Consider the following 65723-nt stretch of genomic DNA (forward strand, 5'->3'; position numbering starts at 1 on the left):
AAAGCTTGGACTCCCCAAGTATGTGGAATTGCCACAGATTCCCACCCCCTGCAGAGGGTGCACCTCACCCCACCCAAGTCACATCTCTGCCACCTGTGCCCTTCACTTTAGAATGCTGCCCCTGGGCCACAGCTCCCCCATCTTTGCCCTCACACCTTTTGTAACCCCTGTGGGTCTCAGTTCTTCCGGCGCCTCCACGAGGACCCCTCCAGGATGCCTGCCTTGGTCAAGCTGCTGTTCGCTCGCACCAGAACCCCCATTCTTGTGCAGCGCAATTCCTGGTTGGAAAGGATTCTATAATTATCTGTGATTATTTGATTCAAGTCCATCACCCCTACCTCACCGTGAGCTCAGGGAGAACAGGGCTAGTGTGCGCTTTGTCCCCTGTGCCAGGAACATCAGGTACTCAGTGAATATCTGTGGGATGGTTGGCCAGACATGATTGCCACCTGCCCATGCAGGCTTCACAGAAAGGCCTGGCCTCCAAACCCGGGCCCAAGGAGGGAGGGAGGGAGGAGTGACTGTGGTCCCAAGACAACAAAGGCTGGGCTAGGCCCTGGGGGGCATAACTGGTCTGAGAGACCCGAAAGACCTGGGACCAAGGACAGTAGCTCACAATCCAGGGAGGCTGGCCATCAGATTTTCCAGTCTAGCCTCCGACTGCTCTCTGGCTGGCCAACCACTCCACCCAACCCAACACCGGCCTGGGGTCCAAAAGGACTCAGGACTCTGGTGGCAGGGACGGAGCCGAGCAAGAGGGCGGGGCTGGGGGAGGGGCCAGCAGGTAGATGCCTTTTCACTCTGGGAGCCGCCACTCCAGGAAGGTCTGTACCGGGCCAGGACGTGCCAGACCGGAGGCACGTTCACACTGCCAGCTTCAGAGACTTCAGGCGTCTCCCCGTGGCCGCTCCCTGCCTTAGAAGCCAGGCTTAGACAGCTGCTTCCCCTTCCCAGCCAGATTTTGGGATCCCTTTCCTCGGAGCCGGCATACCTGGATCCTTCCTTCGAAACCAGCCCTAGGGTCCTTTGCCTTGTGTGCCTTGTGTGCCTTGTGTGTCTCCCCCGGGGGCCCTCGTCCTGGGCCATGGCCCAGAGCACGGGCCTGGGGCCTGGGCAGCTGGAAGCTGTGGTCATTCTGCTCTGTCTTGGATTATTCCGGTCGGGGACGGGTAAGTCTGTGCAGGGCAGGGGGATTGGGGGGTAACACACTGGAGGGAGCAGGCATAATCCTTTCCTAGGACACATCCTCATCCCGGGCTCAAGAATCCCTTCCACCTTGGCCCTCCTAGGGAAGGGGCCAGCCCTCTGGAGAAGTGGCAGGCACTAAAGGGTCAGGGAACTCGGTCTTGGGTGCTTACCCCTCCCTCTTTCTCTCTCTCCAGGAGCTGATGGGGCCGAAGGTGAGGCTTGCTCGGGAAATGGGGGAGGGGAAAGGGGAGGGGACATGGATTCAGATTCCCCCTGCTGGGCTGTCCCACCCACCCACATTCTTTTGAGTTTCCAGTCGCTCTGTGAGGAGGACTGTAGCCCTCACTTTGTGAGTAAGGAAACTGGGTGCAGAGAAGCAGTGACTTGCCCAAGGGCACTCAGCCTGTGAGTGGTGCAGCTGGGATTTAAACCCGCCTCCGACGTGCTGAGTGGGGCACTGGAGATGCTTTGGAGGTAAACAAACCAAGACCCTCCTTTCTTCGAAGGCACACAACCCGGCTCTGAGTCAGACAGGTTTTCAGTCCTGCCTTCACCACCTGCCGGCGGTGTGACATTGGCCAAGTCCCATCACCTGCCTAAGCCTGGGTCTCCTCACCTCTGAAGGGCAGTGGACTGTGTCTGTCTCCTGGGGCTGTAGTGAGGGTTCCAGGAGATAAAGGAAGTGAAAGCCCCTTCAGGGCCTGGCACCGCAGGACACTCACTAAATAGTAGCTATTGTCGTGATTATGAGGGAGAGGAGAAGTCTGGCTGGCAGTTCCTCTGCTCCTAGGAAGGCGACTTCGTGAAGGGCTGTTGGGCTCCACTGCAAAGCGGCCTTCGTAGGGGCGGGGCTGGGCAGTCATGGGAGCCTAGCTCTTCTGTTTGTCTGTACAGCACGCAGCCAGGACTCCATGGGCACTGGGGACCTGGGAATCTGCCCCTAGGGGACGCCCAGGTTGGTGTGGTTGAAACACACAGTTGTAGACACCAGAACCATTGTGAGACTGGGCAGTGCTGGGGACACGCGGGGACCCTGGGAGCTCAGAGGCAATGCCCAGCTCAGCCAGCAGGCTCCAACAGGCTGCGGAGGGCCTGGCATCTGAACAGAGTCCCCACGGGCAAAGAGAAGTTTGCCAAGCAGAGGAAGGACAGGAAAAGGTGTTCTTAGCAATAAGCAAAGGCCCAGAGAAGAGCAAGTGTGTGGCCTGCTGCATGTCACAGGAAGCGCCCAGAGGGACAGCTGGAGTGGATGGTAGTGCCATGGAGGGTGGGGAAGAGCGTAAGGGCAACATGGAGCCACGGAAGGGTTTAAGCAGGGGTGTGCCTGGTCAGTTGTGGTTTATGAAAGTCTTCAGACTGCCCGCGCCTGGCCAGCTGTGGGGTGCAGACAGAGGGGAGGCGCGGCAGGGCCAAGGACCTGACTCCCCTCCCTCCCTCCCTGGGCAGCCCTTTGTGGTGTGGCCCCCCAGGCCCGCATCACAGGCGGCAGCAGCGCAAGCCCTGGTCAGTGGCCTTGGCAGGTCAGCATCACCTATGAAGGCAACCACGTCTGTGGCGGGTCCCTCGTGTCCGAGCAGTGGGTACTGTCAGCTGCTCACTGCTTCCCCAGGTACCAGCTGGGGGGGGGCAGGGGCTGGAAGTCAAAAGTGGGCTGAAGGTCAAAGATCCTGGGTCGATCCAGGTCAGAGGTTGGGGTTCCTGGGTCTAAGGGTATCAGCAAAATCTGAAAGGACCCGTTAGGAGTGAAGGTGAGGGGTCAGAGGTTACAGCATAAAACTAGGGTGCAATTCGAGGCCTACAGGCGGCTGATCAGAGTCAAGGGTTGGGTGCTACAAGGCAACAAAGAGAGGTCCCCTGGGTCCCAGCCTCGGCCCTTCTGCCCGCAGCGACCACCGTGTGGAAGACTATGAGGTAAAACTGGGGGCCCACTACCTGGACGTCTACGCCCAGGACACCGTGAGCACCCTGGCACAGGTCATCGTCCACCCCAGCTACCGTGAGGAGGGCTCCGAGGGCGACATCGCACTCCTCCAACTCCACAGCTCTGTCACCTTCTCCCGCCACATCCGGCCTATCTGCCTCCCCGCAGCCAATGCCTCCTTCCCTAATGGCCTTCATTGTACTGTCACTGGATGGGGCCACACGGCCCCCTCAGGTGAGGCGGGGCGCCAGATGCCAAGCGGCACAGAGGGGAGGCCCGCCTTGGGGTCGGAGGCGCCGGGTAAGCATCCCCTCCCCCACAGCCAGCCTCCCGAGGCCTAGGCCGCTGCAGCAGCTCGAGGTGCCACTGATCAGCCGTGAGACCTGTAACTGCCTGTACAACATCAACGCCAACCCCGAGGAGCCCCACTTCATCCAGCAGGACATGGTGTGTGCCGGCTATGTGGAAGGTGGCAAGGATGCCTGCCAGGTAAATGCAGGGCCCGGGGCGGGGGTGGGGCAGACAAGAGGGTGCCGCAAGGGCATGACTGGAGGCCTGGGGCCTGCTCCTGACAGCTGCCCTGTGGCTTTTCTCCTCAGGGTGACTCTGGGGGCCCACTCTCCTGCCCCGTGGAGGGCCTCTGGTACCTGGCAGGCATCGTGAGCTGGGGCGATGCCTGTGGGGCCCCCAACAGGCCTGGTGTGTACACTCTGACCTCCAGCTATGCCTCCTGGATCCAAGAGCGCACGACAGAACTCCAGCTTCATGTGGTGCCTCAAATCCAGGAGTCCCAGCCTGATGGCAACCTCTGCAGCGCGTCTCTGCCCTTCAGCTCTGCCCTGGCCAGGGGCTTGCCGGGGCCCATCCTGCTGCTGCCTCTGGGCTTGGCCCTGGGCCTCTTCTGCCCATAGTGCAGGCTGAGCTACTCACCCCGGAAGCTGCCCCTACTTCCAGGACTGATACGTCACACCCAAGGACATGTGCCTGTTCCCAGGAAGGGACCCGGCCCCTCCCTGACACCCTCTGTGCCTGCGCCCTGGTGAGCCACTCCTTCCTTCCAGGACTCTGTGGGAGGCCAGGGCACCATCCTGATCTTTGAGCCTATTCTTCTGGGTTTACTTTTGTGACTATGACCCATAGTCCAAGTTTTACTGCCTGTGGTGCTGGCCAGAACCTCTGGTCACCTCTACCTGCTGTTCACAAGCCCACTGGCTAAGCTCCTACATAGCTCCTAAGGACCTCTGGCTATAAAAATGAGCCCTGGCTCCCACCTATTTCCAGAAGACTGGGCACCTGCCCTGCCTAACTAGGCCTGCACTTTGCCCTCTTCCTTGTTTCTGGGCTCGGGCTGCCTTTGGGCAGCTTGTTTTCAAGGACAGGAAAGGCCCCAATCTTGCCCCATTGGCTGCTGAGCCCCCTTGAGCCCTGACTCCCGGAATCCGGAGGACTGAGCCCCCATCGGAACTGGGCTGGGGCTTGGATCTGAGGTGAGCAACAGAAGGAGCGAAGAGTAAAGTGAAGAGTAAAATGTCTTGAGCACAACAGGCGTGTGCGTGTGAAGTGAGACGAAGACCGTCAGCTCTCGGCCTCTCCCTCCCACTCCAAACTCCAGAGCCACCAGCAGAATTTACTTTATTAAAAAAATGATGGAACAGGTCTGTACATATTTACAGGCTGGGGGCAAGAGGCACGGGTCCAGCAGCAGGGGCACAGGTTGCTCACTTCTTGGAGAGTTTGACTTGCTTGTGTTTGGGGGGTGCCCACTTGAGGCAGACAGAGTCCACTGTGGGGAGAAGAGGCAGGAGAGGCGGGGCTGGGCCTCAGGCCAGGCCTGCTCACACCTGGCTGCTCTGCTCTGGGCCCAAGCCAGGTTTCACCTCCTTCAGGTGAGAACAAAAGGGCAGACTGAGTGGGAGGGGTGAGCAGGGAAGCCCAGGAAGGAGTGGCCTGCCCCAGGCTCTATCTTGGGAGCTGGTTGAACTGGTTTGGGATCATGTGACAGCAAAAAGGAGGCCTTGGCTCTCAGCAGGCCTTACATCTATCTACCCTCCCACACACACACTCACACACACACAGTGTGCAGCAGCCCCTGTACCCACCTGTGATGGGTGGTTTCTTATACTGGGCACTTTTAAGGTGTTCCTCTACCAGCTTGGGTGTGACACAGATCACATGCTGGCCTTTCCAGTACTTGACCATGTTGAGGGATTGTAGGGTACTGATGATGTCATTCTGGGTGATACTGGTCATCTGGCTGCAGAAAGAGATTAAGGCAGATGCTGGAGAGAATTCCCTTGTAGGGTCTGGTTGGGACAGCAAAAGGGGACAAGGAGACAAGATCATGGCCAATCTAAAGACAGCCTTTTCCTTGAGGGTTCCAGGATGACTCCCTCACAAGGTCTTTGATGGACAGCTTGCCCTGGACATGGATGGGGAGGAGGGCCCTCACCTAAGGTCCTTGATGGACAGCGTGCCCCGGAAGTCCCGCAGGATCTCCAGCAGGACCCACGACCAATAGCTGCGGTAGCTGAGTTTGCCCAGGTCAGACAGCGGCTTCTCTGGGGAGCCTACTGTGCTCTCTAGCTTGGAGAGCTCATAACCTGGCAGTGGTAGAAAGAGGATCTCAGGACCCAGCCCACCCTGGTACCCCTGCCACCACAGTTGTCCCCTTCCCAGACAGGCCAGGAGCCACTCACTGAAAGCAATGAGAAACTTTCCATAGCCACGGCGCTGGTAGGGGGGCAGGGTGAGGATGCAGGCCACGTTGTTTCCATCTGGAGACTCCTTCTCCTATGGGGGGTGGCTGCTCAGGACCTCTGGGGAGCCTCAGCCCCTATTCCAGTACCCTCCCTACCCTCCCCCAACCTGAGCTTCTGACCCAGCACCTTAGAAAAGTAGCCGACAATGTGGGCCCCTTGCCTGTCCACCTCAGTCAAAATGTAAAAGACGAAGGGCTCCACGTCAAAGTACAAGGTCTTGTGGTCCAGGAAGAGCTTGGCCAGCAGACACAGGTTCTGACAGTAAATCTGAGGGGCAAAGGAGGTGGGAACAGGCTCAGGGAGCAAGTACAGCCCCTGCAACTCCCGCACCCAGCCCGGGCATGAGCTGCCACCCTGCTCTGCAAGTGCCAGGCTCTGAAGAGCAGCCAGTGCCAGGCCAGTAGGAAGAGGGCTCCTCACCAGGCCAGTCGTATTTAGAACAGGAAGAAGTCCATTTCTTTCTTTTTTTTTTTTTTTTTTGAGACAGAGTCTCACTTTGTTGCCCGGGCTAGAGTGAGTGCCGTGGCGTCAGCCTAGCTCACAGCAACCTCAAACTCCTGGGCTTAAGCGATCCTACTGCCTCAGCCTCCCGAGTAGCTGGGACTACAGGCATGCGCCACCATGCCCGGCTAATTTTTTCTATATATATTTTTGGTTGTCCAGATAATTTATTTCTATTTTTAGTAGAGACGGGGTCTCGCTCAGGCTGGTCTCAAACTCCTGACCTCGAGCGATCCACCCGCCTTGGCCTCCCAGAGGGCTGGGATTACAGGCGTGAGCCACCGCGCCCGGCCAAGAAGTCCATTTCTGATAGGCAGGGAAACGGAAAATCAGAGAGCCTGTAGCACCCTAGGAGGTAACGGCAGAGCAGGACTGGCCGTGGCTACCACTGCTGAGTGCCAAATACAAGCCAGATGCTTTCCACAGATCATCTGTTCGATCTTCACAGACACTGACTCTTAAGTTTCAGCCCAGGAAATGGAGGCTCTGAGGAGATACGAGGCTTGCCCCAGGTCCCAAGGCTGGCGAGTGCCAGCCAGGAATTCTAACTGGTGTATGAGTTCTGTCTTCTTCGAAGCTGTGTCCCCCAGCACCTGGCACAAGGTGACACACGAAGCTGAGTGCTTGGTAAAGGTCTGCCTGCCGGCTTGGCCACACCCCTCCGCTGGGCCTCACCAGTCTCCCGGCCACAGACACAGAGACCCACCCAGACCGGCACCAGGAGACGATGAAACCCTGAGTTTGGCTTCATGACAGATTAAGGGGCTCTCTGGTTTCTGACACCCTTTGACATCCACTCTTTCATTTGACCTGGCAATCGTGTCAGCCCAGCACTGGCAGTTCTGTTTCACTTAGGAGGAAACTGAAGCTCTGGGAGAGGAAGCGCTTGTCTGAGGCCGCAAGCTGACAGAGGGGAGAGGCTAGGCAACAGCCCACCTCTCCAGCAGCAGCCCTTTCTGCCGCTCCCCCTGCTCACGCTCAGGAAGGCAGAGCAGCAGGCAAGGGCTGGGCTGAGTGAGTGTTCACCAAGGGCAAGGCTAGCTGAGCCCCAGCAGGTCACCAATAATAACAAAGGCCCATGTTTACTCAGCACCTACTAGATGCCAGCTAAGTACCTGACATTTGCCATCTCATTTGTTCCACTAACAACCCGATTAGGTAAATATTATGACTCCTGTCATATGGACAAGGAAACAGCAATGAACAACATTAAGTAATTTGTGCGTGGTCAGTGGGGAAGTGACAAGGCAACTGGAAGCCGGGAGCCACTGTAAGGCCTGCCCTTGTCTTACATGATATTGCCGTTCCACAGAGGGACACTTGGTGAGATCTTCCCAGACTGACCAAGCAAAGGTCAAGTTCTCAACAGTGGCAAAGCAGGCCCCAAAGGCCCCACCCTGCCTCACTGAAGTCATTCTGCCAGGAACAAGGAACTCAGCCCTCCTAAGCCACAGAGCTCTCCGGCAGGAAATCTCACACAAAGCAGTCCCCTCCCAGGCAAAAACACCTTTCCTTGAAAGGGAAGGAGAAAGCTCTTTTAAGAGCAGCCTCAGGCAAGACAATCTCCACTGTGGGTTCCAGAACTACCCAAGTTTGAACTGACCCCATCAGAAGAAAAGTTCTCAGGGACAGAATGGAAACTGGCCTGAGGCTGACACTACAGAGCAATGGGTTTACCATGTACTGACCACAGGCCAAGTGCCAGGCTACGCAAGACCTCACAGGCCTTTTTCTCATAGGGGCTCACCCTAAGGCTGGCCTTCCCCTTCCAGGAGGTACCCGGCACTCCCCCACCCCTGCCCACAGCCCCCTGGCCGCCAGCTCACCTTGTGGTCTTTGCCGTCCACTTCGTACACAGAGATGTTGCTCTTGCGATAAATTTCCTTCCCGGGGGGCTGCCGCCACTGACACTGGCCCTGGCGGGTATAGTGTCGGGGGACAGAGGCTTGAGACCCCGAGGTTCTCTGCCTGGTGCCTCCCCACCCCACCATGGTGTGGCTTAGAGCAAGTCTCTGCCTCTGTTTCCCCTACTCAACATTTCAACCTACACTGAGTAATCTCCCAGCAATCTTAAGAGAAAGATCTTATTTTACCAAGGTACAGAGAGGCTGAGCAACTTGCTCAATTATCACACAGCAAGATGGTTTCAGGTCTACGTCGGCCTGGCCCTAGAGGGCATTCCTCCACGACACTGGCTTTCCTAAACCGCGTATGTCTGCTTCAGATTACACGCTTTGGGAAACAGCCCACTGTGGTAGTGAGGACAGCGCTCCATTCCCGGCAGCCCCAGTGTGCCAATTCTTCCCATCTGTCCACACCTTCAGGTCCCATTGCTCAGGGACTCTGTTTGCTTCCTCTCTTGCACTGAGGAGCCTGGCCCTGGGGTGGCCTGGGTAAGCATGTGATAAGGGGCGCGGGACCTGAGGGGGTGGTAAGGGCAGAGGTTACTGCCCCTATTCCAGAGAAGAGTAAACTGAGGTCTGGAGGGGAGCGGCAAGTTGGCCAAGGTCACTCTGCCAGCCAATGACAAAGCCAGGCCTGGAATCCAGGTCTCTTGACCCTTGGCCAGCTCTTCCTTGCACTCAACTCCTCTGGACCCGTCTCTCTTCCCTGGTGCTGCTGGCTCCGCTGCCCTCAGCCTTGACGCCTGCCTCTCTCACCAGGCCCAGCCCACTCACCAAATGGAAGCGGTAGCTCTTCTCATATTTCATGTACTTGAGACAGTACTCGCAGAGCCAGAGCTTGGGCTGTTTCCCGTAGTCTTCAGGAAATGGTGAGAAGTACCAGGCATCAATTTCGTAGTTCCCGATGTGGATTTTGTCCACATACTTCACTTTGGTGATCTGCAGGTAGAGGGGTAGTGGGTACAGTGCATGGTTGAGTGAGGGGAAAGAAGGAAGGAAGGGGGAGGGAGCACCTCTAGTCAGGCCCCTGACCCTGCTTACCGCCTCATGTTCCTTCTCCAGGGCTGCTGTTGTGGGATCCATCTCCGCGTAAGTCTGGGAAAGATGTGGACAGGGGTGAATAGAAGTGATCAGGCCATCCGTCCCCTGTCCCAGAACCCACAATGCTTCCCTGCTGTCTCCCAGACCTCATCCCCTGAATGACAAAAACCACATAAACAGCTAACTTCTTTTACTTGCTTCTGAAGCTGGCTGATCCAAGCTCCTCTCCCAGCTGCCCACCCATCTGTATATCCCAGACATCCTGATGCCCAAATTTGGACGTTTTGCCAGATGAACAGGGCTAGGATCAGGTTCCAGTCCTTGGATTGATAAAAGCTTCAGCTGTACAATGGGGCAAGCCAGCTCTGCCAAAGTTGTGAGACTCAGATGAAATAATGGATCTTGTCTTCCAGGCCCATTAACTCCCCAATGTACCTGGGTATTTCCTGAACGCCAGATCCAGGTAGCTACCTGCCCATGGGACTGCTCCCAGAGGTCCTTCCCCCAGGAACATCAGACTCTAGATGTCCAGAAAATCTCAACCTTCCTCCCTACAAACCTCTGTTCCTCCTCCTGGGTAGCCCATCTCACTAGGAACATCACCGTTGGTCTAACTGCCCAAGATCAATAGCTGGGCCTGCCCTTAAGACTCCTCCCCCTCTCTCAGCCTGGCATTCCATCAGTGGCCAAGTCCTAATACAGTGGATGTCAACTCTACTTCCTTAACATCTCTGGAATTGGTCCTTCTCTGGAATTCTCCTCTCTCACTCCAAATAGTCACTGCCCCATCTCAGGTCTGGACAATTGACTTGGCCTCCTTAGATTCCCTGCCTCCAGTCTCTGCCTCCTCAAACTCACTCTGCTATCAACATCCCTTTTTTCCTGGCCTTTATGGCTTTGTCCAAATAGTTCCTTCCACCTTGAGAATGCCCTTCCTTCTCTTACTGCCACCAGAAAATGCTTACTCAGCCTGGCACAGAGCACGAGTCAGGTGAGTCCATGACAGAGCACGGCTTTGTGAGCTATCATGTGTCTTTATTTTTGTTGTGCTCTTTCCTGTTCTTCAAGGCCCAACATTCTTCCCAGCCCCTCCAGGAGGCCTATCTAGATTCTTCCTGTCCAGAAAACACTCCTTCCTTTCCAAGTCAGGAGACAAGTGGTCAACAATTACAACTATTCCCACCTGGTTTCCCCTATTTTCCAAGTCCACGGAAAGCTGAGTCTAAAAGCCACGTCACACTCACAGCACATCCTATTCCTAGGCCAGACTCTGTGGGAGGAACCACGTACGGCCTGACAAGAGGAGGGACCCAAGGCCTATGATCTACACCAGAGTAGCACTGTGGCCTTGCCCTGTAGCTGAGAAGGGAGAAGCAGCCAGGCTTTAACCTAGAACCCTGCTCCACAAAGCACTTTGCCTATGTGGCCTCATTTAACCCTTTCAGTAACCCTTAGATAGAGTGTTCTTATTTCAATTTTACAGAATAGTAAGCAACAAGGAGAGGTGAAGTCACTTGCCCTTGGGGAGCAGTGAGCTGCTGTTTATTTCAAGTGCCATGCACTCCACAGACATTATTTCATTTAGTCCTCACAATTAGTCTCTTAAACAAGAGTGCTCATCATCCCCATTGTACAAAAGAGGAAACTGAGGCACAAAGAGATGAAGTCACTTGCCCGAGGTCACATAACTGGTACTCAGCAGGGTTAGGCATGGGCCCCTGGTCTGTCCAGTTCCGAGCCTAACTACTGCAAAGACAAGGGAAGAAAAGATTTTCCTCCTAACACAACTCATCAAAACATACTTTCTGGCTCTCACAAAATACAATCCTCTTCTGCAAATGCATTAAAGAACTACAAAAACACTACTTTTCTTCAATGTTACAAGTTATTTAGAATTGAACATTAGACTCTGAAGAAATTTGCTGATTGTTAACTGGCTGATTGTTTTATTATCTATTCTTTGATTTTATCCCCAGTGGCCATTATCATCCACCCTGCTGACTGGCAGCTTAGAGGTCCATCTTTGTTCAGTGCAAACTAGTCAGGGAACTAATAGAATTTTAGACTTGTGTTGTTCAATAGAGTAGCTACTTGTCACAGCTATTTACATTTAAATTAATTACAACTTAAAAATTTTTAATTCTTAGTCACACTGAACACATTTCAAGTGCTCAACAGCCACATGTGCTTAGCAGCTACGGTACTTGATGGAATATCTATAGAACATTTCCATTATTACAGGAAGTTCAAATGGACAGTGCTGCCTTAGATCCTGAGTGGTTTTTCTAGTTTAGTGTATTTCAAATTTTTTTAATCATACCCACAGTACGAATTGCAGTTAGCACTGTAAACCAGTTGACATGTTTGTGTATATACATACACGTATTTGTATGTGAAACAAAAAGTTCTCAAAACAATACTTACCCTTAATAAAGTGCAATGCACTCCAATATTTTCTATCTTATTCTATTTCTTTCTTCCACTTTTAAAATTTAAAAGCTGGTCACACCCACTGAATGGATGAGCTCAGAAGAATGAACGCAATGGTTGAAATAAACAAATGCCTGAATGCCTTGAGACCTCGATAAACCCTATTCTGGTTTGCACTCCCTGTTTTATATAACCAAGAAGCTGAGACTCGGAGTGGGAGGAAAGTAACCCCTCATGGGCAGCCTAGTTTGGCTAAAAGCATGCAGGTTTTGGAGATAAATGGTCTGAGTTTCTAGGATGTGTAAAAATCATGGTTAAAATTATGTACAACTATCATACATCAATTTTTTTAAAAACTGGAAAAAAACAAAGCCAAAATCATAGTTAAAGGCTCAGGCCCTGAAGTAGGACAATCAGTTGGTAGATCTAACTCCTGACTCGGTTTCTAAACCTACCTGTACCTCCTCTGTACACTGAGCACAGTAACGCCTGCTGTGGAACGTCAGTGAGATCATGTATTGAAACACTTAACCTAATACTTTGGATCACAGGCCAATAAATGTTTGGCATCATTATTCTAATTCCAGCCCACCCTTTTACTAGCTGTGTGACCTTGGGTGTGTTACTTAACCTCCCTGAGCTTGCTTCCTCATCTACAAAAAGAAATAATTATTCCTGTGCTGCTCAATTGTTAGGGAGCATTTGATGAGCTTATATATATGTACAGTACTTAGCACAGTGCTTGGCAATAGCAAGTGCCCAGTATCTTTCAATCTCTTCCTTCCCCTTATACTTCAAGTCATTTTGTCAATTGATACAGCCAATAGGAGACAAAAGAGGCTACCAGTGCAGGAGGCCCGAGTTCCAGTCCCAGCTGTGCCATCTGCTCACTATGAGAATATCAAGCCCTCGCCCTCTCTGAGCCTTAGTTCTCTTACCTGTGAAAAGTAAATGAGAGGAGGTGGGTAAAGTCCCTGACACACTATGGGAACTTAAAAATTGGAGTTCCTGTGGTTTTGGCAGTGGGGCCCGAGAGGCCCAAGGGAGATGGCAGAGGCAGCTGGGCCTCCTGGGCCCTGGGGAAAGGAAGGGATGCGGACCTTCTGCACGTGGTTGATCTCATCATGCTTTCGTTTTTGGTTGCGAGTGATCTTGCGCTCAGGCTGCTCAGCCAGCTCGCTCAGGTACTTCTCTGAGTTCTTCTGCACAGCATCCTTCACTGTCTTGGTCAGCGCCAGTCGGTTCTTGTCTACCCACTCGTCCAGTCGCCGGTTAACTGTGAGGATGGGCCGTGAGGGTACTGCCCTGCCACCTCTCTCCCCCCAACCCAGGCCCAAAGGCACCAAGCCACTCACAGCCCACATAGTGTACATAGAACTCCTCTCGGCCCTCCTGGTCATTCACTCGAGACTGAATCACTTCAGCAGAATCTGTGAAGGCAAAAGGATAGGATCATCAGAAAGGAAGGTAAGGCTGGAATTATAGGAATCCTGCACACTGAGGAGCAGTTTCCAGATTCCAGGGCCACACCTAAGCTAACCTCACCTGTTCACATCCACCACTCTACTCAATCACTGCCACAACCCTGTGAGGTGGACCAGGTTGGGGCTGTTATTCCTATTTTATGGCTGAGAAAAAACTGAGCCTTACCCAGGGTCACAGATTTAAAAAGTGGTAAGACCAGATATTTAGCTGAGTTTAAGTTTGGCTCCAAATTCAATGCTCATTTACTACATACACTGAGTCATTCATATGTTCAGAGGTCAGGAGAGCTAGCTCTGAATTAAGACAGCTTGAGTTTTTATATAGTTCTAGCTCCCCATTTCCTAGCTATATGTAATTGACCAAGTTATTTTGACTTTCTGAGCCTCAGTCCCTTCGTGTGTAAAATAAGAATAGTGCCTATCTCAGAGAGTGAGTTAATGCCTCCAAAATTTTTAGCACAGTGCCTGACAATTAGTAGATCATTCAATAAATGAGTAACGCAACCACTGCGTGTCTGGCCCTATGCAATGTTGTTGCTAAGTACAGAGGACACAGCAATGAATCACAAGAAGTCCTGCCCTCCAGAAGTTCCCAGTATGATGGGGGAAGACACAGAAAATTACAACATAATGTTACAAAAACTATGGCTAAGGTATGAAAAAAATGTTGCAGAAACACACATAAGGGAACAAATCACTTTGCCTGAAGGGGCTCAAGAACGGCATCACAGACGATAAGAAGTTGAAAGTAAGAGCTAGCCAGGTGATCAAGGAGAAAGGGAAGAAAGCACATTTCCAGCAGAGGTCACAGGTAGTAAAAAAGGCACGTGGACTTTACGGTGTTCGGTGGTCTGGCAATAGCCTTTGCTAAGGGATGGCTAGGAACTAGAGTGGTCACAAAAGTGAATACCATTCTAAGGAGTCTGGGGTTTATTCTGAGGATGAGGGAAGGCAATGGAATGTAAAGGAAGGGGAAACTTGTGTTCTGGCAGGCTCTCTCTGCTGGTGGCCACAGGGGACCAATGGAAGAGGAAGGCGCAAAAGAGACCAGTTGGGAGGCAGGGTCTCCAAGAAAATGAAATGAAGCCTAAGACTGGACAAGGAAGTGGAATGGGAGCTCTGTAAACGTTTAGAAGAATTCGAAGATCACCTGACTGGTGGGATGGTAGACTGGGCCTGGCATAACCCGAGGGCAAAAGCCGCGCTTAACTCGGCAGGTCTACAGCGCCAGCAACTCCGCGTTCTTTCCTCAAGCCCCGCCCCCATGGCTCCCAGCCGCCAGCTCTCGACCTCGTGGAGAACCTGCCCACCCGGCCCCGCCCCCTGGCCTTGGGCCCCGCCCTCACGCCAGGTGCTGTCCGGCCGCCGGCACAGGTACGTTTCTCCGATCTCCACCGTGACTTCCGGCTCGCCGCGCGCCGGGGTTGGCGGAGAGACGCCGCCCGGGGACGGGGCGGTCCCCTCGACCGCCGCATTCTCCCCGGGCCCGGGCTCGCCCTCCCCCGCGACTCCTGTAGTCGCCGCCGCAACCGCCGCCGCAGACCCCTGTGCCGCCATCGCGGTGGTGGAAGTGACGCCGGAGCCTGGCGCCACGCAGCTCTTTCAGCTCCGGGTCAGCAGCGCGGGGGGCGGGAGCCTCGGGCTGGGGGTGGGGTCTGTGACGTGGCAGGAGCTTATTGGCTTGTGTGGCCGTCTCCCAGCGCCGCCTCGAGGGGGAGATTTACAGTGGCGAAGACCTGGAGTCTCTGGTTTTTATGTGTGGAAATGTGGTTGCACCCCGGGGTTGAAGACAGGAGACAGACTTTCCTGATGCGGTGACTCAGCTCAATGTTTGCAAAGGCCCTGGTGCCTGAGGAAGCCTAGATGTGCTGGTTTTCAGGGGCTCCGCCCCCACTTGAACGGAGCGCAGCCAGAGCGGCCTCCCCGTTACCTGACGTCAGGATTGCGAGCCTGGAACTCACAACCCCCTCCCGGCGCGCTGCTCACTCGCGCCAGTCTCACACCGGTCACCCCGATTTGGAAGGCTGAAGAAACTGCTTCCCTTGTTCAGGGTTGGAAAAAGATACAGTTGGGGTGGGGAAAGCAGAACGAGTGTGTCCAGGGGCAGCCAATAAATCATCTTCACAGAATAAAGACTTTCTAAGGGAAGCAGGAGGCCCCCAAAACCACACTTCTCCTGAACAGAAAACTAGCCAAAGGCAGTGGATACAGTGAAGAGCAACTTGACAGTGCGTGAGGAATCTTGGGTTCTGACCCTCCTCTGGGTAATGTGTACAAGTTTGTGGCTTCTCTGAGAGCAAAGTTTAATATATAAATATCTCTGTATATGGCTAAACCGTATACAGTTGGCCCTCCGTATCCACAGGTTCCACGTTTGCAGATTTATCCAACTGGAGAATGAAAATACAATATTCTCTAGATGTAGAACCCACGGATACAGAGGGCTGGCTTTTCATATCCGCTGTTCTGTAGGGCCGACTGCAGGACCTGAGTATCTATGGAAGGCCCTGGAACCAAGAGCCCCTCAGTTACCAAGGGACAACTGTATATCTATGTAAATGGCTAAGCCATGTATAACTATATCAACCATGTAACTATATAAAGGATAAACTATCTTATCTATATACAAGTGTATTGCAAAGTGTGAGACAGGGTAGGTACTCAATCTTGTTTGATTTATATTAATAATTTGGTTACTGGGCTTAGAAACAATTCTGAGAGGGTGGAATGCTCAGTGCCTGAGGATGGGGCTCAGAGGTTACAGGTCAAGAAATATCTGAGAGTTAGGAATCCATGGGAGATGGCAGTCAGAAATGCTGTAAATTTGGCTTTGAGGAATTGAAGGAGGTTGCGGGTGGGGGGAGAGGGGGCAGACAGTGAATGCCAGGTGTCTGGCAACATAAGAAACAAAAGAAATAAAAGTCAAACAAAAAAAATTAAAATTCTAATTCTAATGCCTTCTCCCACTCCAACCACCTTATCTTCAAGACTGTTATTGCAGCTACCCAGGGTGCTGGTGCCTCACTTTTTTTTTTTTTTTTTTTGAGACAGAATCTTGCTTTCTTGCCCAGGTTAGAGTGCCGTGGCATCAGCCTAGCTCACAGCAACCACAAACTCCTGGGCTCAAGTGATCCTCCTGCCTCAGCCACCAGAGTACCCGGGACTACAGGCATGCGCCACCATGCCCGGCCAAATTTTTCTATCCTTAGTAGAGATGGGGTCTCGCTCTTGCTACAGGCTGGTCTTGAACTTCTCAGCTCAAGCAATCCTCCTGCCTCCGCCTCCTAGACTGCTAGGATTACAGGTATGAGCCACCCCACCTGGCCTAGTGCCTCACTTTTGATTTCACTTGACATCAAATAATGATGAGGTCCTTTCTAGTTAAGGATTAGCCTAGGGCTTATATATCCCTGATCAGGGTCACCACATCAGCCTCCTCACCATTCTCCCTTTAATCCACTGGCCACCAAGGATGCTTCCAATGTGCAAAGCTGCCGGTTCCTCTTAGCACAATGTAGGTGCTCCACCCAGATCTCTAGGATTTCTTTTTGCTGTTTCTGTGTGCCAGATTACCTTTGATGTGCTTTCAAAGGCCAGCCCCAGAGGCTCTTCTTTGAAGAACTGCCTTCAGGCTAAGAGAGCTGTTTTGCCTTCCAACACTTTTACCAATGATTGTCACATGGAGGAATTAATCAGTGACTGTGGAGTTTACCTCTCTAGCCTCTAACTCTGAGACATAATTGACTGGTTCTGGATTTCTGCCGAGATCTTTGCTTGGGTTCCTCTTCTTCCTTTTCCTGCTTTTCCTACGCCCTTCTGGGAGCATGTTGTTAACAAATCACATGGACACAAATCCTCTCAGAGTCTGCTTCTAGAGAATCCATCCTGAAACATTCCCTTCTTAGCTTAAAACCCATCCACGGATCCTTACTGACTCAGGATAAAGCCCACCCTTCAAGGTCCTTTCCCTCTGACTGCTGCTCACCTCTCCAGCCTCACTTCCCTGCCCTGCAGCCAGCAGGATTTTCAGCCTGCCAAGCCATTGAGGTTTCCCCACCACCTGTCATTTGGCCTCTAGAAGGGGTGGGGAACCTGCAGCCTCAAGGCCACATGTGGCCCTCCAGATCCCCAAGTACGGCCCCTTGACCAAATCTAAACTTCACAGAACAAATGATTTGTTCTGTGAAATTTGGATTCAGTGAAGGGCCACATGCAAGGATCCAGAAGGCCACGTGTGGCCCAAATGCGGAAGGTTCCACACGGCTGACAGGCCTTTCTTCCCTGGCAAGGTGGGTAGGGTGTTCCCACCTAAGACTCTATCTGGAGTTCTGCTTCTCACAGGAAGTTCTGCTTCAAGTCTAACCTTGAGCCTACCTGCTATCTGGAGCCCTTTCACCCAAGTCCCTGGCCCTCCCTACCTGGGCCCCACCTTTCTCTGTGGTAGGGCACCCAGTCCCTGCTGGGGCCTGCCAGGACACAACCTTACATGTTCTTTTCCTCGGCAGCGGCAGCAGCAGCAGATATAGTATTTTTAACCTTACTGAGCTGGCTCAGGGGGTTGCCCAGTCTGGTGACTTTTCCCTCTAGAAACTGTGACTGCCAGGAAGCGAAGAGTCAGAAGTGAGGCCCGCAGCTGGGTCAACTTGACCTTTGAATATTGTCTGGGACCCAGAAACATTTGTCAGATGAATGAAAGGCCTTTGCATAAGCTGCCAAAGTCACTCCTACTCCCACCAAATCAAACATACAAAAGACTTAGGACTAATTCTACTCCTGGTCTGCCAGGCTGTTGGGACAGTTAAGAGACTGGGACATGAACCATTTAAACCCAGGGACCAGGGACCTGAATGGGGACAGAAACAAAAGCTTATCTGCCCTCTCCACACACAGGGCCCAAGAGGGCAGTCAAAATGTGAACTTTAATAACAAACAACAGGTCAAAGTGGGGGTTCTCCAGGAATGAGAATGGCGGAGCTGGTGCTGGAGGCCTCAGGGGTCCCCACTTCCTCCCCTCCAAGGCCTGGAGGCAAGGAAGCAGTGGACCCTATTGAGGGGGAGCAGTGCCCCAGCTCCATGTAAATCCATCTGGGGCCCTGAGACCCAAGCAGCGTGTGGAGCAGACTGTACCCTGCCTGACCTGGAAGGTCCTGGCAGGGAATGTGGCCCAGACTGGGCAGGCGAGCAGGCTAAGGGCCGCTGGGTCAGATTCGGAAGCTTTCCTCCCGACCATCAATGTGGCGGAGCCGTAGGTAGACGTCTGTGCCAATGCCCTGCAGGGACTGCAACTGCAGGGAGCCACCGAGGTACTCCGCGTAGGCCCGTGATGTGGGCAACCCGAAGCCAAAGCTGGGAGTGGGTAGGGGGACAGGACAGGGGGCTTCAGAGGCTTGAGTATCCTGGGGCTCCCCACCCCTCCATCCTGGCCAGGTGGGGCCTCACCCATGCATGGGTCCTGACTGGCCACCACTGTGCATGTCCAGGTGGCCGAAGAGGGGGCTGATCCGGGGGTCCTGGGTGCTGGCTTCGGCTGTAGTGAAGTGGTAGTCCATGACCCGATCCAGGTCTTTGTGAGCAATTCCTCCACCTCGATCTGAAATCCTGGCAGGATGTCAACAACATGGGCTTGCCAAGCTTTGATGGGGGGCTCACTACCTTCCAGGCAGACAGTTCTAAGTCTGCCTTCCTGTCCCTTCCATTCAAAGGTGGAATGTGGTCCACCTAGACCCTTGGGCTTTGTTTGTATAAGCCACATTTCTCCATCTCCACCTCTGCCTTGGGGGGCGGGGGGTTCTGACTATTTGTACCTTCTCACGGGATTTGACATTTATTCTTGGCCCAGATCTTAGACTGGTTACTTCTGTTTCCCAACTCCAGGCCCCTCAGGGGCTGGCAGAGGCCGGGCCCTGGGGCCTGCAGCTGGCCCCAGATGCATTAATACCCAGCTTCTCAGCAATCTCAGAAAATCCTGTTTGATCAGGGACCTAGCCCCAGAGTGGGGCAGGTACTGGCTTAGGGGTCCTACAGCAAGTCAGAAACAGCACCAAGAACCCCCATCCGCCCCAGTGCAACTTCCACTCCGGGCAAACCTGATGATGAGATCAATATCATTGTTGGCTATAGTGATGACCACATCTGGGACATTGTAGGGAGTGTCTAGGTGACTCTCCATTGTGGCTCTGTGTGGGGAGAAAGACCAGTAGGTGGTGGCACACCAGTTCCTGTCTTCCCCCCACCCAGCATGTCCAGCCGGCCCACCTCATGGCATTCTTGAGCAGCTCAGGCAGGATGTAGTCCAGCGGCATTGGGATGAAAGGGAAGCGGGCAGCCACGTGGCCGTTGATGCGGACACGGGGGGCATTGCCGTACTTGTGCTCACACAGGCGTCTGCGGATAGGAGCAAGAGTTCAGATAGGCGCCCCTAGACCAGTGGTTCTCAGTTGGAGGCGATTATGCCCCTATAAGGAACATTTAGCTATGTACAGATATTTTTGCTGGTTACAACTAGAGGTATGATAGGCAACAAATGAATAGAAGCCAGAGATCCTGCTAAACATCCTGACATGTGTGGGACAGCCCCCCACTACAAAGAATTATCTGGCTCAAAGTGTCAGTAATGTCAAGGTTGAGAAACCCTGCCCCAGGCAAGGGCTCAGATTCAAGCTGTCCCTGCCCCTAGACATCTGCCCCCTTAGCCATTCTAGCCTCACCTGGCAAAGTCCACCCACTTTTCAATAATCTTCTTTGGTGAGAGACGAGTGCAGATGATGCCAACAAAGTCGGGCTGGCAGAAGAAAGAAGCTCAGGACTAGTAACACCTTCACCCCCACCTCAGCCACCAAATGCTTGCAACTTCTGAACTGCCCGAAGGCAGCAGCCCCAAAGCCTCTGCCCCCGGCCCTTGGCCCAGATCCCCACCTCAGTCTCTCTGTCCTACTTACTATTCTCAAGTGGGTCTCAGGCCCCAAAGCCTACCTTGTCCTCATGCAACGCCAGATGATGGGTGGCCAACATGCGGATCCCAAGCCTGGAAGTCAGCGTCTTGTCCAAGAAGTATCGGACGAGCTTTTCATCCTGTAAAGAGTGGGGCTTCAGAACCCTGTCCCCCTTCCCAGCCCCCTCAACAAGCCTGGCCCCCTCCTCCGCTGACCCGACCTCTATGTGCTTCCGGCTCTCACGCAGGCCCTCAGCTAAGAGGGTCACCACATCCTTGTGGTCATCCAGCAGCTGTCGCACCAGCTGGCAGTATTGGGTCTCTTCTGCCTGGTCCTTGATCTGCAGGTCACAGAGTCATGAGCACAGGTGGCCCAACACTAACCTCCTCAGCTCCGCACCCTGCTCTGGCCCAGCCCTCACCGGAGGGAAGTCTGTCAGCTTCCGGAAGGCACGGATGTACAGCTCATGCTGCAAGGAAGAGGAGTGGGAATTCATGGGGCTGCCACCAGCACTGGGAGAAAAACAGCCACCCTTGACGACCCACCTAAACCAATTCATGTGGTTCAAAGCTCCACTGTGCCGTTTCCAGCCTCCGCGAATATGCAGCCTTAGCCTCTGAAGGCTTAGGGCTGAATCCTGTATGGCCCTGTTACCTTTAGGCAAGCCAGACTCCACCACTGTGGGCCCCCCAGACTTCCCATTTGTCCCTTGGGAAGTGAGCACACTGATCTAAGGTCCTTTCTACCTTACCACGTGCAGTATGGTAGGGTTGCAGCCAATGATGAAAGGAAGGCAGCGGAAGCCCTTGATTCGGTGAGCGATCCTTACCGGTAGCTCTTGCTGCAGGTACCGGGCACTTTTCTAGAAGAAAAAGGAGGGAATGCAGGGCTGGGACCTGAGTGGCTGGCCCAAAGCTCCAGGAGCCAAGAGGAAAACAGAGGGCTGGAACCTTACCAGGAGGTGGCTCCCATCCTGAGAGCGGCCGGAATAGAGCATCATGGTCGGAGTGAGGCGAACTGAGGGCTAGAGAGGCAGGTGGGCCTTGAGCACTGGACCTCCAACACCCCACATCAGCTCCACCCTTTCCCTGGATACCCACGCCAGCTCCTGATCCTGGGCTCGCTGCCCTAGCTGTATACCTTCTCCGCTGCCACATCGATGGCCGACTGGTTGTAAAAGGAGGTGACAGTCTTGGAGCGCTCCCGTGCCATCTCCACGTGGTGTGTATCAGTGGCTGATGTTGAGCGGGCCCGGAGCAAGAGTGCAGGCCCCAAGAAGGGCCAGAGCAGAGGCCCGCCCCGGAGGCCACTCCCCAGCACCGATGCCAGTATCATTGTCCTGCTCCTTTGTCAGACGGGGCGGCCGCTAGGGCTGAGAACTCAAGGGACGGAGGTGACCCCAGAACGGGGAAAGGGAGTGTGGGTGGGCAGGGGCTCTTCTCTGACTTCAGGGGCGAGGGCCCGTCAAGGATGCTGACAAGCGCAGCCCCCGGAGAGCAGCTCCCATCTACCGGGGCGGGAAGGGAGAGTTGTAAGGATCCAAATCCAGATGACCCGCACCACCACCCGACGTGGGCACCGGTATCCACAGACCTGGGCAATCTCTGCCCTCTCCTTCAACCACCCCAAACACACACGGGCCAAGCCTGGACAACCTTGCTTTCTGGAGCCTCCATCCTTCAATCTGAGGCACTCTCTGGTGGCGTTGGGGAGGAGGAGGCCCTCGGACCCATACAGCCCGAAAACCTCGCCCCAGCTCCCTCCGGTCCTGCACGCCCTCGTTCAGGGGGCGGGGCTGACCCCTACCCAGCGCCTGCAGACCCGGGGCCCCGGGAGCCTGGCTCGCATTCGTACGACACACAGCACTGTGCCCCCCAGGGCTGGCTACATGGAAGATGTGGCCCGAGTCTCCGAGCTCCCTCTGGGGAGGGCGGGGTTACCTGGCTCGGCCCGGACCCCCCATATGGCATGCCAGCCCCCGCCCGCGCGCTCCACGCAATGGTGTGGGTGCGGACGTGCGCTGCGGAGCCTCCGCGGGCAGGGTTCGCGCGGGTTGCTCCACTTACCTCGGGGCCGGAGTCAGGTCCCGGGTCCGAGCAGAACGGCCCAAAGCGCCGAGCGCCCGCGCTAGCCGAGCCGCCTGCGCCCTCTGCCGTCGTGACGTCGCGCGGGCTGTGGGCGCCCGATGCCTCCTGGGAGTTGTAGTTTGGCACTGAGTACGCGCAACCCCGGCGCCCGCCCCTCCCAGCTATGACCCCAGGTAAATAGCGCTGCTCCCTCCACAGGGCTCCCGAAGTCATCTGTGGTGTCTCCGGGCCTCTGTCTCCTGCACTAGGTAACATGGGCTCCCTGGGAGCAAAACGTAGAGGGTGGGAAGACCCTTAGATGTAAAGCGCGCAGTTCATAGCCCTACCTGATTGTTTGAGATTCTGACCTCCTTCCAGCTCTTGGTTCATTTATGGGAAACCAAACTGCTTGGTTTAAACCCCAGCTCAGCCCCTTAATACCTGGGGCAAGTTACTTAACGGCTCAGTGCTTTAATTTCTGTATTGGTAAAACGAGGATGTATCAATCGTGGAGTTGTGTGGATTACATGAATTTATATATGAAAAGTGCCTAGAACACTGCTAGGCATAGAATTAGCACTATATAATTGTTAGGCATTATCATTATAATTATTCATTCATACGTATGATGAATGCAAGTCACATTGACTGGGAGACTTTTCTGCCCCAGAAGAGTTTGGGTGGTCAGTCAAATAGACCTTTCCCTGCCCTGGACAGGAAGACAGTTTCAGTATGATCAGCTATGATGAGGGCCTCACAGGGAGCATCGGATAGGGACTGGGACATTGGTATAGGTGCATGAGTAGGACATGGCCAGGTGAGGGAGCCAGGGTGGGAAGGGTGTGACAGGATAGAGGACAGCCTGGATGATGGAATCTAGGAAGGAGAGGTGCTAAAAGGGATGGCCAGGCCGGGCATGGTGGCTCACGCCTGTAATCCTAGCACTCTGGGAGGCCGAGGCAGGTGGATTGTTTGAGCTCAGGAGTTTGAGACCAGCCTAAGCAACAGCCAGATTCCACCTCTACTAAAAATAGAAAGAAATTAGCTGAACAACTAAAAATATATAGAAAAAATTAGCCGGGCATGGTGACGCATGCCTGTAATCCCAGCTACTTGGGAGGCTGAGGCAGTAGGATTGCTTGAGCCCAGGAGTTTGAGGTTGCTGTGAGCTAGGCTGACACCACGGCACTCTATCCCGAGCAACAGTGAGACTCTGTCTCCAAAAAAAAAAAAAAAAAAAAGGATGGCCAGCAGCTCATTGGAGGGTAAGAAGTGTGCATTTGTCCTGAGGTAGTTAGGAACTACTAAAGGGTTTTAACTCCTGGGCTCTGATCCTTAGAACCCTCTGGCTGTAGTGACTGGGAGGGTGGGGATAGGTGAGACCAAAGGCAGAGAGACCTGTGAGAAGATAATTATCCAGGCAAGAGGTGATGGGAGAGACACTTTTTCAGTGTGTGTGTTTGTACTGATTGGATTTTTCTTTACTGCAGTTATATATTTTCTAAATATTTTTTAAAAAAAATTTTTAATTTTTTAATTAAAAAAAGTGTTAAGTGAAGCAGGTGACATCTTTGGAGGCTGTCTTTAAACTTGGAGGTGGCACTGCTCACCATGGCTGGACCGTCTGAGGACCTGGGGGAAGAGACCATGGGAAAGGGGCTCCCCGAGTCTCTGGGCCTCCTTGTTGCTCCTCACCCCCATACCGTTCCCACCCCTTCTTTGCAGCATCCTGGCAATATCCTGGAGTCCAGCCAAGGAGGCCACTTGCCCCCGAGGCAGGCACGGCTGGACCCGGTGGAGGAAGGGAGAGGGAAGGGTGCTCCTGGTGGGGAGGACAGCTTGCGCAAAGGAGCAAAGGACGCGGAGTGCTCGTGTGCGCCAGAACTGGGCGCTCACGTGGCCGCAGCGTGGACAGGAGCCGCGGGAAGAGGCAGCTGCGGCCGCCACAGAGGCGAGAGGCGTCTGGCAAACCGCTCACCCCAGGTGACCCTGCGCACTTGGCTAGCGCTCGGCCCAAACTCGCTGCTGCCCCCGGCGGCGGAGGCTGGACACGCACCTCACGAGCCGCCTGTCGGAATACTGTGTATGGGGGTGGGGCACTCTACTAATGGCTTTACGTGCATTAATTTAATCTTTGTAACAGCCCTCTGAGGTAGGTAATATTATTTTCTTCATTTTACGGATGCAACAACTGAGGCCTAGAAAGATTAAAAGACGTATTGCCTCTTTTTTCTCTCTGCCCTCACCCCCCACATTCACTCTGCTCCAGCCACACGGGCCTCCCTGTTCACTGAACGTACCAGCACATTCCACTTCAGGGCCTCTCAGTGGCTGTTCCCTCTGGCCGGAACACCCTTCCCCTAGATATCCACATAGCTCACGTCCTCATCTCCTTCAAGCTTTTGCTCAAATGTCAACTGAATGAAGCCCGTCTTGTCCATTCTATTTAAAATTGCAATCACTTCCATTCTCCTCACTCTGCTTTTTATTTTATCCATAGCACTTATCACCAATGACATGCTATCCACGTATATTACATATTTACTATATTAATTGCTCATTTACCCCTCCTTTCATACAACGTAAGACAAAGTATATTTGTCTGCTTTACTAAGTTATCCCAAGCCCCTAAACACAATCCCTGGCAAATAACAGGTGCCCAATAAACATTTGTTAAATAAATTAAGGAAACACAGGGATTTATTCTAGGAGCTATCGAAATGGGATGCTATTGAAAGGCATAGTTTTTGTCACTACATCTTTATTTTTTATTTTTATTTATTTTATTTATTTATTTTTAAGATAGAGTCTCACTCTGTCGCCCAGGCTAGAGTGCCGTGGCGTCAGCCTAGCTCACAGCAACCTCAATCTCCTGAGCTCAAGTGATCCTCCTGCCTCGGCCTCCCAGAGTGCTAGGATTACAGGTGTGAGCCACCGCTCCCGGCCTATGTCTTTATTTTTTAAAGGATAACTCTGATTTCTGTGTGGAGAATGGATTCTGGGGTGGAGTACAACTATATTTGGGAGACCAGCATGGAGGATACTGCAGTTATCCAGGTGAGATGTGATGATAGCTTGGATCAGGGTAGTGGTGTGCATAGATTATGGGGAGTGAGAGTGAGAGAATAGTCCAAGAGGGGTGGCTTGGGTGGATGGAGAGGCAATCTCTAAAATGGGAGACCGCAGAGGAAAAGCAAGTCTGGGGAAGATAAATGGTTCAGTTGGGGTGTGTTGCATCTGATAGGTCTGTAAGATATCCAGATGATGACATCCAGGACGTGGTTCTTTAGAGCCCAAGAGAGAGATCTGGGCTTAGGTCAGAGCTTGGAAGTCTCCCTGCATGGACTAGTTTGGGCTGTAAGATATCCAGATGATGTTTACTTTTTAAGATGCTATGTTTGGGGGGTAATTTGTTACACATTACACAGCAATAGATAATTAATACAGGGCAGTCAGACTGCACACATGGCAGCCTCCAGCTTCAGCACATGTGCTCTAGGAAGCCCTTGGGGCAGAGAGACTACGTGGATAGGTCCTGAGACTACATGAAGAGAGAGAGATGCTCGGTTATCATTCAGCTGCTTCAGCCTCTCATTGTTACAGATTTAACAATTGAATGATAAGTAGACCTCTCCCTAGGGCTACTTGAGTGCCTTCCTAACATGGCAGCTGGTTTCCTGTAGAATGAGTATCTAAGAGGGAGCAAGATGGAAGCCACAGTATCTTATGATTTAGTCTCAAAAGTTATATAGTTTTGTAATTATCTTATTGAGTCAGTTCAGCCCCATTCAGTGTGGGAAGAGACTACACAATGTTATAAATACCAGGAAGTGGAAATCACTGAGGACCATGCTGTGAGGAAGCCCAAACTAGTCCATGCAGAGAGACTACATGGATAGGTCCTGAGACTACGTGAAGAGAGAGATGCTCGGTTATCATTCAGCTGCTTCAGCCTCTCATTGTTACAGATTTAACAATTGCAGTCAGTCACCATCTGATTGCAATTGCATGAGCCAGAAGTGCCCAGCCAAAATTGTCTTCCCAAATTCCTAACCCATAAAAACTACATGAGGAAATAAAATGATTGTTACTGTTTTAAGCCATAATATATATATACAATATATATACGTATATTTTTGAGGCAGGGTCTTGCTCTGTTGCCCACACTGGAGCACAGTGGTGAGATCATAGTGAAGCTATAACTTTGTGTTGATTTGAACAACAATAAATCTTCAAAGATTCCCACCTCCTGGTATCCATACCATTGTGAAGACTCTTCCCATACTGAATAGGGCAGAATTGATGTAATAGGATAATGCAGAAATGACAGTGTGTGACTTCTGAGGCTAAGTCATAAAGATATTGTGACTTCCATCTTTTTTTTTTTTTTTTCGTGACAGGGTCCCTGTTGTCCAGGCTAGAGTGCCGTGATGTCATCATAGCTCACAGCAACCTGAAACTCCTGGGCTCATGCGATCCTCCTGCCTCAGCCTCCAGAGTAGCTGGGACTACAGGTGTGTGCCACCGTGCCAGGCTAATTTTTTCTACTTTTAGTAGAGATGGGGTCTCGCTCTTGCTCAGGCTGTGACTTTCATCTTGCTCCCTCTTAGATCACTTCTTCAAGAAGAAGCCAGCAATAGTAATAGGAACACCCCAGGAGCCTACAGACAGAGATGAGAAACAGGCCAAAATCCTAGTCTCCCGTATTAGTTTCTAATTCCTGCTGTAATATGTTACCACAAATTTAGTGGCTTAAAACACCACAATTATTTTTTTTTTTTTTGCCACACAGTTCATTACGGAAAAGAAAGAAACTATACAAAGTGAAAGCAAAGAAGGAAGCTACCCAAAGTGAAAATACGTTCCAGAGAGAGGAATAGGTTAGTCTCCACAAGTAGAGAAAGAGCAAAACACCACAAGTTTATCTTATAGTTCTGTAGCTTAGAAGTCTGACAGGATCTCACTGGGCTAAAATCAAGATATAGATGGTTCCCTTCTTTTCACTCTAGGGAAGAATCTATTTCTTTGTCCTTTCCTGCTCCTAGAGGCCACTTGCATTTATTAGCTCAGGACTCCATTCTTCCATCTTCAAAGCCAGAAACATTGTAGCTCTCTGTGTCTCTTCTGTGCTCACATCTCCCTGACTCTCTTCTGCCACCCTCTTTTACTTTTAAGGGCCCTTGTGATTACATGGGACCTAATCCAATATGATCTCCCTGTTTTAAAATCAGCAGAACAAACTTTATTCCTTTGGCAACCTTAATTCCTTTCGGTATGTAATCTAACATAGTCACATGTTCCAGGGATGAGGACATCGACGTCTTTGGAGACCACTGTTCTGTCTACAATACTCTCTGGAAGAAAACAGTAGATCTGAGTAGGAGCAGCCAGAGAGGAGGGAGGGCCAACAAGGAAGAGAGAGTTCCCAGGAGGGGGTGCAAAACAGTGACTGATACTGGTGGAAGGTTAAGTAAGATAAGATCTTAAAAATAACCGTTGGATTTAGCATCCTGGTGATATCAGCCACTAGGTGTCAGGGGAGTGCTGGGGGCAGGAGCTATTTTATGGTGTGTGCAGCAAGGAATAAGTAAGGAAGCAGAGGCTGAAAGTGTAAAATCTTTCCAAAAACTTGACTGTGAAGGGGAAGATGGGATAATAGAGGAATGGTGGAGGGAGCTGATGAAGGAACTTATTTTTTTTTTGAGACAAGGTTTCCCTCTGACTGTCACCCAGGCTGGAGTGTAGTGGCACGATTATAGCTCACTGCAGCCTCGAACTCTGACGAAGGAACTCTTGGTGAAGGGAGACTTGTTGCTGCTTCTGAGATGGGAAAGAGAAACAAATTTCAGTGCGGATGGCAAGGATGGAGAGGTTGAAGGTGTAGAAGAGACAGGTCATCAGCAGGTGGGATGTCTGTGAAGGAAAGCACTCAGCTGGCCCACAGGAGGCCTGGGCAGGAGGTTTGCCAAGCGGGCACCGCATGGTAGAAACGCTGGGATACTGTCAAGGGTGTGGCCAAGGCAACAGCGCTGGGAATTTAAGGGAGAGAAGGAAGAGGAAGACTGGCTGGCAGGAAGCGCTGGTGAGGCAGGAGGGAATGGCTGAGCAACCTGGGAGGACAGGAGGTTTTAACCTCAATGGTGTGTGAAATAATTTCAGAGATGCTTGGTCTCTGAATGGATCGCAGTGTTCCCTGGACCCCCCGATGCGCTGGTCTCTAGGTCTTGGATGTTCCAAGGCTTAGCACTGAGCTTAGCCTCCATAGAGTAAGCGTGAAATACTGCCACCCACATTAATATCATTTTTAAAACTCTGGAGACTCCATTTCCCTTGCTGCCTTGCAGCCGCGGCGACTACAACTCCCGTCATGGCCGGCGATCGCCCACCTTCCCTTGGCGCTGTGCCAGTCCCAGCGTTCCTCGTTGTTTTCCTGTCTCGCCATCGCGCCTGCTGAGTCCTAGGACAACCAATGGGACCACGGAGTAGGAGACCTGGCGGACCAATCGCCCCAGCCACGGGGGCGGGGGTGCCGTGGCCATATCCTGTCCCGCCCCTGCTCCGTGGCCCCTCTCCTCGCTGGCGCCTCGGGCGGGACCTGCAGCTATGGGCACCACCTGGGGGAGCCCCGGCTGGGTGCGGCTCGCGCTCTGCCTGGCCGGCTTGGCGCTCTCGCTCTACGCGCTGCACGTGAAGGCGGCGCGCGCCCGGGACCCAGATTACCGGGCGCTCTGCGACGTGGGCACAGCCATCAGCTGTTCGCGCGTCTTCTCCTCCAGGTGCGCGCGGGAATGGAAGGCACGGGGCCTCGGGGACCAGATGTGCTTGGAGGCCAGGTTGCTAGATGAGTCTAGAGTCTGAAATTGGGGTGCCTGGGGCACGGACACTTGGGGGCCGGGCTGCTCCAGGGGGTGTTGCGTATGAGCTGGGCAACTCAGAGATACTGGTGTTGCAGATAGGCGTGCAGGGAAGGGGGACAGACAGTGCTGGAGACTGGAGTTATTCTAGGGAATCGCAGGTGGATCCGATGCCAATGAATAACGGTGATTGGAAAAAAGAGGGAGGTAGGGTAGCACGTAGGGACCCCAGGTGGTCTTAGGATGGCACCCGAGGGCTGGTGATGGCTGTGCCTGGGGACAAGGTGGCTAGGCCTGGCTGTGCTTGAAGGCCAGGAGTTATCGGGGATGGAATACAGAGGAGAGTGGGTGGCTAGGCAGCTGGAGATCTGTGCCTCTCTAGGACAAAGAGAATCTCCTCTGGGTTCCCAGGCTCTAGAAACTCCGTAAAATGGGGTCAACCCAGCCTTGCCATCTTTAAGAATTATAGAAGGCCTGGGATGAAAAGAGGGGTCTATGGAGGAGCCATGGCCAGGCTTAGACTGAGGATTGGGGACAATAGGGGCAGTGACACGGAAAGCTGACGTGGCCAAAGGTGCTAGGCACCAGGTCATCAACCCTTGGACTCGCTGGAGAGGGGAATGGGACTAGGGGAAGCCCAGGTGGCCTCCTGGAAGTCACCTTTCCAGGATTGGGTCCAGGGCACTAGGTTGACACTCCTAACCTGGATCCCCTACCACAACCACCCACAGGTGGGGCCGGGGCTTCGGGCTGGTAGAGCACATGCTGGGACAGGACAGTGTCCTCAATCAATCCAACAGCATATACGGTTGCCTCTTCTACACACTACAGCTGCTGTTAGGTAAGTGGTCCCACCCCTTCATGACAGGCCTCTTCCCCGTTGGCCAGCCTAGCCCCACCCCATGCAGGCTTGGTGGCCCAGGCAGCTGCCAGCCAGCTGGTTGCTTATCACTGGCCATCCTGGGGGTGAGGAGACTGACAGCCTTTCAGTTGGCTTAGATACTGTCAGAGGCTGGAGGGCCCTTAAAGACACCCTAGGATCCCAGTTTTGGAAGACTCAGAAATTCCTTTTTGAAGAGAATCCAAGGATGACCTGTCTTTCATCTCATGTAGAGCTATTCGGTCCCAGGGGTCACTGAACAGACAGGGGAACCAAGGTCTTGGAGGGGCCTGGTGAAGCCTCTTGTTTCAGAGACTTTCCTCAGCAGCTCCTGCTGTCTGGGTGGCACCGTGAAGTCAGAGCAGTATTTCAGAGGTGGCCAGTCCCTGAAGCCCATGCCTTACCCTTTTCTGCCTTGCAGGTTGCCTACGGGGACGCTGGGCCTCTATCCTGCTGGTGTTGAGTTCCTTGGTGTCTCTGGCTGGTTCTGTCTACCTGGCCTGGATCCTGTTCTTCGTGCTTTATGATTTCTGCTTCGTTTGCATCACCACCTATGCCATCAATGTGGGCCTGATGTTGCTAAGTTTCCGGGGGCTCCAAAAACCCCAGGACAAGGTTAAGGGGCACTGAGCCCTCACCCCAAGCCAGGCTGACCTTGTCTGCTTTGCTTTGGCACGCAAGCCTGGCCCAAGGGGGACATACCCGGGTCCCCAGAAGGCCTTCTAGATACACCCCCCCACGCCCTCCCCATTACCATACCCAAACACAAGACAATGGACCAAGTGTGCCACGCTCTCACTCTTTTTTCCACCCAGTGCCTCTGGTTCTGTCCTCAAGGGCTGGTTTCCAAAGCTGCTGCCATTGCTCAGGGAGGGAAGATTCTGAGCAATAAAATTTCTTAAATAAATTGGCCAAGTCTGAACCATCTGTGTGCCAGGGATCCTGGTGTCGGGCCTCCCCAAGTGTTTGCCTTCTCTGGAACTGGGAAGGATGTGAGTCAGAGGGAGAGTAGAAGCCCTGCTGGGAAGGGTAGTTTATGGTTAGTCCCGTCTCTGGTGTACAGCCAGCAAGGCTCTACACCCATGAGCCCCTACCCCCAGGAAATAGGCCGGTAGCTTGTTCCTGCTGCCCACAGGAGCCAGGCCTCCTTCCTCTCCTGGGAGCTCAAGTTGCCCTTATGGTTCTGTACATGCTTGCTGGGAAGTTCTTCCTACAGTTTAACCTTAACCCTCCCAGCTGCTTTACCTACCATCCCAAGCCAGCCTTGGCAGCTCTGGAGGACCAGGGCCAGGTTGTATTTTGTTTTTTTTCTTTTCCTAACATGTACTGAGCATTTGCCCACATGCCAAGCACTGTTTAAGAACCTGTGTTAGGCTGGGTTTGGTGGCTCACGCTGTAATCCTACTATTCTGGGAGGCTGAGGCAGGAAGATCGCTTGAGCTCAGGAGTTCAAGACCAGCCTGAGCAAGAGCAAAACCTCATCTCTACTAAAAATAAAAAGATTAGTCGAGTGTCGCGCACGCCTGTAGTCCCAGCTACTGAGGAGGCTGAGGCAGGAGGATGGCTTGAGCCCAGAAGTTTGAGGTTGCAGTAAGCTATGATGACTCCACTGCACTCCAGCCTGGCGACAGAGTGAGACCCTATCTCCAAAAAGAAAAAAGAAAATGTGTGTTAACTCATTTAGTCCTTATAGCCATTTATAAGGTAAGTATAACTTGATGAGGAAACTCAGTTACAGAGAGGCTAAGCAAATTGCCTAAGATCACACAGCTGGTGCCAGGAGTCAGGAAGCTCTCAGGATGTGAATCCACTTGGGCCCTCTGGCTCCAGCTACTATGCCCTAACCCTACCCACAGCTGCCTCGTGCTGGGGTCAGGGTTCATGAACAGTCTGGGTTGGCCTGAGTTTGGAGTCAGGAAGAGAAGAAGGAAGCACCCTGAGTTTTCTTACCACCTGACTGAAAGGCTTCCAACACCTGCAAGAAAGGTGGGCACCACGGTAACTGTTTCTCGGGAGGGCAGCAGGCCCAGAGAGGCACTGGGGTTTGCCAAGGCCCCACCCCTCAATGCCCAGCCTTGCACACACTGCCTCTGGCATGGACACGAGGAGAAGGTATGTGAAACCCACTTGGCCCTGGCCTGGGAGAATGGCAGGGAGCCAAAATGAAAGGTGGGAACAGTTCCAGGATGATGGTTCCAGGCTGGGAGTGAGTTTGCTGTATGCCAGGCCGTAGTCTAAGCATTTTTACATTTGCAGCAACTCTGAATTTTCTAGGTGAGGCACAGATAGGTTAACTCTCCAAGGTCACTCAAGTAGTAAGTAGGGGAACTCTGGCTCCATGGCTGAAGCCCAGAGACGGGTAGAGACCACTTCAGGGTCACATAGCCACAGCCCCAGAGCTAGGAGCTGCTGGCTCCCTGCCAGCCCAGGAAGGCAATGACACCTGACTCCTGGCCAACTGGGGGTGGAGCAGAGGTGGAGCCCGGAGACCCAGGTGGCCTCTCAGAACCAGAGCACAGGCGGCTGAGTGCAGCAGCATGAAACCGAGCTGGGGACCGGGGCTGCTCATCCTGGGAGTCGTGGTCCTCACAGAGGGTAAGCCACCTGTGTGAGGGAGGAGAGAGTGCTATGACGAGGGTGCAGGGGCCACCTCCTGCCCCGGCAGCCCCCGCAGCTTGGTCCACAGCGGGGAGCCTGCCTGAGGGCCACCAGTCTGCCTGTGGCGACGAGGTATATGGGGCCACCTGTGTCAAAACAGGTGGGATTGTCTCGGGCTGGGTCAGCGTTTGTGTGTGCAGGGACCATCCACAGCTGCCTGTGTGTGCATACCCTGGGCCCTGTCTGACTCTGCTTACAGAACAACCTCAGGCAAATTCTGGGCCCCCTGGCCTCAGTCTCCCTTTCTTTACCTCCGTCCTGTCTCGGCTGTCCTGGCCCAGATGTTTCACAGGTGTATTTGTGTGTGCCCGTGAAGGGGACAAGGCTGAGCAGGGACCCTTTGGGAGGACCTCTGGCGGTTTCTGGGAAGGTGCGGGAATTTGAGTCCTTAGAACAGGGGTGAGGTCTCAATTTCTTGGGGCCCTCCCCAACTTAGACATGACGCAGGCCTCTAATCCTTCCTTTTAGGCCTCCACAGCTTAGGGGACAATTAAGCTAATGCTCTGCACTCACACAGGCTGTCCCCCTGACTCAGCGGCGGGGACAGGAGTTGGGGATTCTAAAGCCTGGAGGAGGATTGGCCTGGGCCCAAGCTGAACCCCAAGCCCTGCTCCTCGGGCCCAGGAGTGCTGAGCACAGCTGAGGGAGGAGAACTAATTACTGAGTATATGCTGAATAGGTTCCAATAAAAGCTGTTTCTTGACCTCACATAAATATTTTCATTTTGGGAGGGGCTGGTGAGGTAGCCATCGAGTCATGGCCAAAGACCCGGGCCCCCCCCGCCACCTACCCCGTCCGTGGAGCCTGGGCCAGGCAGGTGAGCCTCCCCCAGCTCTCACTGCATCTCTCTCTTCCCAGGTCTTCAGGCAGCTCAGCGTGGTAAGCTCTGGGGTCGTGGGCCCTGGGCCTTACTGGGTCTGGGGTGGGTCTGGGTGAGGTCAGGAAGGGGGTCTCTGCTGTCAGCGTGACCCCCTCCTCTCCACAGCCTGTGGGCAGCGTGGCCCTGGCCCCCCCGACCCTCAGGAGGGCGACACAGTACCTGGCGAGTGGCCCTGGCAGGCCAGCGTGAGGAGGCAGGGAGTCCACATCTGCAGCGGCTCCCTGGTGGCAGACGCCTGGGTCCTCACTGCTGCCCACTGCTTTGAGGAGTGAGTCATGGTTGGGGACAGGCACGGTCTCTGGCTTCGGGGGTGCACAATTTGTCTCCAGGCCCCACAAGACTGGCCCTGTCCCTAGAATAACAATAAAGTACCGTTTATGGAGAATCATATTATCAAGTTAATCTTAACAAAAACCTTTCACAGAGAAAACTGAGATTGAGAGGAGGGAAGGACCCGTCTTCCCCCTGTGCTATCTCCCATGGTGTCACTGTCTCCCCTTGCACTCAACAGCCCGGGCCTTGCCCTTCCCCTTCCAGGGCAGCAGCAACAGAACTGAACTCCTGGTCGGTCGTCCTGGGTTCTGTGCAGCGTGAGGAGCTGGGCCCAGGGGCTGAGGAGGTAGGAGTGACGGCCTTGCAGCTGCCCAGGGCCTATAACCACTACAGCCAGGGCTCAGACCTGGCCCTGCTGCAGCTCGCCCGGCCCGCAACCCACACACCCCTCTGCCTGCCCCAGCCAGCCCATCGCTTCCCCTTTGGAACCTCTTGTTGGGCCACTGGTTGGGATCAGGATACCAGTGACGGTAAGTGCTGTCCCAGACTGAAGCCCAGAGGAGCATTCTGCTCCCCCAAGGTCACACAGTGTCAGCTCCCACCTGTCCCAGCTCCTTTGCCTCCCAGAGCCCAGACTCTGCCCCCAGCCCCTTCTCTCTCACCAGCTCCCGGGACCCTGCGGAATCTGCGCCTGCGCCTAATCAGCCGCGCCACATGTAACTGTCTCTACAACCGCCTGCACCAACGGCTGCTGGCCAACCCGGCCCGGCCCGGGATGCTGTGTGGGGGTGCCCAGCCTGGGGTGCAGGGGCCCTGTCAGGTCTGACAGTTGGAAAGGGGAAGGGAGTAGAAGGGGAGGGGCCCAGCCTTGGGCTGGGGCCTCGACCCACAGCGATGGGTGGAAGGGCTGCAGTCAGAGGGCAGTCTGCACGAAGCTGGGATTCAGGTGTCCGTCCTTGGCTCTGCTGCCTGGCTCCAGGGAGATTCCGGGGGCCCTGTGCTGTGCCGAGAGCCTGATGGACGCTGGGTTCAGGCTGGGATCATCAGCTTCGCGTCAAGCTGTGCCCAGGAGGACACTCCCGTGCTGCTGACCGACATGGCTGCTCACAGCTCCTGGCTGCAGGCTCGAGCTCAGGGCGCAGCCTTCCTGGTCCAGAACCCAGAGCCCCCGGAGACAAGTGATGAGGACAGCTGTGTAGGTATGAGCAGGCGGTGCTGGGAGTGGGACATGTAGGTGGAAGCCACGGTGAAATAAACATCAGTTCAGAATAGAGAAGTGATACGGGGTGTCCACACGCTGCCAAGGGCTAACGAGGACACGATTAAGGCCCCTTTCAGCCCCTGGGATGGGAACAGTCCCATTAGGGCTGAAAGACATAGACGCTTTGGAACTTCACAGGTTTGGAGTTTAGGTAAGAGGAATCTCTGAAACCTGACTGAAGGATTTGGGGGAAGATGCAAGCTTCCAGGCAGGGACCCGGCAAGACTTGACAGGGCAGGGCTCCCAGTCAGAATTATGGCATTAAGTGACTGACATGCAAATCCAATGCAAAGTAAATTCTGAGAAGGAAGTTATATCTTGATGGTAAGAGAAGCACTAATGAGCCAGGAATACTGGAGCCAGTCCCAGCCTGGAGGGTACAGACGGGTGGGGCCAGGGAGTCGTGAGTAGGACCATTCCGTGAGGCTGGGATGGGGTCCTGTGAGACTGTCTGGGTTAAAAGCTCAGCCTCTGGCTTTTGAATCCCAAGTCTGCTCCTTGCCTGTGGTTACAGAGCTAGAAAGTCACTTAATCTCTCTGGAACTTTGGTTACCTTCAGTAATGAGGGTAAAAAATTTAAGGATATTGGGAGGATTGAATAGAAAGTAGGAAGTGTTTACTTACCACAGGGCCTGGCACACAGTGAGCACTTAATAAGGAGTCAGATGATGTAACGCATCTGTTTCAGCCTGTGGGTCTTTGAGGAGAGAAGGTCCCCAGGCAGGGGCCCCTTCCCCATGGCCCTGGGATGCCAGGCTGAAGCACCAGGGGAAGCTGGCCTGTGGCGGAGCCTTGGTGTCAGAGGAGGTGGTGCTGACTGCTGCCCACTGCTTCATCGGGTGAGCCATGTATCCCTTTCCTTTGTGCCCCCTGCCCCTGATGGCAGCTTTGTCACCCAGTGCTGCCGATGCTGCCTCTACACAGGCGCCAGACCCCAGAGGAGTGGAGTGTAGGGTTGGGGACCAGACCAGAGGAGTGGGGCCTGAAGCAACTCATCCTACATGGCGCCTATACTCACCCAGAGGGGGGCTATGATGTGGCCCTCCTGCTACTGGCCCAGCCAGTGACACTGGGCCCCGATCTGCGGCCCCTCTGCCTGCCCTATGCTGACCACCACCTGCCTGATGGGGAACGCGGCTGGGTCCTAGGGCTGGCCCGCCAAGGAGCAGGTATGCAGGACCAGGGCCACTGGGAGCTGTCCATCCAGCCTAAAGGCTGCTGGGGCAGCTGGGTCTTTTCCCTTGCCCGACAGGAATCAGCTCCCCCCAGACAGTGCCCGTAACCCTGCTGGGGCCTAGGGCCTGTAGCCGGCTACACACAGCTCCTGGGGGTGACGGTAGCCCCATTCTGCCAGGGATGCTGTGTTCCAGTGCAGTGGGTGAGCTGCCCCAATGTGAGGTGAGCTCCAGTCCCCCAAACCTTACCCAGCAGACCCCTGGCGTCTCCTCGCCCTGTAGTTCAAGAAGAGACCTTCTGAGCCAGGTGCGGTGGCTCCTGCCTGTAATACCAGTGACTTGGGGGTGGGGCTGAGGTGAGAAAATCACTTGAGTCCAGGAGTATAAGACTAGCCTGGGCAATATAGCAAGACCCCATTTCTAGAAGTATTTTCTTTTAATTAGCTGGGCGTGGAGGCGCACACCTGTAGTCCTAGCTACATGGTAGGATGAGGCAAGGGGATCACTTTAGCCCACAAGTCCAAAGTTGCAGTGAGCTATAATCATGCCACTGTACTCCAGCCTGGGCAACAGAGCAAGACCCCCCTCTCTAAAAAAACAAAAAGAGACAAAAGACACCTTCTGCCAGGATTGGCCTCCAGCCCTGCCTCTCACCTGAGACCAGGCTTTCTGCTAACTGGCCCCCAAGCAGCCAGAGCTTCAGCCCTTAGTCCCCTCTGCTGCACCCCACAGCTGCCTAGGAGGAAGTGGAAGTCACCCAGTGTCACTTGACCCTGACAGGGCCTGTCCGGGGCACCACTAGTACATGAGGTGAGGGGCACATGGTTCCTGGCTGGGCTACACAGCTTTGGAGATGCCTGCCAGGGCCCTGCCAGGCCCGCGGTCTTCGCAGCACTCCCGGCCTATGCGGACTGGGTCAGCAGTCTGGACTGGCAGGTCTACTTCGCCGAGGAGCCAGAGCCCGAGGCCGAGACTGGAAGCTGCCTGGCTAACATGAGTATGTGGCCCTGGGGTCTCCCTGCCAGACCTTTCCCCTCCAGACCCTTCTCTCTCAGTCTAGGGAAAGCACTGTTCTGGGCGCCTCTGGCTGCCCTGGGTGGGGTTCAAATCCTGGTTTTTGTCACTGTGTGACTTGGAGCAGGCCTCTTACCTCTTTGAGCCTCAGCACTCTCTCCCATGTCATGGGGGCCAAGATAGAGCCTATTCCTTTGAGGGAGGGAGCAAAGTTGAGGATGAAACCAACCCCACTCCTTCTTCCTCTCTCTCCCTGACAGGCCAACCAGCCAGCTGCTGACGCACAACTCTGAGAACACGGCCAGGCAGTTCTTGCCTCACCGCCCCTGTGCCTCCCCATCCCTGACCCACGTGTGGCTCCAGGCACAGGGGCAGACCCCAAAGCCCAGGTGGCTGTGGGAAGAAACCCGCCCAGAACCAGACGCCCCCACGCCCCACCCTGCAGGACAGGGATGCCGCCTGTGACGCTCCCACACCAGCCCTGCTGTTCCGTGCAGGCATCCCAGCTTCCCCTACCCTTCCTCCTCTCGGACACAACCACGCCAGGCACAAGTTTTGAAAATTTGTTTTTTTGGGGGGAGCAATTTTCCTTTTTTTAAAACTTAAATAAATTGTTACAAAATAGACTTTAAAAAATAAGTTACAAATTGTAGCAAAAGTCTCTCCTTCCACAGGCAACATTCCCACCCATGGCGCTCTGAATCGGCCTCTCCCTGGTGTTGGAATCTGGCTGGTGAGGCCGGCACCAGGAAGAGCATGGTGACAAAGGCTGGGGGAAGAAGGTCCTTCAAGGACAGGGACATGAGGAACGCCCCACCCCCTTCGTGGGAAAGAAGCCAGAGTCGGGTCCTCTTCACACAAGGAGAGGAGAGATGGGGATGCCCAAACTACTCCTGAGCGAAACGTAGAGACCAAGCCCCTCCCTGCCTGCACCCCCCCCCAATATTCTGATCTTTGGAGACTTGAAGTTCAGAGGGAGAAGCTGAGGTCTGCAGGCCACTGGGGTGAAGGGTCCAGGAGAGGGGTCATGGGGGTGGGTGGATGGGGCAAAGACAAGTCCCCCTTGCCCGCCGCTGGTGCCACTGGGGCTCCTGGGGAGAGAGAGACGTCACTGACTGAGGGGCAGACCCTGCACAGCTTGTAACCCCGCCACCAGCCCTGTGGGCCACTCCCCCCTGCCCACACATGGCCCCAGAGGCCTGTTGGAGAACCTGGGAATCCTAGGACTCCCAATTATTTTCCCAGCTGTGGCTACCTGGCTCCTCAATCATTTCCCTTGAGGTCACAAGAAATCTTTTTATCATGAAAGCCATCGCTTAGCTCTCAGGGGACTCTCACCCACCATCCCTCCTTCCCTGACGAGTGCTGGTCAAGGGCCCACCGACTCAGGTACACCCACCCCTGGGGGCTGCTAGATGGAATGGGTCCGCGGAGAGAGCACGCCCCCTGCTTGCAGAAGGCGCAGGCTGCCCCACTCCTCCACAGCCGCTCTGCAACAGGGCAGGGTGGAGGCCACTCTACAGGAGATCCCTCTGATAGGAGATGTGAGACAGGGGCTAATGACTGTTGTTGCTACAGCTGGGCCTGGGCTTCAAAGAAACAATTATCTGTGACTCAGTCCTCCTGGTAAAGGTGCACAGCGGGGGTGAAGGTGGGAAGGGTGGTTTAGTTGGATCCTAAAAAAAAAAAAAAAAAACATGCAGCAGAGGGAGGAGAAGAAAGGGGTTGAATAAAGAAAAGGAGAAGAGACATCGGCAATACTGATAGGAAAGGAACAGCGGTCTAGTTTTCAAGAAAGGAGGAGGGATAGAGACAAAATGTAGGAAGAGGGACAGGGAGTTGGGTGCCAACCAGTGACCCAGTTTCTGTGGCCAAGTCAGCAGTGAAGCCATAAAGGCCATGCCCCATTCCTCATCCCCTGGCTCCCTGCCTGCCCTAGGAAAGAACAGAACCCAGACCAAATCAAAGGCTCCATCTTTTTCTGGAAATCATTACTTCACTGGCTGAAGCAGGAGGGTTTCCAGATGTGGTAGCCAGATGGTACCCACCTACCTCCCCTCAAACAGAAAGACCATTCCTCTTTGGCTACAGCAAAGCTGAGGAGCCCTAATAGCTGCCCCTCCCGCTCACCACCCCCACCCCGGCGCCGCCCCGACCCACCGTGCCATCTGACCTGAGGTGCAGATCTCGGCTGCTGCAAAGGCGGCATCCTCACACTAGTTTTGTCACTCCATATGCAAGCCCCCCGCTGCCTTGAGATCCTCATGACTCTCTCCTCTCATCCCATGCTCCCCCACCCACCTTGGGGCCTGATTTCACCCTCCACTGTGTGCCCACCTTCTTTTAGGACCCTTCAATCCTTTGCCAGAGCCCGCTCATGCCCCCGTACCAGAGCTGGCCACTGTCCATTCTTCCTGGTGCTGCTGCTGGTGCTGCAGGAAGCTGATTCGGCGGCGGAAGTGGCGGGGACAATGGGGGCAGGTGAAAGGCCCCTCCCGGGGTGCATGGACCCGCCCATGGCCCTCCAGTCGGGCAGCTGTCCGGAAGGCCTTGCCACAGATACTGCAGCGGTGACGCTTGGGGTCCGTGTGGGTCCTGCCATGGTTCTTAAGAGAAAGCAGGTTGGGTAGAAGTTTGGGGCACAGGGAGCAGGGATACAGTCCTGTGGTGTGGGCCTTCTGGTGGTTCAGCAGGCTGCCAGCATGGCGGTAGGAGCGCCCGCACTGGGCACAGCAGAAGGGCCGCTCCTTGTCTTCAGCCACTGTGGACTTTGCTCCTTGTCCTCCACTAGCTCTCTCAGCATTCTCTCCTGAGGGTCTGGGGATTTCTGATGGGGCCTCTTGGGCTTTCCCTTGACCAGTAAGACTCATCTTGTCCTCCACAGTCCCAGCTTTGGGACCTCTAGCCTCCTCTGTCTGGGCTGGCACCTGACTGTGGTCCCCAGCATGAGTCTGCAGGTGGCTGGCCAGTTCATGGTGGGACTGAAAGGCCTTGCCACAGTCAGGGCAGGCAAAGGTCTGGGCATCTATGTGGTTGTGGCTGTGGCTCTTAGTGGCCACAGGATTCAAGAACTCCTTGGAGCAGAGCAGGCAATAGTGTCGGGCTGCCCTGTGGGTATTCTGGTGGTTCAAGGGGCTACCAGACTGGCAATAGGTCTTGCCACATAGGCTGCAGGAAGAGGGGTGGCTCTCTGGCTGAAGCTGAGAGCTGTTGTCTCCATTGTCCCAGCTACCCATGTGACTCAGACTAGGTCCATTGGACTGGGTGTCACCAAGGTGGCAAGGACTCTGGGGGACACTGTCCTCTGACTCATCTGGCTTGGTCAGTACCTGACTCTGAGAAACCCAACTTCCTTCGTGATTCACCAGTCCCCTGTCTCCTTGCCACCCATCTGCCTTCCCCCTGCCCCAGGACACTGACTCTGTGGCTTCTGAATCTGCTGCCCTGACGGGGCGCTGACTGTGCTCCCCTGGCCTCACGGCTCTGTCCTCCAGCTGGGGTACTGACTCAACTCCACCTGATCGGCCCCCTAGAACCTGGTCATTGGCCAGGTTCCCCTCACTGCCCTCTGTGCCATTTGGGCCCCCCAGACCACTGGCCAGCTCCCGTTCTGTCTTCTCCTCATGCTCTCGCAGGTGCCGCTCTAAAGATCCCCGGCTAGGAAAGCCGTGGCCACAGAGGGCACAGCGCACAGCCGACCGCCGGGACCGTCCAGCCCGTCGCCGCCGGCTCTCTGAGTGCAGCCTTTGGTGGTCTTTCAGTGCCATGCGGTTGGAGTAGGTCTTGGGGCAGGTGGGGCAGCTGTACTGGCCTGTCTCATGGCTGCGCCGGTGGTTCAGGAGGCTGCCAGCGTGGCGGTAGGTCCGTCCGCACTGCCCACACCGAAAAGGCCGATCTTCCCGAGTCAGTTTTCGGGTACCCCCACGCCGCTCAACGTGCACCCGCTGGTGGCTGGCCAGCTGTTTCCGAAGGCGGAAGGCCTTCCCACACTCACTGCAGCGGAAACGGCGGGGATCTGCGTGAATGCGCCGGTGGTTCTTGAGGGACATGAGGTTTGAGAAGCCCTTGGAGCAGGCCTGGCAGCCGAAGTGGCCAGTCTGGTGGCTCTGCCGGTGGTTGATGAGGCTGCCAGCATGCTTGTAGGACCGGCCACACACCTCACAGCTGAAGGGTCGCTCAGAGCTGGCCTCAGTCTGGCAGCCCTTCTCTGCGGTTTCTAGCCTTGGTTCTGTCTCCTCTCCTTTCACGGTGGTCTCCTCCCATGCCTCCTCTTTCACTCTTGCCACCTCCTCCAGGGGCTCCAATTTAAGTTCTTCCTGCAGCTTGTCTACTTCTGCCAGCCCTGGCCCCTCCTCTGCTACATTCTGGGGCTCGCTGATGCCTCCTGCCTCTGCAATGGGCCCCACCTGGGGCTCTGAGCCTTTGCAGCGAGGGTGGTTCCGTAGGTGATTACGGTAGGCAGCCAGGTTGGGGTAGCAGCGGGAGCAGACGGGGCAGATGAATTCTCCAGTCTGGTGGATCTTACGGTGGTTCACCAGGCTGCCCCCATGGCGGTAAGTCTTGCCACACTGGTTGCAGCGGAAGGGGCGGGGCTGAGCCTCCAGCAAACTTTCACCACCCTGCACACAGAAGCTGTTGGCCACTGTGGCACCTACTCCCTCTTCAGACTTCGTGTCTCCATCCTCTCCAGAGACAGAGGTCACTGCGCCCTTCAAGACACCACCTGCAACCATCTCTGTGGCATCACCTGACGCTTCCAAGGGGCTGGGAGCCTTGTCTGTGCTAGGCCCAGAACTTTGACTCTGGTGGTGACGCTCCAGGCTCCCTAGGTCATCATAGGTCTGACCACAGCAGCCACAGATGTGCCCATAACCTGCTCCATCCAGCGCCTCCACCTCCCGCTGCAGCTGATTCAGCAGCTCTGCTTCTGAGAGCTGCAGTGGTGGGCTCTCGGCAGAGGCAGCCTCTGCTGCTCCTTCCTCTTCGCCCTCCTCCTCTGATCCCTCAGTCATGCCAGAGGAGTTGTGAGCCTGGCGCCGGTGAAGCCTATAGCCTGCCCGCCCGGGAAAGATCATGCCACAGAGGCAGCAGAGGAAAGGCTGTGTTGAGGCTGCCTCCCCGGGCCCATGGTTCTGGAAGTGGCTGCGTAGGGCAGGCAGAGAGTCAAACTCCTTTGGGCAGAGGGAGCACTGATAGATGCCTGGTGGGTGGCAGGGCCTGTGGCTCAGCAGGCCAGTGGCATGGGGGAAAGAATGCCCACAGTCAGAACATGTGTAAGCATCCTCAGCCTGCCAGCTGGCAACAGCTTCCGCAGAGCAGGAAGAGGGATGGGGCTGGCCAGTGAGTGGTTTCTGGTCTTTGTCCACCCCAGTGAGGCCATCGCAGAAGCGAGTCCCGTTGCTTCCTTCATCGCCTGGAATATCCAAGTTGTCAAGGAAACAGGCCTCCTTCCTTTCCAGTCCTTCCTCAGTGCCTCTGTTCTTCTTATCACCCTGGAAACAGGACTCATCCCTCTCAAGCCCACACTTGTCCCCTTTAGATTCAGCCTGCAAACAGTCCCTACTACTTTCCCCTTCGGCCCCACAAGGACTTTCCCCTGAAGGGTCTTGGGGAGAGTCCAGACTCTCATTGTCTTCCAACTCGTGGGCCCAGTTCTTCCCCAACGGGAGTTTGCCTTCTCCCCCCGCATCAGCACTGCCGGCCTGCTTCCAGTGCTGCTTGCTCCGCCGCCGACTGTGGCGTCGCAAATGGTTCTTCATGGCAGCCATGGTGTGGAAGTGCTTGGCACAGGCCCCACAGCTGAAGTCCCCTGTCTGGTGGGTCTGCCTATGGTTGATAAGGCTACCAGAGTGGCGATAGCTCTTTCCACAGTCTCGGCAGGCAAATGCCCGAGAAGGCAACACCTTGGTATCTGTCCTGCTATTTTCCCCTTCCTCATGGGTCAGGCCATGATGCTCAAGGCTCTTGGTGTCTTCAAACAGCATCCCACAGATGCTACATATCTGTGGTGCTCTCCTATCTGCTACTGGGGGGATGTGAGTGGTCTCCTCTTCATGTTTGCACACATGCTCCTGATCTGTGTGTGGGGCTGCCTCTGCTCCCACTGGGTCAGGTAGGAGTTCCACCTTGAGGTGGCAGGGAGGACCCTCAGTTCCTGGGTCTGCAATTCGGCGAGCAGCCTTGCAATGTACCCGCACATGGTTGCGCAGGGCCATAAGGTTGGGGTACTTGCGGGGACAGAGTGAGCACTGGTACTCCCCTGTCCGATGGCTGTGGCGATGGTTCACCAGGCTCCCTCGGTGGCGGTAAGCCCGACCACACTCATTGCACTTATAGGGCCGATGGTCCAGCATAGTGGTGGGGACCTCTTTCTCTTTGTGGGCAGTGTCAGCCAGCAGCAGGGAAGCTGGCGGCACTGATGGCCGACCATCTTCCCCAACTCCTTGCCGGGGTCTGTGGTGAGCCCGCACGTGGTTTCTGAGGGCAGCCGCATTGAACAGCTGCTTAGAACAGATCGAACAGGGATAGACACCTGTCTGGTGGCTCTTTCGATGGTTGATGAGACTCCCAGCATGGCGGTAAGTACGCCCACAGTCCCCACAGCGGAAAGGCCGGTATTCTTCCAGGCCACTGTCCTCTAGCTCCCCAGAAGTGCTCAGTTCCCCGGAGCCGTTCAGCATCTGTGTACTACGGAGTTGGTCTGGGCTGCTCTCTTCTATGTGCCCATTGGTGGTGGGAATCCCTTTCTCTTCCCATGGTGGCTCCTGCTTTTCACCTTCATGGGACTGCTGGTGTTCTAGCAACTCCCGGGGGAGCCGGAAAGCACGAGGGCAGTGGGGACAGTGGTAAGGTCGATACTGGGCATGGAGTCGTGAGTGGTTCTTCAGAGCCATGAGGTTAGAGAATTCCTTGAAGCAGATGGCGCAAGGGTAGACACCCAGGGTGTGGCTCTGGCGATGGTTGGTGAGGCTCCCAGCATGCTTGTAGGTCTTGCCACACTGACTGCACTTGTACCGCCGCTCGTCCTCAGCAGGAGGGGACTGAGTGGGCTCTTGGCCTCCTGTGAAGTTCACTACTGATTCAGCCAAGTACTGTTCTAAATTGCTAAGAAGGCTGCTGGCTGGGGTGGGGAGAGGTGGGGCTCTGGCAGAGTTGGTGGCAGGCCCCCAGCCCTCTGCAACCTCCCCAGGATCTGGCTGGCTTTCCCAGCCTTCTCTTTGTCCAATGGGTGGATCTTCCCAAGTACCCGAAGCTGCCCTGGGGTCAGGGCCAGACTCACAGTCAGGTGTCTCTTCGGTATGTTTTGTCTGGTTTTCCCAGCCTTCCCCAGGGCCAAGCCTCTGGCCCCAAGAGTTAGCAGGCACTGTCTCACCCTGGAGGCATGGAGTGGCTTCTTTGTGACGTGGGGGTCTGCGCCTGCGGCGGCCCTCAGGAGCATGAGTCCTCATGTGGCTCTTGAGAGCCATGGGATTGGTGAAGTCCTTGCCACAAGTGGTACAGGGAAAAAGGCCAGTCTCGTGGGTCCGGCGGTGGTTGACTAGGCTCCCTGGGTGACGGTAGCCCCGCCCGCACTGTTGACAACGGTAGGGCCGAGGGACACTGTCAGCCTCCTCACTGTCCTGGTTGGGAGATGGATGGAGCAGTTCTCGGTGCCTTGACAGTTCCGGGAGGCTAGGAAAGTGGCGCTGACAGTCGGCGCAGCTGAGTGAGAGGGGCGTGTCCTCCATGGGGCAACGTGGCAGAAACCTGAAAGTTCAGGAGTAGACAGGTGGCAGCAGCATCTTCTTCTGATGAAGGGATTAAGGCCTAGGAAGAGGGGGCAGTGGTCAAAAGGAAGACCTGAATTAACCTTGCCTCTTGGCTCTCTGAGCAACAAGTTCATCTGAGGCTACTGAGAGGTTTCCCAAGCATCAGTGTCCAAGGAACCTGCTTTCTACTACATCTAACCGGGAGGCACCACCATTTAAGGCCTCCCTGTGCATAAGCTCCCCCAAAAGAGACCTACTTAGGCTTAAGCCATCCCTAGAAGTATAGATAAGGAAACCAAGGGATGAAACCTACTTCTTTTTATTTTTAAAATGTTTTTAATGCCCACCCTAGTTTGTCCTAAGAAACCTACTTCTGATCACAGATCATGTATTATCATGTTCCTCAGACCAGATCCAGAAAGTATTACTGTCCCTAACCCTGTGCTCTCTATAATTCTGAAACAAAATTTCCTGCGATATCTTACAAGGAAACCAGAACCTTTTTTAGACCTTTCAACAAGAGAAGTCCAATCCTTCCTCCTTCACCCTTCCGCTAAATAGAGTAGCCTAGAAGTACTGAAAAAGCAGATACTTTCTCCAGTTGACAACTGAGGACCTGAGAGGAAAGGTTAGAGGTTCCCTTCAGGGAAAGGGCTATCTTGTTCCCCTGCCTGTCCTAGTCTTTTCAGCATCACAAGGCCTCCTTTCCGAAAGACTCTCTTGGCCACTCCCTTTACCTACTTCCTCCGAACCCAACTATCTTTCATCTTGGAAATCCCATCCCATTTCAAGGTGGACTTTCACTTCATTGCCTACCTTTTTCTCTCCCATGGCTTCTTACCTTACCCTCATCACCCTTTCTCATTTTCTCTTCTGCCCCCTCTCTTAATACTGATGATGATAACAGGAACTCATGCTGAGTATTACCATGTGCCAGGCACTGTGCTAAGTAAAATATATTATTTGTGTCACTTAATCCTCACAATACACTGCAATGCCTGTTACCGCAGTTTACACATAAGCAAACCCACTGAGGCAGTCTTCATTCCAAGCCGTTGCTCTGTCAATAGCAGCCCCTGGTGCCACCGGCATCACCTTGTCCTTCTCCAACTCTTGACTCTTCATGCCCATGGGACCCCAACACAATTGCTATCCCCGACTCTAAACCTCCTCACTGAACCTGCCCCTCCGAACTCTCACCTCACAAAGAGTCCCCGCCCATAATCAACCACCAATGAAGTTCTCTGACCTCACTTATCTCCTCTGCTAATTTCCTCTGAGGACCCCCTACCTCTCATCGGCTGCCCTTTCTGTTCCCGCCGCGGGCGCGTCCGTTGGGGACCCTGAACGAGAGTGCGCCTGCGCACTGGGACGCTTACCCTAACTGCAGCCGCGCGCCCCAAGGGGCGGCTGGGGGGGGGGGCTCTCGCGCTCCCACACAGGCACACTCTGCCAGGGTTCCCGGGAGGCGGGAGGGGAGGAAAAGACGGAAAGGAGAAGGGGAAGGGGAAAGAGGAAACAAGGAGAGGGAAGAGGGCGCAGCTGGCACGAGCCAGGAGTCTACCCCCAGCTCCGCGGACACTACACTTCCTATTGTTACTAGGAAACAGGAAGTGTCCTTGGTGCAAAAGCTTCCCCGAGAAACTTCCGCCTTGGGAACACTTCCTGTCCCGCCTCCAAGCAGCCTTTCGACAGAGACTCACTTCCGGCTCTGGGTTCTAGCTCGGCACGACTCTGGCTCCGCCCACGTAGGTCGCAGAGGTGAGCTTGATGCACTACCTTAGCCACACTTCCGGCAAGGGCTGCTAAAAATCATTTCGGTGCACATTGAATAAGTGCATAAGGAAGAAAGTATTCTGCAGCCCTGGCCACAGTATTTTGCTGACACTTTTCGGGGGACTCCCTGACTCTCCCCAAGACAGACAGGGGAAGCTTCATTAAATCCACTCCTCGCTATTAAAGGAAATGTTGTGGAATATAAGCGGATTTAGGTACTACGGAGCTTGAGCATGGCCTTGCTGTCCTCCCACCTTCTAGTGCTTGGAGACACTTCCGGTGGCCTGTCCCAGGCTAGGAATAGCCAGGTGTATACCATCAACCTGCATGGCGTCTCGTCACCTTAGCACGCCCAGAGTCCTCTTACAAGATATGTCCCCGCCACCACAGGCTGGAGGTTTCCCCGTAAATTTTTCCTTCCTCCCTAGCCGGGAAAGCTCCTTTCACTTCCGCTCGCCGGCCCCGCCTCCCCCTCCCCCCCCCGCTGGGTCCTAGCGCCGGCCCCTCTCTAGCAGCGTCCCGGGCTCCGTCAGAGCGAGAAGCCGCCGCTGACACCACGGAGCCAGCCCAAGTCCGCTCAGGTAGGAAACGCCTGCAGGAAGCCGCGGGAGCCCTGGATGGCCCCCGCGCGGACGCGAGCCAAGGTAGCCTCAGTTTCCCTGTGGGCACCTAGAGCAGACTGTGTTGGCCAGGCGCGAGCAGCGCGGGCGGGGCGGGTGGTGAGCGGCCCCAGGCGGGCTCCGGGCCCAGCAGGTCCTAGAACCCGCCGGTTGTCTCCGCTGGCCGGCTGCTGCGGACGCCTAGGCTCGGCCAGCGCGGCTGCCGACCTTGCGCGGTGCGGGCCCTGGGGTCCTAGAGCCCGCCATGTTGCGAGCTTTTGTCCCAGCTGCGCGGCCTGCCTAGCAAGGTATCTGGCTCCTGTGGCCTCCCTCCCCGGCCGAGGCCCTGGCCACCCCTCCCGCGGTCCTAAAGAACGCCATCTTGCAAGCCTTTGTCCCACCTTCGGCCCTCCGTCCATTCATTTGTTCATTCCCTCATTCTTCCTTCATTCCTTCTTGCTAGGTTCTCCGAGGCTACGTTTTCCGAGGGCTTATAACCAGACTAGTCAGCCCAGCGTCTTGCCCTGCAGGGGCTGCCTGCCTAGCGGGGGTGCCGACATAATACACCGTTGCAGGGAGAGAGGAGGAGTTGCAGGGAGCAAGGAGCGCAGGATTTCTGCAGCCGGCCCTTCATCAGCGTCTCTCGTAGGCCCTAACGCCCTTCAAACTCCCACATGCTTCAGGTGCCCCATTTTACTGACGAGGTAACTGAGGCCCAGAGCGCCGTACGGCCCTTACCTCTACCGCCCATTAAGTACTCCTGAGGGCACTGGGGAAAGAGGGTATTTGAAGGATGTAAAAGAGTTTTCCCATGGGATAAGGCAATCAAGGGCTCCTAAGGAAGAGGGAATTGAATTGCATATAGGGGTGGGAAGTGGCTGGAGCTTGGATCGCTGTTGGGAGGGAGACACTGCTGCTCTAGCTGAGTCTGGAAAGTAGGTTGGGATCAGGTTGTGAACTGACCAGGTTGGAAGCCTAGGAGATAATTAGCACTCACCTCTGCACAGTTCTCTCAACCACCAGATTTGTCATGGCCTGTGAGGCTTGTGTGGTGACTACTTGTTTAGAGATGGGGAGACTGAGATGACTTCTTTTTCACCTCATCCCTGCCCCAGGGTCCTACCCTAAGCTTTTTGGGAATTGAATCTCTGCATCCCTGGTGAGACAGCAGAACTTTATCCCCCTCTCAAGCCAGTACTGAAGCAAAGACAGAGTTCCATCACAAGAGTGAGCCCACTGTAGGACACTGGAGCAACAGCTGGACCTTATGAACTTGGAAAGGCAGAAAATTTCAGTTAATAGTTATTGGCCAGGCATGGTAGCTCACACCTGTAATCCCAGCACTTTGGGAGGCTGAGTAGGAAGGATTGTTTGAGTCTGGGAGTTCAAGGCCAACCTGGCCAACATAGTGAGACCCCATCTCTGTAAAAAATATGAAAAATTAGCCGAGAGTGGTGGTGCACACCTGTAGTCCCAACTACATGGGGAGGCTGAGGCAGGAGGATCACTTGAGGAACTCAGGAGTTTGAGGTTGCTGTGAACTATGGTCAGGCCATTGCATTCCAGCTTGGGCAACAGAGAGAGACCTTGTCTCTGAAAAAAAAAATAGTTATTGATGGACACTCTCACAGACTCCTACCATGGGGAAAGCAGAGGCTATAGATCTGGGTTCCAGTTGCATCTGAGGTGATTCCTTCCGTTTGTTTTGAGTCACCAAAGAGGGTTCTGGGTGTGGAGAATGCAGATAGTCAAAGTTTCCTGGCTTTTTGCCAGAATGGACTCTGGTGCTGGAGACAAAGAATTAACTACCAAACCATAAGACGTGTAAGTGCTAGCAAAGCAGTAGTCAGGGAACAGAGTGCAGAAATTTGGGAGTCTGACCACCTGGCTTTGAATACTAGCTGTGACCATGACTAGATTCTTTGTGGTGTCACTTCTTTTAAGAACACTAATCCTGTTGGGCCAGGGCCTTACTCTTATTGCCTCATTCAATCTTAATTACTTGCATAAAGACCTTATCTCCAAATATAGTGAGAGTCGGGATTAGGGTTTCAATGAATTTGGGGTGGGGGAGACACAAACATTCAGTCCATAACAAAGTTCTAGGCAGCTATGAGATTAGCTGGAGTAGCTTGAGTAACATGCATAAAATGCTTAGAATGACACCTGGCCCATGGTAAGCTCGCAAGGACTTTTATCCAGATGACATCATAAAGGAAATTAAAGAGGAGGGGATAGAGAGTGATTGGCCGGGTTAAAGATAGTATTAAGAGAGGTGGTCAAGGCTGGGCCTGGTGGCTCACGCCTATCATCCTAGCACTCTGGGAGGTTGAGGCGGGAGGATCGCTTGAGCTCAGGAGTTCAAGACCAGCCTGAGCAAGAGCGAGACCCCATCTCTTCTAAAAAAAAAAAAAAGAAAGAAAGAAATTAGCCAAACAACTAAAAATAGAAAAAATTAGCTGGGCATGGTGGCGCATGCCTGTAGTCCCAGCTACCAGGGAGGCTGAGGCAGGAGGATCGCTTGAGCCAGGAATTTGAGGTTGCTGTGAGCTAGGCTGATGCCACGGCCCTCTAGCCCAGGCAAGATAGTAAGACTCTGTCTCAAAAAAAAAAAAAAAAAAAGAGGCGGTCAAGAAATCCCTCTTTGAGGAGGTGACAGGGAGTTGAGACACAGATAAAATCCAAGAGACAGCTACACAAAGATCCTAGGAGAATAGGTCTGCCAGAGGGAACCGCTAGTGCAAAGGCCCAGAAGCAGGAAGGAATTTGGCTGTTCAAGGAGATAAAAGGGCCAGTGTGGGTGGAGACTGGTGAGCCACTGGGATAGGAGTGAGAGGTGAGGTAAGCAGGAGTTCAACGGTTCAGGGCCTTGCTGGCCATGGAAAAGATACTGGTCTTTCTCCTGGGAGCAGTGGGAAGTCTCATGATTTGGCTAATAAACCATGAGTGAATGAAGGCTGTAGAGAAAGGGTCTAGCCCAGGAGCCAGAAGACTTGGGTTTGAGTCCTATGTGTACTTGTGCAAGTTTTTTCCCTTGTGGGCCTTAATCTCAGCAACTGAAAAAGAGGTATAGTAAAAATTAAAAATGGCTCTCTCCTAGGAGCTTGTGAAGACCTAAGGATGTGTGTTTGGTTCCTAAGTGTTGGTTGGAATGATCCAGAGAGTGTGTTTAAAGTCCAGATTCCTGAGTCCTACCTAAAGCTCCCTGAATGATTATTCTGATGCAGGGAGTTCACAGAACTGACTTGGAGAAACATCACTTTAGGGAGTGGTGGGTGGAAAAGGCCTTATAAACGGTGAAGTGTGGGGTTAATGGTGGGATTTTTGGCAGAGGCCTAGCCTACCTGGCCCTCTGTCCATGCAGCTGGGCATCTGCTGAGACCAACCTGGCACTCCCTTACCTTTTCCCTTGCGAAGTGCCTTAGCAGAAGGGATTTAACCCTCCAGCTACCTGGCATCTGGTTCACAGGTAGGAAGACTGAGGCCCAGAGCTGGGAAGGAGCGGTACAGAGGCCAGAGCTCAGAGCTGATGGGCCAAGCACTCTGAGAGGGAAACAGACGCACAAAGGGTGCCGGCTCTTGTCTCAAGGCAGTTCTGCAGGGATGAGAGAAGACACAGATAAAACCTGAGCTTAGGGTTCTTGTCACTGTGGGACAGCAGACAAGTCTGAGAGGTCCCCAGACCACTGAACAAGGGCCCAACAACTGAAGGCAAGTTAAACACCTGGATTTACATCCCAGCTGCATGACTGGGTCACTGTGTAACCATGGGCAAGTCACTTAGCTCTTGGAATATCAATTTATTCATCTGTAAAATGGGGACATAATCCTTATCTCAGGAAGATATAAGAGAATTAAATAAAGTAGCACACTCAGCAAAGTATCTGGCTCTGAGAAGACTTAATAATTAAGGGCAGTAATTATTCTTCTCTCATTTAATCCTCATCTAACTCTGTGAGGTAAGTACTATTATTACCTCCATTTTTTAGATGAGAAAACTGAGGTTCTAAGACATGTAGTAAATCGCACATGATCACATCAGCTGGGAAGTGATGGAAGCAAGATTCAAAGCCAGGCAGTCTGACGTCAGAGGCTGTGCACTTGACCACAATGCTATACTATTGTTCTGGACCTCAGTCCCCTTATCTATGAAAAGGGAATAACAGAGCTTTTCTCATGGTGTTGCCATGAAGGGTAAATGAGTTAATACATGTAAAGAGTTCAAGGTACTTGCCAAATAGGGATTTGGCAAGTGCTCATTAAATGTGAACTATCGTTTTTATTAAAGTGAAACTTTATCAGGCAAACTCTCCAGAGATGGTCTGAAAGGGAGCTAGTGAGTGCTTCATCCAGAGATAGGGAGGGAGCCCCTTGAAACTGTAGGAGGAATTCAACTCATCGGGAAGGTTAGAACTCAAGCCCTTTAACTCATATTCAAGCCCCAGGATTTAGAGGGAAAAGTGAAATAACCAAGCTGAGGATAGAATTGAATTGTGTTGCATTGGGGCCAAAACCCAAAGGGGAGATGCAGAAAGAGCTTCCTGGGGGAAGTAGGGCTTAAATGAAGGATTGGTAGGATTTGGAACAACCAGGAAGGACCTGGGAACTTGCATGCTGTGATAGAAGCCATGGAAATTTCTTGAGCAGGGGAGAAGAAGCATCACATAGTTTTTTTGGTTTTTTTGTTTGTTTGTTTGTTTTTTGTTTTTTTTGTTTTTTTTTTTTTTTTTGAGACAGAGTCTCACTCTGTTGCCTGGGCTAGAGTGCTGTGGTGTCAACCTAGCTCACAGCAACGTCAAACTCCTGGGCTCAAGTGATCCTCCTGCCTCAGCCTCCCAAGTAGCTGGGACTACAGACATGCACCACTGTGCCCAGCTAATTTTTGCTACATATTTTTAGTTGTCCAGCTAATTTCTTTCTATTTTTTCAGTAGAGACGGGGTCTCACTCTTGCTCAGGCTGGTCTTGAACTCCTGAGCTCAAACAATCTGCCCACCACGGCCTCCCAGAGTGCTAGGATTACAGGCATGAGCCACCGCGCCCAGCCAGCATCACATAGTTCTTTAGAGCAGCAGTCCCCAACCTTTTTGGCACCAGGGACCAGTTTCATGAAAGAAAATTTTTCCACAGATGCAGATGGGCGGAGGGGTGGGGGTGGGGGTGAAGGGGGATGGTTTCAGGATGATTCAAGCACATTACATTTATTGTGCAGTCAAACCTCTCTGCTAATGATAATCTGTATTTGCAGCCGCTCCCCAGCGCTAGCATCACCGCCTCAGCTCCACCTCAGATCATCGGGCATTAGATACTCATAAGGAGCCGCAGCCTAGATCCCTTACATGTGCGATTTATGCATTTTACGGTAGGGTTCCCACTCCTATGAGAATCTAACCCCTCCCATCTGACAGGAGGCAGAGCTTATGCAGTGATGCCAGTGATGGGAGCAGCTGTAAATACAAACAAAGCTTCACTGGCTTGCCATCACTCACCTCCTGCTATGCGGCCTGGTTCCTAACAGGCCGTGGACTGGTACCAGTCTGCGGCCAAGGGTTGGGGACCACAGCTTTAGAGAGAAGACTCTGGCTGCATGGGGGAGTGCGGGGGTGGGGTGGGGGGGACAGTGTGTAGGACTGAGGCAGCAGAAGTGTGCTGACTGTAAGGGTACAGCCCTTTCCACTCATCCCAGGGGCTCCTGTGTCCTCCCTGGGTTAGCCAGGTTAAGCTGCTTCTACAGCTTTCCTGGAGTAAGGGGCCTTGAGCCTCTATCTGTATTTCCCCCAGCGCCCTCCTGGCTCAGCTCAGCTCCATCTTCCTCCTTAACCCCAACGTCATAACTTAGAAGCCACCAACCCCTGAGGTGTACAGATGAGGAAACAGGCCTATGAACATGTACTGATTTCACTGAGGTTTCCTAGCAAGTTATCTACAGGGCTGGAAGTAGAACCTAGGCCTCCTAGCCTCTGTGCACACCTGGCTCCCCCTACCTCCCCTAGCAGCAGCTGCCCCACACTCCTTAAGTGGATCTGCCATAATCCTCTTCCCTTCATCCCCCAGGGAGGATGAGCTGGTGTTAAGACTAATGCAGCCATTAATCCTATTTGCTCCCGGCCATGATCCCCAGGAACAGATGGGTGGAGGATGTCTGGGTTCTGGATCAGAAAGTAGGGACCTCAGCTACAGCTGGTATCCCAGGCCACGTTAGATCAGATACATTGATTATGACTCAGAAAGAGGCTTCTGGCTGCTAGCAGTGGCTCAGGCTGCCTTGACAGAGAGTGAGCTCCCCATTACCAGAGTTATGGGAGTAGGAGCCCAACAGGGATTCCAGAACACAGGGTGGACCAGGATTCCTGTCTGGGGTGGAGTGCCTTACAGCTGTGTAAGGCAAGGATTCTGTGTAAACAGTTGCTGTCTCTGAGAGCTCACCAACCAGAGAGGAAAAACAGAACGTACATGCTGGGGACCTATCACTTCCAGACAGTGCCAACTACCACATTTAGCCCATTGGCTCCACCCTCTTCTGGTCCCAAGTCTGTCTTCCCTGGGCACTTGTTGACTTTTTCAGGCCAGGCCCACATCTGGGTACCCTCTGCATCTGCAGACCCTTCGTCCTGGCACAGTCCTTGGACACTGAGCTGAAGAAGGAAGATGGTGAGACAGATGGAATCTGGGCCTTCTGGGAATGCCACAGGGTTTGGAAAAGTTCAGAGGTTGAGGGGGGAAGTGCAGGTGGACCTTTTGTGACCCTAGCCTCTTCTCTTAGTGCCTCTGAGGTCACCTGGTCCAACTCTTTTTGTCAAGGAGCAGATCAGAGAGGAAACGTGAATGCAGGTGTCAGCCGGGAATGCTTGGCAGGAAGGATGTGGGGGTTCTGTGGTTCAGGCTGAGCAGCCCTAAGTGGGAAATGCAGATATCATACCTTCTGAGGCCTTAAGAGAGTTTTCATGAGGAGAGAGGGTGGCCTTGAAGAAGTGCAAAGGGATATGGCTTTGGTCTAACTTTGCTTCGCTTGCAGAGAAGCCCCGCCCACCAAGGCCATGGAGGTGGAGGCTGCAGAGGCCCGGTCCCCAGCCCCCGGTTATAAGCGCTCCGGCCGCCGCTATAAGTGCCTGTCATGTACCAAGACATTTCCAAATGCGCCCAGGGCAGCGCGCCATGCTGCCACACACGGGCCTGCAGACTGCACAGAGGAGGTGGCTGAGGTGAAGCCAAAGCTGGACACAGAACCCAAGGCAGAGGAAGCCAGTGGCGACAAGGTGTCAGGTTCAGCCGCTAAGCCTCGGCCCTATGCGTGCCCGCTGTGCCCCAAGGCCTACAAGACAGCACCCGAGCTGCGCAGCCATGGGCGCAGCCACACGGGCGAAAAGCCCTTCCCATGTCCTGAGTGCGGCCGCCACTTCATGCAACCGGTGTGCCTGCGCGTGCACTTGGCCTCACACGCTGGCGAACTGCCCTTCCGCTGCTCGCACTGCCCCAAGGCCTACGGCGCGCTCTCCAAGCTCAAGATCCACCAGCGCGGTCACACAGGCGAGCGGCCCTACGCCTGCGCCGACTGCGGCAAGAGCTTCGCTGACCCCTCGGTGTTCCGCAAGCACCGGCGCACACACGCGGGCCTGCGGCCTTACGGCTGCGAGCGCTGCGGCAAGGCCTACGCCGAGCTCAAGGACCTGCGCAACCACGAGCGGTGAGGGCACTCCCTGGGGCGGGGGCAGCTGTAACCGGTGGGGCAGGGGGCTGAGTCTCAAAGAGCGGATCGAGCCCATGGGAAGGTGGCGGGGCCGCTGGGGCGGAGGGCTGGGGCGCAGTTGCAGTTGGTGCCCCTGCTTGGCTGGGGCGGGGCAGACCGGCCTGGGACAGAGCTCTGAGGACTGGCGGGGTCAGAGCGGCCCAGGTTCCTGGCTTTGAGGTTGAATAGAGGGTCCTTGGTGAAGCCCAGGAGATGTTCCAGCCTGAAGGTTTCTTACTCTGGGGTGCCGCCCTGTGGCTCTTAAGGGATTGGGCCTAGGCCCCAGGGATGTTCGGGGGACCCCTAAAGTGCATCCCAGGCAGGCAGCGGGGGCAGGTGATGGGTCTGTCACCTTCATGCCCTGTCTAACACGCCCCCGCAGGTCCCACACAGGTGAGCGGCCCTTCCTCTGCTCCGAGTGTGGGAAGAGCTTCTCCCGCTCGTCCTCACTCACGTGCCACCAGCGGATCCACGCGGCGCAGAAACCCTACCGCTGCCCGGCCTGTGGCAAGGGCTTCACGCAGCTCAGCTCCTACCAGAGCCACGAGCGCACGCACTCCGGCGAGAAGCCCTTCCTGTGCCCGCGCTGCGGCCGCATGTTCTCCGACCCGTCGAGCTTCCGGCGCCACCAGCGGGCGCACGAGGGCGTGAAGCCCTACCGCTGCGAGAAGTGCGGCAAGGACTTCCGGCAGCCGGCGGACCTGGCCATGCACCGGCGCGTGCACACCGGCGACCGGCCGTTCAAGTGCCTGCAGTGTGACAAGACGTTTGTGGCGTCTTGGGACCTCAAGCGGCACGCGTTGGTGCACTCGGGCCAGCGGCCCTTCCGCTGTGAGGAGTGCGGGCGGGCCTTCGCCGAGCGAGCCAGTCTCACGAAGCACAGCCGGGTGCACTCGGGTGAGCGCCCCTTCCACTGCAACGCCTGTGGAAAATCCTTCGTGGTATCCTCGAGCCTGAGGAAGCACGAGCGGACCCATCGAAGCAGTGAGGCCGCAGGGGCTCCCCCACAGCAGGAGCTGGTAGTGGGGTTGGCGCTGCCCGTGGGCGTGGCGGGTGAGGGCTCCGCCGCCGCGGCAGCCGGGGCCGGGCTGGGGGAACCTCCCGCCGGGCTGCTGGGGCTGCCCCCGGAGTCTGGCGGGGTGATGGCTACGCAGTGGCAAGTAGTGGGCATGACGGTGGAGCACGTGGAGTGCCAGGAGGCTGGTGTGGGGGAGGCTGCTGGTGCCCTGGGAGGGACAGGCGAGGTGGGGGGTGAGGAGGTTGACGAGAAGCCCCCCCAGTTTGTGTGCCGCGAGTGCAAGGAGACCTTCTGCACACTGACGCTGCTGCGGCGGCATGAGCGCTCACACCCGGAGCTCCGGCCCTTTCCCTGCACCCAGTGCGGAAAGAGCTTCTCAGACCGGGCTGGGCTGCGCAAGCACAGCCGTACCCACAGCTCTGTGCGCCCCTACACCTGCTCCCACTGTCCCAAGGCTTTCTTGAGTGCCAGCGACTTGCGCAAGCATGAACGCACCCACCCTGTGCCCATCGGGACCCCCACGCCCCTGGAGCCCCTCGTGGCTTTGCTAGGAATGCCTGAAGAGGGGCCGGCCTGAAGCCCATGGCCCCCAGTCCACCACACTTCCAGGAGCCCAGCACCCACGGGGTGCCTCCTGAGCCTCCTTTTGCCCCAGCTCACTCTTAAGACTCCAGATCCTTGCCCCTGGGCAAGTAGCTCACTTGTTGCCCAGCTAAGAGAGCTGTGGCCGGTGGAATCTGGCAGCAGCTGTGAGAGACGTGAGGCTCTCTGAGCAGCACTCATTAAAGCTTTCACTTTGGCACTAGCTTGTCTCTGTGTTCTGGTTGGCGGGGGTGGGCATCAGATAAGGTTCAGTGGAGACCCCTAGATGGGCATATTAGAAACTGGGAGGGCATTTGGACACATTGTTTTCCAAAGTATGTTTGGCGATGTTTTCTGACAGAGGGTTCCATGGCCAGGTAAGTACAGGAAATTCCCTGTGCCCTTCTTGGGGATTCTTGATCAAAAAATGTGTTGCAGATATTGATGTCTTGCAATGTATAAATCTAGCTTTGTTTACCTCGTACTTATTTGACCATGGAAACCTTTTATTGAGTAGTTCTACTTCTTTTTTTTTTTTTTGACAAGGTCTTGCTGTGTTGCCCCACTAGAATGCAGTGGCCTCGTTATAGCTCACTGCAACCTCAAACTGCAGGGCTCAAGCAATCCTCCTGCCTCAGCCTCCTGAGTAGCTGGGACTACAGGGATGAACCACAATGCCCAGCTAATTTTTCTATTTTGTGTAGAGACAGGGGTCTTGCTTGCCCAGGCTGGTCTTGAACTCCTAACCTCAAATAATCCTCCCACCTCAGCCTCCCAAAGTGCTAGGATTACAGGCGTGAGCCACCTGTACTACTTCTATCTTTTTATAGATAATGAGCTGAGGCTAAAATTAGTATCTCAGCCAGGCATGGTGTTGCAAACTGGAAGGAACACTTGAACTCAAGATTTTGACGTTGCAGTGAGTTATGATCAGGCCACTGCACTCCAGCCTAGGCAACACAGTGAGACTCTGTCTTAAAATAAAAAAAAAAAAAAAAACAATAGTACCTTTCCTGTATGCTGCAATAACAAATTTGAAAATATACTTGCGGCCAGGCATGGTGGCTCACGCCTGTAATCCTAGCACTTTGGAAGGCAAGGTGGGTGGATCACTTGAAGTCAGGAGTTCGATACCAGCCTGAGCAAGAGCGAGAGCCTGTCTCTACTAAAAATAGAAAGGAATTAGCGGGCCAACTAAAAATATATAGAAAAAGTTAGCCAGGCATGGTGGCGCATGCCTGTAGTCCCAGCTACTCGGGAGGCTGAGGCAGTAGGATCGCTTGAGCCCAGGAGTTTGAGGTTGCTGTGAGCTAGGCTGACGCCACGGCACTCTAGCCCGGGCAACAGAGTGAGACTCTGTCTCAAAAAAAAAAAAAGAAAGAAAGAAAATATACTTGGACAACAAAGGATTCCCATTCACAACAACAAGACCCATAGACTACAAACGAATAAACCTCACAAGAAATGATCAAAACCTACATGAAGAAAATGTTATCTCTGGCCTGAAGGCTATGAGAATAAGACCTAAGTAAATGGAGACATACACCATACTCCTCAATGGAAAGTCTCATTTGTAAAAGATGTGGATTCTCCCCAGTTTAATGTGTAAATTCATTGTCTTCCCAAAGGATTATTTAATGAGTTTGAAAATTCAAAGTTTGTATGCAATACAATTTTTTTAAAACAGTAAAGGAGTTGTGTTTGACATACTAGATAATCAAACACCAAAGCACTGGGGGAAAAATTTACTTACTGGCACAAGTGAATCAATTCGTGGGGTGAGAGAGAGGGGTCAGAAACAGCCCTGAATATTTCTATGAATTGAGCTTATGATAAAGGCAATTGTTGAAATCGGTGGAAAAAGGGTATATAAATAACTTTCCAGTTGTATCCATACTCTGGAAGCTTACACAACTTTTTAAGTAATTTTTCAAAGACCAAAAATGAGGCCCCACATTTAGTGTAAATTGGTACAGCCTCTTGGGAAGGTAATTTGATTATACTTATCCAAAAGTTAAATGCACATACCCTTTGACCCACAGTATACCTCAGAATCTATACCATAGATTTCTTTTTTCACTTTTGTAGCAAAATTGAAGCTAGAAGAATGTTCAGTGCAGCAAACTTTGTGATAACATTTGGAGTGGTTGGGAATGGTGGCTCACACCTGTAATCCTAGCACTTTGGGAGGCCGAGGTGGGAGGATCGCATGAGCCCAGGAGTTCAAGACCAGCTTGAGCAACGTAGCAAGACCCTGTCTCTACAAAAAATTTAAAAATTAGTTGGGTGTGGTGGTGTATGCCTGTAGTCTCAGCTACTCGGGAGGTTGGGGCAGGAGGATCGCTTGAGCCCAGGAATTTGAGATTGCAGTGATCTATGGTGACACCACTGCACTCTTAACCTAGGCAACAGAGTGAGACCCTGTCTCAACAGCAACAACAAAAAACAAAACAAACAAACAAAAAACAAAGCAACATTTAGGGGAATGCCCTGAATGTCCATTAGCAGAGGACTAATTAAATAAGGCTAGCCATTGTGAAATATCCTGTGCAGCCATTTTTAAAAAGTGAGGCCTATAAGGCCGGAGGCGGTGGCTCATGCCTGTAATCCTAGCACTCTGGGAGGCCAAGGCGGGTGGATCGCTCGAGGTCAGGAGTTCGAGACCAGCCTGAGCAAGAGTGAGACCCCATCTCTACTAAAAATAGAAATAAATTATCTGGCCAACTAAAAATATATATACAAAAAATTAGCCGGGCATGGTGGTGCATGCCTGTAGTCCCAGCTACTTGGGAGGCTGAGGAGGAGGATCGCTTAAGCCCAGGAGTCTGAGGTTGCTATGAGCTAGGCTGATGCCACAGCACTCACTCTAGCCCGGGCAACAGAGCGAGACTCTGTCTCCAAAAAAAAAAAAAAAAAACAAAGTGAGGCCTGTCAATCTATGTTGTTGAAAAATATCCAAAAAATACATCAAGTGAAAACAGTGCAAAGCTGTGTGGTTAGTATACTCCCCTTTGGGCCAAATTACACATAAGTGCTCAAATTCTCATAGAATGTTTCTAAGATACTCAAGAACTGATTGTGGGTTATAAATTCCAGCCACTAGAACCTTCCCCACTTACAAGCTGAAACAAAGCCAAAGGCCACAGAACCTCCTTTTGTGTTCTGATCTCAAGACTTGGGGGCTACCAAGTTGGCAGCATCAGGGAGTGACCAGTGAGCAGCCCATCTCCAGGCTCATGTGCCAGTCGTGGGGGACATTGCAGTGGTCGTCATAGCCCAGGACTGGTACACCAGGTGGTCAGCACCAAGAGCGGAAATAGCAGGCTTCCCCTTGGTGGCAGGGGCCTCAGCATTGTCATGCCCAGGCCCTCAGACACTAGCTTTAGAGGGTTCTTCACTCCTTGACTCCATGGCAGAACAAGGGCCACATGGCAACAGCAGGGGCTAGGGTGTTATGGCTGCAGACAGAGGGCATCAATTTGGCCAAGGACACTTACTGCTCATCCTTCTCCCCAGAGCAGGGCAAGCACTGACTCACTCCAGGCCAACCCCCAGGTTGGGACCAAAGTCTGATGTGGTCTAGGAAAGAAACAGACCAGACAGGAGGTAGGGGGACTTTGGTTACTACTGACATGTACTGTGACCTTGAACAAGACTGTTTATTTTGGGAATGGGGGAGCTCTTTTAAAAATTGGCACAAAAATACCATATATGCTAAGCAACAGATACCCCTGGGTCTCTGCCTACAATTAAGGAAAAAGTAGGTCCCATGAATGTTCAGAAGGGATCCACAACCCTTCCTGGGACCAGAGAACCCATCCTTTGGTCTCCCTTCTCTGATACCTCAGGCATCCCATACTCCACCCAGTTTGTGCCCCCTGAGGACCCATACAGTCTGACTTTTTAGAAAGTTATTTTAACAGCTTTATTAAGATATAGTTCACATACCATACAATTGAACACATTTAAAATGTAAAATTCAGTGGTTTTTAGTATATTCACAGGGTATGCAACTATCACAATCTAATTCTAGAATATTTTCATCCCCCTAAAAGAAACTCCATATCCATTAGCTGTCACTCCCTATTCCCCATCTGCCAAAACCCCTCAGCCCTAATCAGTCACTGATCTACTTTCTGTCTCTAGATTTGCCTATTCTGGGCATTTCATTTAAATGGAATCATAAAATATTTGGTCTTTTGTGACTGGCTTCTTTCATTTAGCATTATGTTTTCAAGGTTCATTTACTGTGTAACTTGTATCAGTACTTCCTTTCTTTTATTGTCAAATCATACTCCATTGTGTGGATATACCACATATTTATCCATTCATCAGTCAATGGACATCTGGGTTGTTTCCATTTTTTGGCTATTCTAAATAATCCTATGAACATTCATGTACAGATTTTTGCGTGGACATGTTTTCAGTTCTCTTGAGTATAAACGAAGGAGTAGAATTGCTGGGTCAAATAGTAACTCCATGTGTAACCATTTAGAGAACTGTCCGGCTCTTTTCCAAGCAGCCTGCACCATTTTACATTCTTGTCAACAGGGTATGAGTGTTTCAGTTTCTCCATATCTTCACCAACACTTGTTATCTGTCTTTCATATAGCCATCCTAGTGGGTGTGAAGTTTGTAGTTTTAGTTTGCATTTCCCTGATGGCAAATGATGTTGAGCATCTTTTCATGTGTGTATTGGCCACATTGTGGAGAAATGTCTATTCAAGTCCTTTACCCATTTTTAAATTGGGTTGTCTTTTAGCTGTTGAGTGGTAAGAGTTCTTTATATATTCTACATATAAGTTCCTTATGATTTGCAAAAATTCTATCTTATTGTGTGGATTGTCTTTTCACTTTCTTGAGGGTGCTGTTTGAAGCACAAAAGTGTTTAATTTTGATTAGTCCAATTTATCTATTTTTTCTTTTGTTGCTTGTGCTTTGGGTGCCATATCTAAGAAACCATTTCCTAATCTAAGGTTGTGAAGATTTATGTCTATGTTTTCATCTAAGAGTTTTATAGCTAAAAGTCTGATAAATATTTATAAAGTTTATAACTTAATTATAAATGTATAAAAGCTTTATAAACTATAAATCTTTTATAGCTGAAAGCTCTTACATTTAGGGCTTTGATCCATTTGGAGTTAATTTTTGTATATGGTTTGAGGTGGGGATCCAACTTCATTCTTTAGCATGTGGATACCCAATTATCCCAGCAGCATTTATTGAAAAGACTATTCTTTCTCCATTGAATTGTCCTGACACCCTTGTTGAAAATAAACTGACTGTAAACATGAGGGTTTATTTCTGGACTCTCAATTTTATTCCATGGATATATTTCTATTATTATGCCAGTACTACACTGTCTTTTTTTTTTTTTCTTTGAGACAGAGTCTATCTCTCTCACCCGAGTAGAGTGCAGTGGCATCATGATAGCTCACTGCAACCTCAAACTCCTGGGCTCAGTTGATCCTCCTGCCTCAGCCTCTGAGTAGCTGGGAGTACAGGCCTGCACCAGGATGCCCGGCTAATTTTTCTATTTTTAGTAGAGATGGGATCTCGCTTTTGCTCAGGCTGGTCTCGAACTCCTAACCTCAAGTTGTCCTCCCACCTCAGCCTCCCAGAGTGCTAAGATTATAGGCATGAACCACTGTACCCTGCCTGTACCACACTGTTCTAATTATTACTGTAGCTTTGTAGTAAGTTTTAAAATCAGGACCCATAAGTCATTCCACTTGTTCTTCTATTTCAAGATTATTTTAGTTTTTCTGGATCCCTTGCATTTCCATATGGATTTTAGGATCAGCTTGTCAATTTTTGCCTCCCCCCTGCCAAAAAAGCTAGCTGGGATTTTGATGGAGATTGCATTGAATCAATTGATCAATTTGAATAGTGCCATCTTTATAATATTAAATTTTTTGACCTATGGACATGGGATATTTTTTCATTTATTTAGATATTTAATTTCTTTCAAAAAACTTTCATAGTTCCCAGTGTATAAACCTTACACTTGTTTTGTTAAATTTATATCTAAGTATTTTATTCCTTTTGTTGCTATTATAAATGCATTGTTTTCTTTATTTCAGTTTGGATTTTTCATTGCTAGTAATGAGAAATACAATATATTTTAGTACATTATTCTTGTATTCTACGACCTTGCTAAACTTATTTATTAGCTCTAATAGTTTTATATGTATAAATTTCTGGGATTTTCTATATACAAGATCATATTATCTGTAAATAAGAGAGTTTAATTCTTCCTTTCCAATCTAGATGCCTTTTATTTCTTATTCATATCTAATTTCCCAGGCTAGAACTTTCAGCACAATGTTAAGTAGAAGTGGTGGAAGCAGACATCCTTGTTTTGTTCCTGATCACAGGGGAAAAGCAATCAATCTTTCACCATTAAGTATGACTCCAGCTGAGGGTTTTCCAAAGATAGATACCCTTTGATAACTAGCAAGTTGAGGAAGTTTCCTTTTACTCCTAGTTTTTGAAGTTTTTTGTTTGTTTGTTTTTGTTTTTGAGACAGAGTCTCACTCTGTCACCCTGGGTAGAGTGCAGTGTCATCATAGCTCACAGCAACCTCAAACTCCTGAGCTCAAGCAATCCTCCTGCCTCAGCCTCCCGAGTAGCTGGGACTACAGGCACGCACCACCACTCCTGGCTAATTTTTCTGTTTTTAGTAGAGACAGAGTTTCGCTCTTGCTCAGGCTGGTCACGAACTCCTGAGCTCAAGCAGTCCTCCCACCTTGGCCTCCCAGAGTGCTAGGATTATAGGCGTGAGCCTGGCCTGAAGTGTTTTTTTTTTCATTATTATAATACAAAGGTGTTGGATTTTGTCAAATGTATTATCTGTGTTTATTGAGATGATCATATGGCTTTTGTTCTTTATTCTATTAATATTCTGTATTACATTAATTGGTTTTTGGATGTTAAACCAATCTTGCATTCCTGGGATAAATCTCACTTAGGCATGCTGTATAATTCTTTTTATATATTGCTGGGCTTCATTTGCTAGCATGTTGTTGAGGACTTTTGCATCTATATTCATAAGAATATTGATCTGTAATTTTCCTTTCTTGTGATGTCTTTGTCCATTTTTTTTTTAATCTGGGTAATGTCTAGCCAGTCTGACTTCTGGCCTCATATTTTTTCTGCCCCAACTTCCCTTCCCTTTCCAGTTCTCTACCAGGCTGTCCCAGCTAGTGAATGGATCTGGGAAATGCAAAACCACAGGCTCTGCTACCAGGGCAAGCACTGGTGGTGTCAACCCTAAGTCTGTGCTGTGGACTGTGGTCATCATCCCCTCCCCAGGCAAATGAAGCCCCTCCCCTGGAGCCTGCCTTCCTCTCAGTCCCTACCCCAGCCTGACCTCATCTCCTACCTACTCCCTCCACACAGCAGGCTCCAGCCATCATGGCCTCAGGGCCTTGGCACTTGCTGTTCTCTGGGGATGGGATTGAACCCATTGTCCTAGATTTGTTCATGATGCTCTTTCTCTTCATTCAAATCTCAGTTCAAATGTCACTATATGAGGTTTCTATTGCTGCATAGTAAATTACCACAAATTTATCAGCTTAAAACAACACTCATTTATTATCTCATACATAGTTCTGTAGGTCAGAAGTTCAGGCAGACTCAGCTGAGTACTCTTTTAGGGTCTCACAAGGCTAAGTCAAGGTGCTGGCCAACCTGGGCTCTTATCTGGAGAATCTGGTATAGAATTCGCTTCCAGGCTGATCCACGTTATTAACAGAATTCAGCTCCATTTGACTACAGGACTGAGGTCCCTGTTTCTTTGCTTGCTGTCAGCCAGAGGTTGTTCTGAGCTTCTAGAGGACATCTACCTTCCTTGGCTGGGGAGCCTCCATCAAGCCCTTTTCCTGATTCAAATTTCTCTAACTTCTCATTCTGTCTTCTGTTGCTAGCTAGACAAACTTCTCTGCTTTTAAGAGCTCGTGTGATTACACTGGGCCTGCCTGAATAGTCCAAGATAATCTTCCTATTTTAACCTTCATTAACTTTATTTAGTAACCTTAATTATATCTGCAAAGTCCCTTTTGCCTTGTAAGGCAATATATTCATAGGGGTTAGAGCATGGAATATTCAGAGCTGTTATTTTGCCTACCACAGTTCACCCACTAGCCCTCAAAGATTCACATCTGGCCAGGAATGGTGGTTCATGCCTGTAATCCTAGCACTTTGGGAGGCTGAGGTGAGAGAATCACTTGAGCCCAAGAGTAAAAGGCTGTATTGGGCTATGATGATGCCTCGGCACTCTACCCCAGGCAACAGAATGAGACCTGTCTCAAAAAACAATAAAAACAAAAAAATATTATCTCATTACAGCATCAAGTCAAAGCCCCCAACATCTCATCCTATCAAAAGTCTCAAATCTTATCATCTAAATCATCTGATGCAAATGAGGCTCTCGGAATAATCCATCCTGAAGCACAATTCTTCCCCATCGGTGGACCTGTGCAACTAAAGAAACAAGTCACATGCTCCCAACATGCAGTGGTGGGATAGACATAGGATAACACTTATAGACATTCTGGTTCAAAAGGGGGGAAAATGGAAGCAAAAAAGCAGTCACCAATCCAAATCAATTTCAAAATCCAGCTAGGAAAATTCCTTTAGGTTTCCAGGCCTGGAAATAATCCTCTATGGCTGCGGTCCCCAACACCTGGGCTATGGCCCGTTACTGGTCTGTGGCCTGTTAGAAAATGGGCCGAACATCACCACCTGAGCTCTGCACCATTCCCCACCCACAACACCCCAGCCCCACACCCCCAGTCCATGGAAAAATTGTCTTCCATGAAACTGGTCCCTGGTGCCAAAAAGATTGGGGACCGCTGCTCTATGGCTGTTTTCTGCCCTCTTGACTCTCAGTTTTGCCCCTTGGATTAGTCAACTTTCCTAAGAAGCCATTCCCTAACTACCTATTAGAAACAGCCATCTCCAACTCCCTATGGTTTTTTGTTAAATCACATTCCTTAATTTTTTGATAATACATGTTACAGTTTCAGAGTAGCTAAGCTATTTACTTGTCCT

General features: G+C 52.7%; 7 protein-coding genes and 1 long non-coding RNA gene across 22 annotated transcripts in view; 4 read left to right on the top strand and 4 right to left on the bottom strand.

Moving 5' to 3' along the window:
• LOC123632696 overlaps positions 1-1405 on the bottom strand; it is a 6524-nt gene extending 5119 nt beyond the window's left edge. Inside the window, exons 1-3 of one of the 3 annotated variants that reach the window (XR_006733441.1) lie at positions 1359-1405; positions 992-1175; positions 156-278 (exon numbers count right to left, since the gene is read on the bottom strand). This is a non-coding gene — a long non-coding RNA (uncharacterized LOC123632696). Of the gene's footprint in view, positions 1-155; positions 279-616; positions 1176-1358 lie in introns of all 3 variants that reach the window. The other 2 variants (XR_006733442.1, XR_006733443.1) reach the window with 2 other exon arrangements.
• PRSS8 (serine protease 8) lies at positions 783-4761 on the top strand. 2 transcript variants are annotated; one of them, XM_045543268.1, is made up of 6 exons: positions 783-1169; positions 1383-1400; positions 2635-2797; positions 3075-3343; positions 3432-3598; positions 3709-4761. In XM_045543268.1, exons 1-6 carry the CDS (start codon positions 1085-1087, stop codon positions 4018-4020), a joined length of 1014 nt encoding a protein of 337 aa, XP_045399224.1. In that variant the 5' UTR covers positions 783-1084; the 3' UTR covers positions 4021-4761. The 2 variants fall into 2 exon arrangements, with proteins under 2 accessions (XP_045399224.1, XP_045399225.1); XM_045543269.1 differs by lacking the exon at positions 1383-1400.
• KAT8 (lysine acetyltransferase 8) lies at positions 4725-14808 on the bottom strand. 2 transcript variants are annotated; one of them, XM_045543266.1, is made up of 11 exons: positions 14575-14808; positions 13100-13174; positions 12845-13020; positions 9315-9368; positions 9048-9212; positions 8196-8285; positions 5995-6135; positions 5806-5899; positions 5559-5709; positions 5209-5363; positions 4725-4989 (listed from the first exon to the last, which is right to left on the bottom strand). In XM_045543266.1, the coding sequence occupies exons 1-11, from the start codon at positions 14783-14785 to the stop codon at positions 4745-4747; spliced, it is 1557 nt and encodes a 518-aa protein (XP_045399222.1). In that variant the 5' UTR covers positions 14786-14808; the 3' UTR covers positions 4725-4744. The 2 variants fall into 2 exon arrangements, with proteins under 2 accessions (XP_045399222.1, XP_045399223.1); XM_045543267.1 differs by having other exon boundaries at positions 4725-4892; positions 14575-14807.
• A 3320-nt stretch (positions 14809-18128) lies between these two features.
• On the bottom strand, positions 18129-22332 carry BCKDK (branched chain keto acid dehydrogenase kinase). The gene is made up of 12 exons (XM_045543271.1): positions 22227-22332; positions 21301-21667; positions 21116-21184; positions 20912-21022; positions 20582-20629; positions 20381-20500; positions 20201-20299; positions 19936-20009; positions 19484-19612; positions 19315-19404; positions 18668-18826; positions 18129-18574 (listed from the first exon to the last, which is right to left on the bottom strand). The coding sequence occupies exons 2-12, from the start codon at positions 21493-21495 to the stop codon at positions 18430-18432; spliced, it is 1239 nt and encodes a 412-aa protein (XP_045399227.1). The 5' UTR covers positions 21496-21667; positions 22227-22332; the 3' UTR covers positions 18129-18429.
• A 5628-nt stretch (positions 22333-27960) lies between these two features.
• Positions 27961-30867, top strand: VKORC1 (vitamin K epoxide reductase complex subunit 1). Of its 2 annotated transcripts, XM_045543273.1 has the most exons (3): positions 28639-29002; positions 29812-29921; positions 30382-30867. In XM_045543273.1, the coding sequence occupies exons 1-3, from the start codon at positions 28830-28832 to the stop codon at positions 30588-30590; spliced, it is 492 nt and encodes a 163-aa protein (XP_045399229.1). In that variant the 5' UTR covers positions 28639-28829; the 3' UTR covers positions 30591-30867. The 2 variants fall into 2 exon arrangements, with proteins under 2 accessions (XP_045399230.1, XP_045399229.1); XM_045543274.1 differs by lacking the exon at positions 29812-29921 and having other exon boundaries at positions 27961-29002; positions 30382-30487.
• Positions 30868-31597: 730 nt separating this feature from the next.
• On the top strand, positions 31598-37780 carry PRSS53 (serine protease 53). 2 transcript variants are annotated; one of them, XM_045543288.1, is made up of 11 exons: positions 31598-32555; positions 33477-33497; positions 33604-33766; positions 34036-34117; positions 34235-34591; positions 34751-34970; positions 35721-35871; positions 35957-36201; positions 36285-36430; positions 36988-37204; positions 37482-37780. In XM_045543288.1, the coding sequence occupies exons 1-11, from the start codon at positions 32498-32500 to the stop codon at positions 37499-37501; spliced, it is 1680 nt and encodes a 559-aa protein (XP_045399244.1). In that variant the 5' UTR covers positions 31598-32497; the 3' UTR covers positions 37502-37780. The 2 variants fall into 2 exon arrangements, with proteins under 2 accessions (XP_045399244.1, XP_045399243.1); XM_045543287.1 differs by having other exon boundaries at positions 34036-34591.
• On the bottom strand, positions 37774-46731 carry ZNF646 (zinc finger protein 646). Of its 4 annotated transcripts, none has more exons than XM_045543278.1 (2): positions 39611-46731; positions 37774-38897 (listed from the first exon to the last, which is right to left on the bottom strand). In XM_045543278.1, the coding sequence occupies exons 1-2, from the start codon at positions 44946-44948 to the stop codon at positions 38887-38889; spliced, it is 5349 nt and encodes a 1782-aa protein (XP_045399234.1). In that variant the 5' UTR covers positions 44949-46731; the 3' UTR covers positions 37774-38886. The 4 variants fall into 4 exon arrangements, with proteins under 4 accessions (XP_045399234.1, XP_045399233.1, XP_045399231.1 ...); XM_045543277.1 differs by having other exon boundaries at positions 39559-46289; XM_045543275.1 differs by lacking the exon at positions 37774-38897 and having other exon boundaries at positions 39378-45027; positions 46261-46731.
• On the top strand, positions 46715-56889 carry ZNF668 (zinc finger protein 668). 6 transcript variants are annotated; one of them, XM_045543281.1, is made up of 4 exons: positions 47236-47326; positions 47808-48048; positions 53909-55027; positions 55452-56889. In XM_045543281.1, exons 3-4 carry the CDS (start codon positions 54381-54383, stop codon positions 56662-56664), a joined length of 1860 nt encoding a protein of 619 aa, XP_045399237.1. In that variant the 5' UTR covers positions 47236-47326; positions 47808-48048; positions 53909-54380; the 3' UTR covers positions 56665-56889. The 6 variants fall into 6 exon arrangements, with proteins under 6 accessions (XP_045399236.1, XP_045399237.1, XP_045399242.1 ...); XM_045543286.1 differs by having other exon boundaries at positions 54359-55027; XM_045543280.1 differs by lacking the exon at positions 47808-48048 and having other exon boundaries at positions 46715-47326; positions 54359-55027.
• Positions 56890-65723: the final 8834 nt, after the last annotated feature.

Source organism: Lemur catta, chromosome 2, assembly GCF_020740605.2.
Source record: "Lemur catta isolate mLemCat1 chromosome 2, mLemCat1.pri, whole genome shotgun sequence".
In the NCBI taxonomy this organism is placed as follows: domain Eukaryota; kingdom Metazoa; phylum Chordata; class Mammalia; order Primates; family Lemuridae; genus Lemur; species Lemur catta.

Excerpts from the sequence above, each read along its gene's own strand:
- BCKDK (XM_045543271.1), bottom strand. The coding sequence starts at position 21,495 with ATGATACTGGCATCGGTGCTGGGGAGTGGCCTCCGGGGCGGGCCTCTG. Across the intron at positions 20,010-20,200 it reads TGGCGTTGCATGAGGACAAG|CCCGACTTTGTTGGCATCAT; the intron begins GTAGGCTTTGGG and ends TTCTTCTGCCAG. Across the intron at positions 18,827-19,314 it reads GATATTGATCTCATCATCAG|GATTTCAGATCGAGGTGGAG; the intron begins GTTTGCCCGGAG and ends ACATCCTGCCAG.
- PRSS53 (XM_045543287.1), top strand. The coding sequence starts at position 32,498 with ATGAAACCGAGCTGGGGACCGGGGCTGCTCATCCTGGGAGTCGTGGTC. Across the intron at positions 33,498-33,603 it reads TCTTCAGGCAGCTCAGCGTG|CCTGTGGGCAGCGTGGCCCT; the intron begins GTAAGCTCTGGG and ends TCCTCTCCACAG. Across the intron at positions 37,205-37,481 it reads AAGCTGCCTGGCTAACATGA|GCCAACCAGCCAGCTGCTGA; the intron begins GTATGTGGCCCT and ends TCTCCCTGACAG.
- ZNF668 (XM_045543280.1), top strand. The coding sequence starts at position 54,381 with ATGGAGGTGGAGGCTGCAGAGGCCCGGTCCCCAGCCCCCGGTTATAAG. Across the intron at positions 55,028-55,451 it reads GACCTGCGCAACCACGAGCG|GTCCCACACAGGTGAGCGGC; the intron begins GTGAGGGCACTC and ends ACGCCCCCGCAG.
- VKORC1 (XM_045543273.1), top strand. The coding sequence starts at position 28,830 with ATGGGCACCACCTGGGGGAGCCCCGGCTGGGTGCGGCTCGCGCTCTGC. Across the intron at positions 29,003-29,811 it reads TCGCGCGTCTTCTCCTCCAG|GTGGGGCCGGGGCTTCGGGC; the intron begins GTGCGCGCGGGA and ends AACCACCCACAG. Across the intron at positions 29,922-30,381 it reads CACACTACAGCTGCTGTTAG|GTTGCCTACGGGGACGCTGG; the intron begins GTAAGTGGTCCC and ends TCTGCCTTGCAG.
- PRSS8 (XM_045543268.1), top strand. The coding sequence starts at position 1,085 with ATGGCCCAGAGCACGGGCCTGGGGCCTGGGCAGCTGGAAGCTGTGGTC. Across the intron at positions 2,798-3,074 it reads GCTGCTCACTGCTTCCCCAG|CGACCACCGTGTGGAAGACT; the intron begins GTACCAGCTGGG and ends TTCTGCCCGCAG. Across the intron at positions 3,599-3,708 it reads GTGGCAAGGATGCCTGCCAG|GGTGACTCTGGGGGCCCACT; the intron begins GTAAATGCAGGG and ends TTTTCTCCTCAG.
- KAT8 (XM_045543266.1), bottom strand. The coding sequence starts at position 14,785 with ATGGCGGCACAGGGGTCTGCGGCGGCGGTTGCGGCGGCGACTACAGGA. Across the intron at positions 9,213-9,314 it reads TGGAGAAGGAACATGAGGCG|ATCACCAAAGTGAAGTATGT; the intron begins GTAAGCAGGGTC and ends CTCTACCTGCAG. Across the intron at positions 8,286-9,047 it reads AGAGCTACCGCTTCCATTTG|GGCCAGTGTCAGTGGCGGCA; the intron begins GTGAGTGGGCTG and ends TATACCCGCCAG.
- ZNF646 (XM_045543277.1), bottom strand. The coding sequence starts at position 44,948 with ATGGAGGACACGCCCCTCTCACTCAGCTGCGCCGACTGTCAGCGCCAC.